The following is a 72,089-nucleotide window of genomic DNA, read 5'->3' as shown; positions in this document are numbered from 1 at the left end:
TCGAAGCCATCAACAAATCCATAGCCAGTATAGAACCACATCTGAATATTTATCTGGTGCTAGATAATGTGAGAAGGAAGGTGTTTCTTAAATCCATAAATCGAAACACCCTGTTTAACTGCTCAGGTAAATTAAGAAGGGTTTTAGGGACAGTACAACATGTGAAAAGCCCTGTGGAACAAGATCACACGTGCCCTGATATTAACGGGGGGTTCTACAAGCTCTATGTGTACAGCGATATTGTAGAGTCTCAGAGGATAAGTGATAGTTACTCGCCGTTGTTAAGGTTGGTGCATGTACAGGGTGATAATAATACCATGGTCAACATACAATTTAACAAACCTGACTACGTCGCAGTTTCTAAAAACCATTTTGACACTATTTCAATTATGATCTACGATGATCAGTCTGAGCCGGTGGCCTTTAAATACGGGAAAGTTATTGTCAAGCTTCATTTAAGGCCTAGACACGACAGAGGGTATTAAGCAGCCATCATGGTGGTTATGAAAACCTATGGAGATCCGTCTATCTACAGAGACTATTACAGAAGTCAAGCCGGTTATGGAGGACCACCGTACTTTCAAGGTTCACCTTTTATGTACGGGGCTGGATTAGGAGGATTCTTTAGGAGTCTGTTTAGAAGAGCTATGCCTTTCCTGAGACGAGGCTATGAAATTGCAAAGCCTCATGTTAAGGCGGCTGCCACGAACATTGCCCAGGAGGTGGTGGGGTCTGTTACATCGGCGGTTGCAGAGCGCATGAACAACCAACCTTAAGAAGGAGCTGGTTTGATGTATAAGCCACAGGTGAGTGTCAAAAGGAAACAGAGCGTTTCCAGACGGCGGGGCCCGCCTACCCCCTATAAAAAAAGGAGGACCATTTCAAAACGCACTCAGAAAAGAAGAGCTCCAAGATGGAAGAGAGCTGCGAAGAAGCGAACCGGCTCTAAAGTAAATATTTTTTAAAGCCTTGTAAACACAGCCATGGCCTTCGTACATTGTGGATCTGGAGAGTGCGCCAAATCAGAGTTAGACTTGTTTAGTCTAAAACCCATGCAGACCAGCATCGAAAACAGCTTCTTCATGGAGGTGTCGCCTTTAGCAGCATTGACACCGCTGGCACCTATAGAGTTTTATGTGTCAGGGGCCACGGATATGTATTTGGATCTCAACAACACTCTGCTGCATCTTATGTGTAAAATCGTAAAAGCGGATGGGTCCGACATTGATGACGGCGCAAAAGTGGCACCCATCGCTTACCCTCTAGCTACCATGTTTAATCAAGTGGACATCACCCTGTGCGACCGACTCATCACCCAGAACGATAACATGCACGCCTACAGAGCCTACATAGAGAGTCCCTATGTATTGCAATTGGGTCTTATATAAAGCGCTCTGACATAGGCCATAGCTGCGAAACGCTTAACACCCAATATGGTGTCTCTGGTGAACCACGCCGTTGCTTTTTTAAACTCGTCGTTCTTAGAACCATATTCACATTCCATGGGCACAGGTGAACTCGGCTTTGTGGAACTTCCAGTCTGGTTTTCACAGCATATACAGGACAGATTCAAGCTGCGACCTTTTGCAGTCTGCCCCTGGGCCTCAGTTCTTTTTGGTGTTTCATCCTAGGTTCAAAAGATAAATATTGCCAACCCGTTAGCGGTAGAAAGACAACAAACTTTCATGTAAAGGGTCTACGCCTAACATTTTTTTTTACTTACCACCACATTTTCACCACCTTCTGCAGTGGCTCTGAAATCTTGAGAGTTAGTAATATCCATCGGTGATCCCTCATCTTCCACGCTTGTATCAGGCTGTTGCACAACTACCTTCGTAGGACTCATAGCCATCTGAGCATCCATGGTTTCATAGATGTGCGTATTAGGAGGTGGCATAGTTTGATTTTCTTTGTGCATTATGAAGTAAGTGCATCCCACTGGTGTTGCTCTCTAGAGGGCCAAAAACAAACAAAAAAATATTAGTGTTCGTTAGTTGTAGAAATAAAATACATCCTTATGTAAATGGCTGCTCATAACATTGTGACTCACCTTCACATTTTCACAGCCCTCGGCGGCGGCTCTGCCATCTTGAGAGTTGTTAATATCCTGCGATGCCCCATCAGCCGCGGTTCTGACATCTTGAGAGTCACTAATAACAGCCGATGCTCCCTCATCTTCCACGCTTGTATCAGGCTTTTGAACAGGGACATTCTTAGGAACAAGACTCTTGTGAAAACCCAAGTCTTCATAGACGGGTGTATTAGGTGGAACTATGGATTCTTCCTCATCCTCCACCTCCAAGAGCATGCTTTGCTCAGACGCCAAGCCATCACTCAAACACTCGCTAGAGCTGCTGTACCGCTTAATCGAGGACACCTGGCGTGGCCCATCCTTGAGACCGGAGGCGCCAAAGCGCTTAGCAAACCCACACCCAAAAGCAGTAACGTCGCAGCCCATATCCTTAGGTTCTTCTGGTTGAGCATTCTCGTCCATTACCAAAGGGCTTATGGTTCTGTAATAGCTACTGATGGGGGGCTGTGAGCCACCAAACCAATGTTTTCTCGCAAATGGGGTGTAGCTCTTCCTTTCTTCCATGGCGACCCTTCACGTAGTCCAGCGGCTGCTTGCTATACCATGCTCCTGACACCGGCTTATATGTAATCTAAGAAACCACAACCCCTAAAAGAGGCGTATACCTCTACACCACAACAGGGACACATGGCCTCAGGTCGGTTCCGCCACGCCTCTGTCTCCAAAAACAACCCGCCCCCTAGGACTCATACGCCCCCTTCCGGGACAGCTGCTTTTAACACCCCAGAGGCAGTGAAAGTGCCACCTGTCACTTGTTGCTGCCAGCAGTTTAAGGCCAGGACTGTTTAAGGCCAGGACTGTTTAAAGCCAGGACTGTTTAAGGCCAGGAGTGTCCATTTTGCAGACAGGCCCTGTCAAATTTAAGACTAGATGTGTCAAATTTCCGGCCAGCCGTTTCCTGCCAGACCTGTCAAATTTCCGGCCAGCCGTTTGAGGCCAGACCTGTCACTTTTCCTGCCAGGAGTTTGATGTGAATGGTATCCCTTCTTACTACTGTCTTGTATAGAGAAACATAATGCACCTGCTGTCCAACAATCACACTGACATATAAAGATAAAATACATGATGTGACAAGCAGGGTGCATGAGAGGGGCTTACAAGGGAGTGGAAAGGAAGAGGATTGTGAATTGGTAGGAGTACTAAGTGAAAGAAAAGACAATATTTTGTAATATACCTACGATTTGTCTGTGTCTATGTAACTCACCATACTCGACCGAAACCCCCTGCATCCAACTATAAATCAAAAAGTACATTGATTGTGGGTGGTGTAACACCCAAACACCCCCTGAAGCTACACCCTGGTTGTCCTTCTGAGTACGTCACCTCCATGTCGTTCACACAAGGACACAGCCTGCTGCTCCCTTGCACAGAGCTTTAGGTTCCAGTGTTGTCAACTCTAGTTCTTGCAGCTGTTCTTGAATCAGGGCATGTTTGTACACACTGACCTCTTTTGTCATTTACTTTCAGAGTCTCAGTTCAAGATGGAAAAAATGCCTTCTGTCAGTGGAGGGGCCGCGGCACAAGCAGGTCAGTGACAATAGCTAGGGTCTACAATGTGTTGTGAACAACCGGAGAACCACACAGTTCCACTGTATCCAAGTAACTTCCTTGCAAAGCAAGGAGATTGTCTTGGGAGCATTTTAGGAAATAAACATATCCAAGACGTTCTTTCTTTCTCCATGCATCCACCTCGTTTGCTTCCTCATTTCTGAGTTTGTACTTGCAAAGCTGTCCGTGTTGAGACCTCTCAAAGCTTCTGAAAGTCCTATTGTGCTTTCTCCTCCCAACATACCTCTTCTATTACCCTTCTTTAACACCTATATATGCTTTTGTCTGATACAATGCTCTCCACCCTAATCTGGGATTTAATAAAGTCTGTTCGGATTCTTCATATTTGCTTGCCAGTTTTGATATTTGCCAAATTGGCATATCAACAAAACTATTTTGTGGAGATCTGGTTTCTTCAATTTGGTTTACCGATTTTTTTCTATTTTTACAATTTACCACGACAATTCCTCAAAACTTTCAATTTGAATGTTGTTTAGACACTTTTTGAAACCTTTTACCTCATTTTAAGGTTTAGACACTTTTTGAAACCTTTTACCTTGTTTATAGGTTTCGCTGTGCTTGAGAAATCTATTGTTTTTAATATAAACTTATAAGGTACTTACATCCCACCTCCTCTCTTTCCTGGCTTCTGATTGGTTCTTCTGCATGCCACTTACCTTTCCTCCATTTCTATTGGCCGTAGCATATTTTCCTGCATTTACCAATGCTTGTTCCTCATCTGCTTCTGTTATCAGATTCCCACAGCCGAAATACTGTTAACATCCGTTTTGGTGAAACCATATTTTCATAAGGTTTTGCCTTTTACTATTGCAACATATTTATATAACAATGTATCATCCGGAGAGATTATGTGATTTGCACACATTCATAGGATGTAGCGCAGCAGAGACTCGAACCGGGATCTCCAGCTCTCAAGTCAGCACTCTGGCTGCTGCGACACATCCTCTCCACTCCTGTGTTATCTGTCAGGGAGCTCTTTCTTTCTCCCGGACGATGATTGATGACAAATGAATTTTATTTATTACATATGCGAAACCGATGCATTACCAATGCTTGTTATTTTCTCAGTGAGATCGCTGTGTGCCCCAAGGGTAGTCATGTTCCTTTTTCTGAAGCCTGCCTTTACATTTCAGCTTGCTGCTGCCATACCCTCACCCTTCTTTTCATTCCCTTCACATTATCCTGCATGCTAATAACAGATAGCCTGGGCATTAATTTATTTATCGACAACAAGGAAAATGTGACATAAGATCTGTTCTGGCTTACAAAATAAGACAGAAGCGAGCTACAGTTTGAACTGGCTTATGCAGTGGCTGCACAGGTCTACGCCTATCGTGTGCATTTCATGGTGTAATTCTGGTAAACAAGGGACCCTGTTCATTTGCTGGAGAAGTTTGAATCGCTGGTGGCAGGTTCTAATTATCATACAGTAGATGTGTCAGCTGCCAAAGATTGCCTGTAAAATGGACATCACAGATTAGATTATTAGGAGAGACATACAAGTGAGTTCAATCTTTTACTGCAGAGATCCATGTGCTGCCTGTGGGTCACAAATTGAAATCATGGTACAATAGATCAGTGGGTGACCCCTTCAAACAGCCAAGTTTAATCCATAAGTGTAAAACCATTTAGGTTTTACCTCAATCTTTCATCCTTGTAAAGCTGATAAAATGGGTTCCTAGAAGTAGTAATAAACATCTATTGTTAATTGGCAAACAGTTCATTTTAGGTTGTGGTGTATACATGTGATATTATTAATTCAGTGAGAAACTTAAGCCGGCGTACATTCTTGTTTAAGTCTTATTTACAAAATGATCTTGCTGAGCCATCACTGATGTTCTTCATAATTTATGTTCTACATTAGTAATTTAAAAAAATTACTTGTTGGGCATGACAGGTCCCTGTTGATTCCTGCTTAAGAGTCTTAATCCAATAAAATGTCTTAGCAGTTTCCGCTTTGTTACTGTTGTACTCTGTTCTACACCTCTATGTTCTGTCCTTGTTATTTGTTATTCCTAGAACGCTTACTAGGGGTTCTGAAATGATTTAGAAGTGATTTTTCATCATAAATAGACGTAAAGATCTTGTATGGGAGGACATGATCACAGCACTGCACTTGCTTTGCGTATAAAAGGCTTCTGGTGAGCAGAGTATTTAGTCCTTCTGTTGAGCCACTCAATCCACTCTGTCAATTGAGCTATCACAGGCTCTAACCAGACCCCCCCTAAGTAACGCCCACCTCGACATCCCAGCCCCCAGACGCATTGGATCTGCACCCCCCCCCCCCCTTTGAAATGCCAAGAGTCCTCATGGTCCTTACTCTGGACCCACATTAGCAACATTGTGGCCCTAGCACTGCAACACACATGAACCAACTTGTCAAAACTGCCATCTCATTGGGGCAGGCCCTCGTACTTGCCCCAAATTTTACTCCAATGTTCTTTCTTACCCCTACCATTTTCCCTGTAATTAGCTGAACAGTCTGCCTTCCTCTGTTTGCACTTCAGCAACCCCACAACAATAAATCACCCAACAAAAAACAACCATATGTACCAGAGTGGGTGGTGTATAGCTGCCAAGGTTTCAGATTGCTTATGTTTGACATTTTCATAATTTCAGTGAAATTATGAGTGACATTCGAGGACTATGAGTAAAACTTTCTTAGAAGCAAAATCAAGCATTGAAGACATAGAAATATAAATATCAGAAATGACATCTATACGAGCAACAAGAAACTCCAAAAAGATCGGGAAACTGCTGCAAAGCACCAGAAAAGAAAATGCACTGGGGGGTCCGATTGTACCAAACAGAAAGTGAGAGGCCATACTGCCTGCAAATGAGCCTCATGTTCCATAACGACCCCCCACCCCACCGCCCCACAAAAGCAGGATAGATCTCCCGCGGGTGGACTTAACCGGAAGCGCGTGCTTCAACCACCCGCTGCATGAACTGATCAAACTTTGCTGAGAACCCCCTGCATGAACTGACACAAACAGGGAATCCCCAGTCCCGCCCTTCCCCAACATTGTACCGGAACTCTGCCTGTGCCACCTACTGCTGGGCACCTCGAGCTCCATGACGTCATGAACATGCAACATCTGCAAGCAAGAGATTTCCCGGCCTAAGTGGCCCAGGCATGCCGGGAGCTGTAGTGCAGTTTTCTCTAAGCATGTCACTGGCTTCATGCTGTGCCCTGTTGTCATGGCAATCCTGATCCGCTGCCTTGCTAGAAGATGCATTCAAGCTCAGATTCCGGTATTGGATGAAGGCGGAGAAATGAAAAATGTCTTAGCTAAAGAGAAGGAAAGTTTTAATTCTATTAAGGACTAGGAGCCGAGGATTATGCATATCTTTCTTCACTTTATTTGCATAGCAGATTTTAAAGAACATTAAATAAAAAAACAGTAAAAACATTACAGACTACACATCCCTTGAACCATAGGGGAGCAGTCTCCATGATAACCATAGTCCAATCATATAACAGTCAATGCCATATAATCATGTGGCGTCCCTTCCGCTTCCTCTTCTTCACTGGAGGATGTTAAGCTGGGATTTCTGATTTATTTGAACTTTTGGCAATACAGAGAGAGTCCCGTTTTCAAATTCTTCAGTCTACTGGGATGTCAACAGTATTCATGGAAAACCATTCAGAGTGCAAAATGTCAACTGAATAACATTTCAATGACATTAACATTTAATCAAATGCATCATCATGGAAGAAAAGTACTTACTGATAACGAATCATCCTGGTTGGGTTGAGATCGAAAGTAATCTCAGGGTGGGATAATCCTTACCTCCTAGTCCTTAATAGAAATGAAACTTTCCGTCTTGTTAGATAGGTAATTTTTCATTCTGTTGTGTTTTATCTAGGACTCCGATCAATATCATGACCTTATGCCCCTATACGGCTATAATCGATACATATCCCTATAATGGCATAATATCCAAAACCATATTTCAGCAAGTCGCCTCTGCAGTCCATGTCAGTCCATGACACAGCAGGAGTCACTTCCTTAGATTCCTAGATAGCACACCGAGTTCTTTTGACACTTCAAACGTCCAGCAACCTGGGAAAGCCCCGCTTGCCTTGTTTTGATTTGTAATAGAACTCCTAACGAGCACTGTAAGAACGACCAGTTCTTAGTGACATCTTTATTGACGTCTTATGTCCAAAACTTATGTCAAACTCGGCACCTTTCAGGTATAAATAATACCAACGTTGCCTTAAGCAAACACAGCGGTGGTGGTGAATACAGTAGCAGAAACAGCTGTCCCCCTGCAGAAAGCCCAGCAGATGCAGAAAGCCCATGGACGCTGCCCCTCCTCTTTGACGCGCTGAGAAAGACGCTGTCTTTTCTCCTGCCGAGAAAATCCAGCTCCGGCGTTTCCAGCCTACCCTTGCGGGTGACTGGAATATCGAGTCCTGAGAAGAGATACCAGACCTCCAACATTCTATTCCCAAGGTACGGTGCTGACTAAACCCTTAGAGAGAATTCTGGAAGCAAACCTTGGCAAAACCAACTTAACTTAACTTGCTACTTACTTACTCCCTTCCACGTGTTAGGCTTAGATCAGGTACACTGGGGTAGGCGTAGTTAGAAGCACCAGTTGAGATCGTTAGCCAAATGTATATATGAATGTATATATTTTACTCCTTTTAATCATCTTATGGCTAAGAAACCATATCAATGCTTTTACAGTATTACTTCGTGATACTCATACTACTGTATGCACTTTTTATAATAACAAGTCTTGCAATTGTGGCAATTCATTTCTCTTGCATGAGAAAGAAGACTGTTCAATAAATAATACCTTTTATTGAAAACGCCCGTCTCTCTATTCTCTGCATACTGGTGAAAGTAATCTTGCACAACTGACTGAGCGAAATAGCTGTCTATTGTTTCACACGACTCTAGAGATTGACTCTTATCTGAGGAGCAAAGTTGTCATGTTAATGCGGTTGTTGGAAAACTGAATCCCTTCTTGTCTGAGCCAAAGAAGCTGATCACTTCCTATTCAGTCAAGAAAGTTTCCAGTGACCTCTGAGCTAGCTGGTACAAACCCAATTAAGTCTAACATAGTCAGTAGAGACCTAGAAGACCGCACTCCTATGTCTACACTGCTGTTTATGTTATTCCAATGCGCAGGGCCTATAGGGAAAATAGGAACTACACTACATGGCGCCCAACGTTTGGTAAGGCGATAAAACTAACGCAAGACGTTAGAGTAACTCAGTCGTGCTTTTTCACACAGACCCTTTCTCCCGTAAATACTCCAATAGACGTCTGGAGTGGGTGAAAGGTTAAAATCCGCCTGAACTTAGTAGGAAGAGATTCCTATGTAGAGTTTCTGGTTTATTCAACGTTGAAGGATACAGTGTTCCAAAATATTGTGCACCTAATCTTTGTCTCCTTGGAGACCTGCCCTGCAAAACTTTCATTTATACAATGTCAGTAGAGGACAACAGGACCGCTGAAGCCGCAGTAGATGCGAATCAACGGGACACCGGTGTCAATGAACCGGGTGCAATTATCATCCCGGCAAACTTAAGAAAATCTATAACGTTAAAACTTATAGAAAACGGACTGACACCACAAGGTGGTACAGTCATTTTCGTGATAGAGGCACACGAATATCGGCAGACAGAGGTATTCTATTCATGGATAAACTTTCCAGCGGCAAACGCTACAACACAAGAGTTTCACTATTACAAAATAGAGAAACCACCGGAAGAGTACGCTCCTTTCGAGGAGATTGAAATTCCATTAAAATACCAAGAGCACCTGCTCTGGTTTAAAGGCGCCCTAAAACATACTGATCATATTACCAGGCTCGGTCCAATAGGTAGACCAGGAGCAACGTGGCCGGTTCTAGCCAGCTACACACCACATCCGGACATTGATAAAATGTCTCGCGAAGAACTTTTAGCACAGATAAAAATACTGATTAAAATACATAGACAGTTAGTCCAATATGTAATGCGGACTGCAACAGTCCAAACAGCTGTTAATGTTCCACAGCTGACCCCTCATCAGGGGAACACAAATAAAATTACACCACAGAACATACAATCATGTCTTGGTAAAACACCCATAAAACGGGAACAAATTCCTTTCTGGTTAGCATAGAAAATAACTCAGATAGAGGCAGTATTTCCGAATACTACCCCTATTGAGAAACACAGGATTCTGACCATCTGCCTTCCAATGGGGGTCGCACCACATGTGGAGGACTGTGACACTTGGGGTACAGTTTTTGCTTCCATTTACACAAAAACACATGGTTTTCCGTCCATGGCGGTAATACCAGATGTGCTAAAACAGATTCAAAATGAATACGGTCCAGAACCGGCTTGAACTCTTGGTATGAAATTACTGAAAGACTTCAAGCAGGTCTCGGCTATGTTATTAGCCAACATAAAGGGAGAAGCAGCATCTGTGGCGATCCGCCAGAAATTGAAGGAAACAGATATAACAGATCAACCAATTGAGCTCGCCAGAATCATAGAAAAATGCTATGAGGAACTAGGTAGAGATAGCTTGGGTGGGAAACCAGTAAAACCCCAACTACTCGAAAATCCTGAAAAATGATTTATTAAAAATAATCTAAACACTCCTAAAAAGAGCTGGGATGGAAATAAACAATCCACTCCCAAAGAAAAAGCTTTTCAGTCCAGAGGAAGTTCTCCTCGGCGGAGGGAAAGAACTCCGACTCGAGAACACCAATCTCCCCAGAGGGAGCCCTCGGAAAAAAGATACAACCTTAGAAATAGGGATAACTTGAAAAAACCTGATAGATATCAAAGTATTGATACACGTCCCTCTCGATCTTTTTCGCAGAAATCAGAAAGAAGAGGACGGTCAGACCCAGAAGAGCACACCAAGTCCAAAGACAAGGAACCTGCTCAAAGTAAAAAATCACAATTTCCAAGAAAGAAGGTAGCCATTATTAGAGTAATCGAACATGCCGAGAATACTGAGACACAGCTGAAAAACGGAGAGTGGGCACAGACAATGCTAGACAGTGCAGCAGAAATCAGCATAGCTCGCAAGATCCTGATAAAGCATCTGGAGACAGTGGACACGAATGAATACATTCAAGTTGAAACTGCAGACACCAGAGTTAGCAAACCTCATAAGATATACGAAATAACACTGCGTATAGAGGGAGATAAGACTAGGAAAATAAGGGGTCTATTTTGGGATAACCTCTCAAAAGGCTATGACATCCTGTTAGCTGAGAAAGATTGTCCCCCAGAGTTTGTCAGGGAGTGCCCTCATGGCAAAGAAATGATTATGCCTGCCTTCTCAAATCACACTCCAATTCACACAAAATATATATGCAAGGAAATGGGCAGTAGCTCAAGCACCTGCATTATATAAGAATAATGTGGGATGGGATGAGGACTCTCCTCCTCACGAAATCCAGTTAAAAAGTCAACCTACTGCACAAAGGCAGTATCCAATTAAGTAACAAGCTAAAAAACAAGTCAGGGAGATTTTAGATCAACTTGAATACCAGGGGGTGATTGAAACATGCACCTTTCAAATGAACAATCCTTTGTTTCCTGTCTCCAAACCAGACAATTCATATCGTCTAGTCTTGGACTACAGACACCTTAACTCGTGTTGCAAAACATTTGCGGTTCAAAACTCGCACAGTGCGGCACTGATGAATAACATCGTTCGCAAAAAATACAAAACAACCTTAGACATTTCTAAAGGATTCTTTTGTCAAAATATTGCACCAGAAAGCAGGTACTTGACCGCTTTCTCAATAATGGGGTCACAGAAAAATTTCTGTAGGCTACCACAGGGGTTCAAGAATAGCCCAGGATTATTTTCAGCCAGAGTAACAGAGTTACTACAAATATATGATGATGAGGCATTATCTTATGTCGATGACATCTATCTTACAGACGACGACTTGGATATCCACTTGAAAAGAGTGAACACCATAATACTTGGGTTCGCGGCAGAGGGTTACAAATTCAACTTTAAAAAGTCTCAAATTGCCCATCTAATAGTACTATTTTTAGGTTACGAATTATCAAGTGAAGGCAAAAGCCTAGCGGACAATTTCTTAGAGAAGTGCGCTATACTCCAAGCACCAAAAACGCTGAAAAATTTACAATCGATTCTAGGCTTCCTGAATTTTGGAAGAACATACATTCTAAACTATGCTGAGAGGGTTAAACCTCTCTACGAATTAATAAAACCTGATTTTAAACCAATCAACTGGACTCAAAAACACACAGAAATTTTGAGATCACTGCAAACAGACATGTTAGTTAGTTAGTTAGTTAGTTAATGTCATTTATTAAGCGCATGGTTGCACAGAGAACAGTGCGTCCCCGCGCTGACCGCCCTATCTGCATCTCATCCGCTGGAACACAGAAGAAGTATCTGGCCTCCTATACTGAAGTAAGCTTGGGGAAAAGAAGCAAAAACAAAATTAGAAATACGTGACAACACACGGAACCTTGTAATCCGGGTCATCCCAGGAAGATGCAGTTTTACGTACCTGACCTCTAATGAGGGAGAAACGGTACCAATAGCTTACAAATCACATTTGTACACAAAAGAAGAAAAAACATTCAGTCTCACAGAAAATATCGTAAAAGCAGTGCAAACTGCTATAGCAAAAGAACGAGCACTGGCACAAGGCAAAAGAATCACTGTTCTCACAGCAGAATCAGCCTTCGAGGCACTATTCAGCCCAGTAAACCTGCCTACAGTATCACTAGATACGAAATGGATACTGTGGAAAGCTCACTTGCGGCAGAAGACGTGAAATACTATTTTGCTCCACAATTTAAAAAACTGAATGAATTAAAATATGAACAAGAATATCATCTGCCATTCGAAATTCTGCCTCTCCAACAGTATACCTGTATAATATATACAGATAGATTCATACAGCATTACAATGTAGAAGATAAAACGTACGATGCAGCCTGTGCGATTGTTAAAGGTCGCTGGCTCTGCCGTAAATTCAGACCGAAAATAACAAAAACTGAATCACTGAGAAAAAGTTCAGCTCAGCGAGCTGAAATCAGATCCTTAAAGTTGGAGCTTGAAAATGCCGAACGTGAATTCCCAACACTAATCGTGTGCGATTCGCATTTTTGCGTCAACTCTTACAATAATGAGTTGCAGAACTGGGTTCAAAATGGTTACAAAGACGACACAGGTGTCACAATCAAGCATAACAGGCTTTGGGAACAAGTAGTTCTTTTAAAGAAGGAACTACAAAAGACTCACGTGATACACACTCTGAGTCATCAACGTGATGGCGTTCACGTTGCAGGGAATTCATTGGCTGATAGAGCCGCAGCGGAAGCAACTAAACCGGCTTCCGTAGCCACAAAAAAGCGTTCAGAAAAATACATAGACGGGGAAACCATGCTGGCAGTAAAAACGTCCTCAAAAGGCAGCTGTGCAGCACTACCCGTGAACTATCCACTCAATTATGCATACGTAATTGATGCAAACTCCGTTCCTTTTGCTCGAATCCCTGGAGTGGGGGATAGGGTAATTCCAAACACGAACCGGAGAAAGTTACTAATAGCAGACGCACACATGGGTGAAGGACCAATGCATAAACAAATGAAGGAATCTCTGACTGAATTACAATCAGAGTACTGGTGGCCGGGGATGAGCCTGCATCACTATAAATATGTAAAGAACTGCCCAGACTGTGACAGAGATCGCAGCAATGAGTCAAGCGGAATAATGCCATGGTAGGCATAAAGCTAACTTCACATGAAATCAAGCGTCCTATTAATCATTTAAGAATACATTCACTTAAAAAATGTGGCCCCAGCGCTCGGCTGACGCCAAAACTGTTATAAAAGATCTGCGAGTCTTTATCGGCACATACGCAATAGCCAGTCTCCATTCTGACCAGGGTCCTGCTTTTAGCTCTAGAGCTTATAAGGAGGCCATGACCAGCATGGGAATTGGGTTGCGGTTCTCTTGTCCATTTCACTCCGAAGGGAACAGTGTAGTGGAATGAAAAACCGGGACATAAAGCAATCTATAACAGCAAAGGTATTAGGTTCGGGTGATGGGTGGGTCAAACATTTAACAAGTGTCCAACGTAGTCTTAATAATTTGCCAAGAAATTCTCTAAAAGGTTTCAGCCCGTACAAACTATTGTTCGGAACGAGAATGTATGTTCAGGACCTTGATAGTCAGGCTTCAGTGGTAAAAGATGATAAGAAAGACTTTGAAATCAAAGATCGTTTGGCTGTTTTACAGGACTTAAATGAAACAAGAAAAGCCCTGAGCAACATAAAGTTAAAACAACAGCCAACAACCACTGAAGACACACCAGCTGTCCCAGCAAGACCTGTCTGGATTCCAAAGATTGGGGATCTGGTCAGAGAAAAAATAGCGGTGAAGAAGGAATTTGGGCCTTCTTACAGAAAAGCAGTACCTGTCTTAAGTATCAACGGAACAAGATCAGTAGTACTACCGCCCCTTGCTGGTAAAAAGGAGAACCGAGTTGTATCCATCGACCTGGTAAAACCACAATCATGTGGCCTATAATAAATAGTAGGCCAAGTGGACTCCCAAGAAATAACAGAATACCCAAATTTGCAACAATCCAAGAGGTTCAAACTGAGATACTAATCACATTTGATAAACCTGCAGTGCACAAAGAAGGACTATGTAATAATACCATGGAACTCTAGCCTCTTGAAACACAAATTGAATCAGTTCATCGAGAAACACCAATCTACAATGACGTGGCATCAGAATGTGCTAATGAAAATCAAAGGGGAATTGCTATTCCTACAATCGATAAAACTGCCTCTGGCTACTTCATCAATTTCAATAACTTTTCTGAAAATCCAAGCGACCCTGAAGTAACGCCAGAAACAAAGACTTTTAAAGAAAAGGCAACAGAACTCTTTCATCAACTCAAGGAAACTTATCTTGTTTCACCATGGTTAGAGTTTTGGTTTGGGCTAGGTGTATTTTTCCTGCTGCTTTGGCTCATCATGATACTTTGTTTGGGAAAACTCATTGAGGGAAAATACAGTTCAATGGACACAGCAAGTCAGAACATCAACTTAGTTCTAAAACCACACAAGTCATCTCACATCGAGAAAAGAGAACTATCATCAGTGAATGTCACAGCCATTCCAATACCCGGCGGGGTAGTTTGGGACAAGACTGACTATGAAATATATGGCCCGGTCGAGATCCTGAAATATCCTCACCAGTTCAAGGTTTCATTAAGTGACTTTGTAAAACCAAGTACATTCTCTGATGATTGGGATTTTGAAAGTATAAATAATATGATGTCTGATTTAGTGTTGTCAGCGAAATTTACAGAACATGATTATTTACAAGGTTCATCTAATTATGAACAAATGTACTGCTTCTCACATTTCGCGGACCATTACTTGCATAAAACTGCTCAACCTAGAAATGTTTATAAATATAACCAATGGGAGCATTGTGCAACACCGCCAAAAAGTAGTTCAAAAACATTTTATGAGAAATTCCAGTACTTCTCAGGGTTTAACACAAGTAATGCTGAAACATTTTATTATAAACTGTTGGATAAAACAGGGACGAAAACCATGCTGACAAATACTAAATTGATATATTCAGAAGCAATTTATGAAAAAATGATTACATTTGGTTTTGATTTCTAGAAAAATAACACTGAAACAAAAACAATCTTGGGTACAAAAGATTGGCAGGTACAAGGCCTAGAAGCAATATTTTGAGCCTGCATGATCCCAGAACAAATAATGTTCTTAAATGACACAATTCAACAGACAACCTGTCTTGGCCTAGCTAAGATTAAGGACCTTAAAAAACCGTCTATTCCAAAGCCAATACCTGATAATGCAACAACAGATATTGAATTAGACGTATCCCAAATTCTACATCTTAACAGAACACATCCTGATTGGAAAAAGTGGTTAATCTGGCCAACAGACACTAATAACTGTCAAGATAGATTCCTGAACAAAACACAGGGGGTAAAAATGACCAGACCATACCCTAGATACTCCCAGAAACAACATCCAGGGATAGTAACAACATACAGTGTAGGGAAACTCTGCCTCGAATGGCTAGAAACATCAACACTGGCAGAAATTAAGCAACACTTATCTTTACTTAAAGAGGGTGCTGACTTGCGTGATTTCATTATGGGAGCACGCAAACAGCGTCAAAAACGTTTCATAGTGGCAAGTGGATATGCGGCATACAACGAGGCATGGAAAGTAATGCAAATTGAAACAGCAGAGAAAATACGAGAAATTGATTGTATTCATTTGGAAAAATCACTTTCTGTTGCGGACATTGGGTTAATGACTCTGTCCTCCAGAATATATTCACTGGACAGTATTGTATCATCTGCCATTGATATAATAGACCAGGACCTGCTAATGTTACAACATGTAGCAAGGGAGCGTGGGGGATTCCCACACTGAATCCTGTGGAGCTCCTGTGGAGGTAATTACGTCAGTTTGTTTTAAAGTAATCAAATTCAACAATCCAATCAGTTCATCATATTTTTAATCCATAAAGTCTTATATTGATATTCATATAGACTGTAGAGTTTGGTTCAAATCACTTAACATGCACGTTTTGAAATGCCAATATCCCTATGCATTTCGGGACCTGGGTCCCTTCATCAGGGGAATGGTTTAATCTGTGAAGGAAATAAACAATGCTTTAGGAAGGGGACTCTTCCCTCGACTTCTTGGAAAAGACGGTAAAAGAAGGAAAGGAAATTAGAGTGTAAAGATCACGGATGGTGGAGACACAAATGTGAATAAAAATAAAAACCGAGCACTGACGATATTGTGGGGTTCTTTGCGTGGTTTCTAAGTGCCAGAATAAAGGTTAACGTGAAAAAAACGGGCACCACAGTGAAGATACCCGAGTGGCGTCAAAAACGGGCTAGTGAGGTCAAAGCCGGTAACTGGACAAATCCTAAAGTACCCCAAAGGTAGACACCCGATCAAAGTGCGTCCCAAAGCGTGAGGGAAACATGCTGGCACTTAATAGAAATCTTACCCATAACGTTCTAGATGCGGCGAGGTAGCGTACTGTGGTTACCGATCAGAAGTGCCGGAGTTCACGCAATGTTAATAATAGAACATAGATGAGGGACCAAGCTGGGTGCAGTGCATAACATAAAAAAAGGACTAAGGCCATAAGAAGCGTTTTGATACTTGGAAGAAGTATACCCTGGTGAAAAAGTCCAGAGGGTTTCGAAGGTGCAATGAACGTTTCACAAAGAACGTAACTGAAAAAATCAAAATAGTGGCAAAGACGGATTTCCAAAACAATACAGTGCCAGAAAGAACGATGGTGTATGGAATTAGTGTCGGCCATGTTGGATAGGGGAGTACCACGTAGTATGCAAAATACTAATGTTTGAATATTGCATCACAACAATGAGTAATTCCAAATATAACAACAACGTAATGCTATTATTGCATCAACAGGTAAAACATTGGAAACACAGTAGTGAGCAAAAGCAGAGCTTAAGTAGAAGAAGCAAAGTAGGAAAGAAAACGGAGACTAGGTAAAAGAAAATCTTAGCACAAGGAAACAAAGTGGGAGTCGGAGAAAATAAAAAAATAATAAAGGAAGTGCTAGTGAGACATAGTAACAGACAATAAGGGAAAAGGAGAGGGAGGAGTGGTTTAGAAAGACATAGAAAGTTACGGGAACATAAACAATTATAAAGTGATTCTAAGGATGAACAATTCCAGACATGTCAAAAATTTACACATGTTCTTAGGGGAAGCAACTATATTCGATCCGTTCGTTGAGTCCTTTAGGTTGGCATGATTCCAACAGTTTCATCCAAAAAAGTTTGCGTTGTAATAATCTTTTGCGATTATCAACGCCCGGTCTCGTGGGGACAACCTCTAGTACAAGGAACCTTAGTTGGCTGATGTTATGTTGGGCAGATATGAAATGGGCTGCTAAAGGAGACTTCAAGTTCTTGTTCCTTATGGTACTTTTGTGCTCCGTTAAACTGGTTTTGAGCTTCCTTTCAGTCTTTCCCACATAGGGTAAGCCACAAGGGCACTTTAGCAGATACACCAAATTCATTGAGTCACAGGTGGCGTTAGTTTTTAGTTGGACTTGTTTGCCAGATCGAGAATGGTTCATGGAGTTACCTTTGATTATATTGTTGCAGTGACAGCAGTTATGGCATGGTTTGGTACCAGAAAAGACTGTAACTGTGGATTTTGGTTTGGATTCCAGCATGTTTTTTAAATTATTGGCTCTTTGGTAAGCAAATAGTGGAGTGCAGTTGAAGAGGCCCTCAAAATCTGGTTCAAGTTGTATCATTTGACAGTTTCGTAAAATGAAATTTTTTATCATAAGACTTCTTGAAGAATATTTAGACACAAATACAGGTCTTTCAGTTTTACGCTGTCCCAGATTAGGAGTTAGAAGGTCTTTTCTGTCTTTGAGCGTAGCGCGCTCACGAGCAGCCAATAGGGTGGCTTCAGGATATTTTCTTTCCCTGTATTTTTGCAAAATATTTTCTTCAGTGTGCAAGTAATCCTCAGGTTCAGAGCAGATCCTTTTAGCCCTGAGTAACTGTGAGAAGGGTAAGTGTTTTTTCAAAGGGACCGGATGACAGCTAGTGTACAAAAGAGCATTGTTTCGGTCCGTTTTCTTGACAAACAATGAGGTTTTTAGATTGGCATTCTCCAAGGTAACTAGAATGTCAAAAAAAGGTAGACATTTCGTATCAGAATTGTGAGTGAATCGAATGTGATCGTCAACCTGGTTGATGTGAAAGATGAAGTCATTGATTTCCTCTGGAGGACCTGCCCAAATCAAAAAGATGTCGTCGATGTATCTCCAGAATGACTTTATTTTGTTACGCCACTGGACATTTTCCAAGATATTGTCAATTTCCAATCGGTGCATGAACAAATTTGCGTAGCTGGGGGCTGCACAATTGCCCATGGAAGTGCCAACTAGTTGCAGATAGAATTCATTGTTCCAGCTGAAGTAGCTATGATATAGCATGAATTGCATAAGCTCGAGTAGTAACACTTTCAAATCATCATCCAACGAATTTAGAAGTAAAAAAGATTCCAAGGCTTCAATGCCCCTGTTGTGCGGTATTGATGTATATAAGGCACACGCATCGATCGTAACAAGAGTGTATTGGATGTTGGGGTTTAATGCCACTTTGTTCAGTTGGTTCAAAAAATCGGTAGAGTCTCGTATATATGTGGACATGCCTCTCACCATGGGCTGCAGGTACATATCAACCAACTTCCCTGTAGGTTCGTGGATGGAATTTTTCGTCGACACTATGGGTCTGAATGGTGGTTGGTGCAAATTTTTGTGGATTTTGGGCAGCATGTGGATGCTGGGGCACTTCGGGTAAGGGTGAATCAAATATTTTAAATCTTTTTGTGTAATGGTCCCCATTTCCATGGCTCTTTCCAAAATCATTCTCAAGATCTTTGCGAAAGCTTCAGTGGGGTCAGAGGCCAGTTTCATGTAGAGCTCTTTGTCATGCACGTGGGTGGTTACGCTTGCTTTATAGAACTCTTGATCCAATACGACAACGGCTCCTCCCTTGTCAGCTTTACAACAGGTGATTTTTTGGTTGTTGGTGATTTCCCTAAGAGTTCTATAATCTCTGGTGTTGAAATTGTTAGCCTTGGGCGGTAGTTTTTTGAACACATCTTTCAATGCATTGCGAGTAATGGTTTCATAAGAATCCAGAATTTTATGGCTCACAGGGGCCATGAAAGAACTCTTGCTTCTTAGGTCTTTGCAGGCGTGGAGTGTAGGAGGGCCTGTGGGAGGGTTCACGTTGGTAAAAAAATGGCGTAGTCCTAAGTTACGCATAAATTTGAATAGGTAAATTTCCATCTCGAGTTCATTGGAGTGGTAAGTGGGGACAAAAGATATCCCTTTTTGTAACACATTTATTTGATTGCTGGACAGTTGTGTTTGTGAGATGTTTATAACTAAGTTCTTTTGCTCCTGGTGGCCTGAGCTATGGACGTTGCTACTGTTGTGGTTGCGGTTTCTGCCCCTCCGGGTTCTACGCTTACGCCTGGGCCTTTCTCTAAAAAAGGGACACCAGTGGTTGTGGGGATGTTCAGGATGGTTTCACCCCTTTGTCCTGGGGGGTCGTTCTTTGGGCCCTACCCTGTGGTGGGCCCCGTCTTTGGGTTGTTGAACCATCAGATGAAGTCTCGTCAGATGATTGGTTAGTGAAAGGTCTTTGTTGTCTCCGTTGGGCGTAGACCTCCGCCCAACTGTATACTTCCCGAGTTTGTAGTCCATAGTATCTCTTTTGTATTTTCTGATTTTCCTGTCATTTATTTCTTTAGTATATTTGTCCAACTGGATGTTGATATCCTCAAGAGCTTTATCTAACTCTTCCTTGTTCATATTTTTCTCCAGGTTCTGTTGAATCTGACCGATTTCTTTTTCGAGGTCATTAATCACCTTTGAAAGTTCTTCAACAATCAGAAGAATTAGGTCCAGGGAACAACGGTTCAAGATGGCGTACCAGCGTTCCGTGAACTTCGGGTTGTTCCGGCAGAGGGTGGGCTTTAGGGCGATGCGTAACCCTCTAGGAATGCGTAAGTCTTTATGATATCGGATCAATGTTCCTGCGTGTAAGCGCTGGTTGATAATTCTTTTTGACATGTATAATAGTTGCCTTAACATGCTGGGGTTGGAAAAGGTGCTGGTTGAGGTCGGGTCCACTTCCTTGACAAGTGAATAAATCAGTTTGGTTTCATCCGAATCAAATCCGAAGGTATCGGCACGATTTGCCGTGATGTTAGAGATTTCCTCATAAGACATCTTAGTGGGGTGCTCACACTTTGTAGCCAAAGAATTGAAGACAAAAATAAAAGATGGTGTGGCACACCCAAATTTTCTGATGAAAATTCAAACAAAGTAATCTTTAGAGAACTTGTTATGTTGTTTTTGGGCGCCTCAGGAATGGTCTCTTATGGCTGGAGAGAGACTCAAATATTGGAAACAAGTAGCAAGGGAGCGTGGGGGATTCCCACACTGAATCCTGTGGAGCTCCTGTGGAGGTAATTACCTCAGTTTGTTTTAAAGTAATCAAATTCAACAATCCAATCAGTTCATCATATTTTTAATCCATAAAGTCTTATATTGATATTCATATAGACTGTAGAGTTTGGTTCAAATCACTTAACATGCACGTTTTGAAATGCCAAAACCCCTATGCATTTCGGGACCTGGGTCCCTTCATCAGGGGAATGGTTTAATCTGTGAAGGAAATAAACAATGCTTTAGGAAGGGGACTCTTCCCTCGACTTCTTGGAAAAGACGGTAAAAGAAGGAAAGGAAATTAGAGTGTAAAGATCACGGATGGTGGAGACACAAATGTGAATAAAAATAAAAACCGAGCACTGACGATATTGTGGGGTTCTTTGCGTGGTTTCTAAGTGCCAGAATAAAGGTTAACGTGAAAAAAACGGGCACCACAGTGAAGATACCCGAGTGGCGTCAAAAACGGGCTAGTGAGGTCAAAGCCGGTAACTGGACAAATCCTAAAGTACCCCAAAGGTAGACACCCGATCAAAGTGCGTCCCAAAGCGTGAGGGAAACATGCTGTCACTTAATAGAAATCTTACCCAAAACGTTCTAGATGCGGCGAGGTAGCGTACTGTGGTTACCGATCAGAAGTGCCGGAGTTCACGCAATGTTAATAATAGAACATAGATGAGGAACCAAGCTGGGTGCAGTGCATAACATACGAGACCGGGCGTTGATAATCGCAAAAGATTATTACAACGCAAACTTTTTTGGATCAAACTGTTGGAATCATGCCAACCTAAAGGACTCAACGAACGGATCGAATATAGTTGCTTCCTCTAAGAACATGTGTTAATTTTTGACATGTCTGGAATTGTTCATCCTTAGAATCACTTTACAATTGTTTATGTTCCCGTAACTTTCTATGTCTTTCTATCTATGTTCTATTATTAACATTGCGTGAACTCCGGCACTTCTGATCGGTAACCACAGTACGCTACCTCGCCGCATCTAGAACGTTTTGGGTAAGATTTCTATTAAGTGACAGCATGTTTCCCTCATGCTTTGGGACGCACTTTTATCGGGTGTCTACCTTTGGGGTACTTTAGGATTTGTCCAGTTACCGGCTTTGACCTCACTAGCCCGTTTTTGACGCCACTCGGGTATCTTCACTGTGGTGCCCGTTTTTTTCACTTTAACCTTTATTCTGGCACTTAGAAACCACGCAAAGAACCCCACAATATCGTCAGTGCTCGGTTTTTATTTTTATTCACATTTGTGTCTCCACCATCCGTGATCTTTACACTCTAATTCCTTTCCTTCTTTTACCGTCTTTTCCAAGAAGTCGAGGGAAGAGTCCCCTTCCTAAAGCATTGTTTATTTCCTTCACAGATTAAACCATTCCCCTGATGAAGGGACCCAGGTCCCGAAATGCATAGGGGTTTTGGCATTTCAAAACGTGCATGTTAAGTGATTTGAACCAAACTCTACAGTCTATATGAATATCAATATAAGACTTTATGGATTAAAAATATGATGAACTGATTGGATTGTTGAATTTGATTACTTTAAAACAAACTGAGGTAATTACCTCCACAGGAGCTCCACAGGATTCAGTGTGGGAATCCCCCACGCTCCCTTGCTACTTGTTTCCAATATTTGAGTCTCTCTCCAGCCATAAGAGACCATTCCTGAGGCGCCCAAAAACAACATAACAAGTTCTCTAAAGATTACTTTGTTTGAATTTTCATCAGAAAATTTGGGTGTGCCACACCATCTTTTATTTTTGTCTTCAATTCTTTGGCTACAAAGTGTGAGCACCCCACTAAGATGTCTTATGAGGAAATCTCTAACATCACGGCAAATCGTGCCGATACCTTCGGATTTGATTCGGATGAAACCAAACGGATTTATTCACTTGTCAAGGAAGTGGACCCGACCTCAACCAGCACCTTTTCCAACCCCAGCATGTTAAGGCAACTATTATACATGTCAAAAAGAATTATCAACCAGCGCTTACACGCAGGAACATTGATCCGATATCATAAAGACTTACGCATCCCTAGAGGGTTACGCATCGCCCTAAAGCCCACCCTCTGCCGGAACAACCCGAAGTTCACGGAACGCTGGTACGCCATCTTGAACCGTTGTTCCCTGGACCTAATTCTTCTGATTGTTGAAGAACTTTCAAAGGTGATTAATGACCTCGAAAAAGAAATCGGTCAGATTCAACAGAACCTGGAGAAAAATATGAACAAGGAAGAGTTAGATAAAGCTCTTGAGGATATCAACATCCAGTTGGACAAATATACTAAAGAAATAAATGACAGGAAAATCAGAAAATACAAAAGAGATACTATGGACTACAAACTCGGGAAGTATACAGTTGGGCGGAGGTCTACGCCCAACGGAGACAACAAAGACCTTTCACTAACCAATCATCTGACGAGACTTCATCTGATGGATCAACAACCCAAAGACGGGGCCCACCACAGGGTAGGGCCCAAAGAACGACCCCCCAGGACAAAGGGGGTGAAACCATCCTGAACATCCCCACAACCACTGGTGTCCCTTTTTTAGAGAAAGGCCCAGGCGTAAGCGTAGAACCCGGAGGGGCAGAAACCGCAACCACAACAGTAGCAACGTCCATAGCTCAGGCCTCCAGGAGAAAAAGAACTTAGTTATAAACATCTCACAAACACAACTGTCCAGCAATCAAATAAATGTGTTACAAAAAGGGATATCTTTTGTCCCCACTTACCACTCCAATGAACTCGAGATGGAAATTTGCCTATTCAAATTCATGCGTAACTTACGACTACGCCATTTTTTTACCAACGTGAACCCTCCCACAGGCCCTCCTACACTCCACGCCTGCAAAGACTTAAGAAGCAAGAGTTCTTTCATGGCCCCTGTGAGCCATAAAATTCTGGATTCCTATGAAACCATTACTCGCAATGCATTGAAAGATGTGTTCAAAAAACTACCGCCCAAGGCTAACAATTTCAACACCAGAGATTATAGAACTCTTAGGGAAATCACCAACAACCAAAAAATCACCTGTTGTAAAGCTGACAAGGGAGGAGCCGTCGTCGTATTGGATCAAGAGTTCTATAAAGCAAGCGTAACCACCCACGTGCATGACAAAGAGCTCTACATGAAACTGGCCTCTGACCCCACTGAAGCTTTCGCAAAGATCTTGAGAACGATTTTGGAAAAAGCCATGGAAATGGGGACCATTACACAAAAAGATTTAAAATATTTGATTCACCCTTACCCGAAGTGCCCCAGCATCCACATGCTGCCCAAAATCCACAAAAATTTGCAACAACCACCATTCAGACCCATAGTGTCGACAACAAATTCCATCCACGAACCTACAGGGAAGTTCGTTGATATGTACCTGCAGCCCATGGTGAGAGGCATGTCCACATATATACGAGACTCTACCGATTTTTTGAACCAACTGAACAAAGTGACATTAAACCCCAACATCCAATACACTCTTTTTACGATCGATGTGTGTGCCTTATATACATCAATACCGCATAACAGGGGCATTGAATCCTTGGAATCTTTTTTACTTCTAAATTCCATGGATGATTATTTGAAAGTGTTACTACTCGAGCTTATGCAATTCATGCTATATCATAGCTACTTCAGCTGGAACAATGAATTCTATCTGCAACTAGTTGGCACTTCCATGGGCAATTGTGCAGCCCCCAGCTACGCAAATTTGTTCATGCACCGATTGGAAATTGACAATATCTTGGAAAATGTCCAATGGCGTATCAAAATAAAGTCATTCTGGAGATACATCGACGACATCTTTTTGATTTGGGCAGGTCCTCCAGAGGAAATCAATGACTTCATCTTTCACATCAACCAGGTTGACGATCACTTTCGATTCACTCACAATTCTGATACGAAATGTCTACCTTTTTTGGACATTCTAGTTACCTTTGGAGAATGCCAATCTAAAAACCTCATTGTTTGTCAAGAAAACGGACCGAAACAATGCTCTTTTGTACACTAGCTGTCATCCAGTCCCTTTGAAAAAACACTTACCCTTCTCACAGTTACTCAGGGCTAAAAGGATCTGCTCTGAACCTGAGGATTACTTGCACACTGAAGAAAATATTTTGCAAAAATACAGGGAAAGAAAATATCCTGAAGCCACCCTATTGGCTGCTCGTGAGCGTGCTACGCTCAAAGACAGAAAAGACCTTCTAACTCCTAATCTGGGACAGCGTAAAACTGAAAGACCTGTATTTGTGTCTAAATATTCTTCAAGAAGTCCTATGATAAAAAATGTCATTTTACGAAACTGGCAAATGATACAACTTGAACCAGATTTTGAGGGCCTCTTCAACTGCACTCCACAATTTGCTTACAAAAGAGCCAATAATTTGAAAAACATGCTGGAATCCAGACCAAAATCCACAGTTACAGTCTTTTCTGGTACCAAACCATGCCATAACTGCAGTCACTGCAACAATATAATCAAAGGTAACTCCATGAATCATCCTCGATCTGGCAAACAAATCCAACTAAAAACTAACGCCACCTGTGACTCAATGAATTTGGTGTATCTGCTAAAGTGCACTTGTGTCTTACCCTATGTGGGAAAGACTGAAAGGAAGCTCAAAACTCGTTTAACGGAGCACAAAAGCACCACAAGGAACAAGAACTTGAAGTCTCCTTTAGCAGCCCATTTCATATCTGCCCAACATAACATCAGCCAACTAAGGTTCCTTGTACTAGAGGTTGTCCCCACGAGACCGGGCGTTGATAATCGCAAAAGATTATTACAACGCAAACTTTTTTGGATCAAACTGTTGGAATCATGCCAACCTAAAGGACTCAACGAACGGATCGAATATAGTTGCTTCCTCTAAGAACATGTGTTAATTTTTGACATGTCTGGAATTGTTCATCCTTAGAATCACTTTATAATTGTTTATGTTCCCGTAACTTTCTATGTCTTTCTAAACCACTCCTCCCTCTCCTTTTCCCTTATTGTCTGTTACTATGTCTCACTAGCACTTCCTTTATTATTTTTTTATTTTCTCCGACTCCCACTTTGTTTCCTTGTGCTAAGATTTTCTTTTACCTAGTCTCCGTTTTCTTTCCTACTTTGCTTCTTCTACTTAAGCTCTGCTTTTGCTCACTACTGTGTTTCCAATTTTTTACCTGTTGATGCAATAATAGCATTACGTTGTTGTTATATTTGGAATTACTCATTGTTGTGATGCAATATTCAAACATTAGTATTTTGCATACTACGTGGTACTCCCCTATCCAACATGGCCGACACTAATTCCATACACCATCGTTCTTTCTGGCACTGTATTGTTTTGCAAATCCGTCTTTGCCACTATTTTGATTTTTTCAGTTACGTTCTTTGTGAAACGTTCATTGCACCTTCGAAACCCTCGGGACTTTTTCACCATGGTATACTTCTTCCAAGTATCAAAACACTTCTTATGGTCTTAGTCCTTTTTTATGTTATGCACTGCACCCAGCTTGGTCCCTCATCTATGTTCTATTATTAACATTGCGTGAACTCCGGCACTTCTGATCGGTAACCACAGTACGCTACCTCGCCGCATCTAGAACGTTTTGGGTAAGATTTCTATTAAGTGACAGCATGTTTCCCACACGCTTTGGGTCGCACTTTGATCGGGTGTCTACCTTTGGGGTACTTTAGGATTTGTCCAGTTACCAGCTTTGACCTCACTAGCCCGTTTCTGACGCCACTCGGGTATCTTCACTGTGGTGCCCGTTTTTTTCACGTTAACCTTTATTCTGGCACTTAGAAACCACGCAAAGAACCCCACAATATCGTCAGTGCTCGGTTTTTATTTTTATTCACATTTGTGTCTCCACCATCCGTGATCTTTACACTCTAATTTCCTTTCCTTCTTTTACCGTCTTTTCCAAGAAGTCGAGGGAAGAGTCCCCTTCCTAAAGCATTGTTTATTTCCTTCACAGATTAAACCACCCCCCTGATGAAGGGACCCAGGTCCCGAAATGCATAGGGATATTGGCATTTCAAAACGTGCATGTTAAGTGATTTGAACCAAACTCTACAGTCTATATGAATATCAATATAAGACTTTATGGATTAAAAATAGATGAACTGATTGGATTGTTGAATTTGATTACTTTAAAACAAACTGAGGTAATTACCTCCACAGGAGCTCCACAGGATTTAGTGTGGGAATCCCCCACGCTCCCTTGCTACTTGTTTCCAATATTTGAGTCTCTCTCCAACCATAAGAGACCATTCCTGAGGCGCCCAAAAACAACATAACAAGTTCTCTAAAGATTACTTTGTTTGAATTTTCATCAGAAAATTTGGGTGTGCCACACCATCTTTTATTTTTGTCTTCAATGTTACAACATGGCCAGTCCCAATTACGTTCTATTGTACAGCTAGGCTGGACGTTGCAAAATCTGTGTTCAGGCTATGTGCCATGGTGTCTAATCAACATAACGTCCTTGTTTTCTGGTTTTAACCTTACTGATAAACAAATCAGTTTAGCACAAAAAGGAGCAGACTATACAATTCTGAGCATTGAAAAACTTGAGAGATTACCATTGACAATGTCAGAAAGTCCTGTCATTGGAATGGATAATACACAGGATTATCACAATTCCGATAACAACTTTCCGGTTTAAAAATTGCCTTGAGTATATACCGACAGGCCAGTATGAAAGGTTGGGTAAAGGGTACATTAAGTCATCATGGAAATTACCATATACGCACACATGCTATAGTGACAACGACAAAAATGTATTTCTTAGTGGTGAAAATTGCAAACATTCAGTAAGCGGTATACTTTTGTGCCAGGGTATTAATTTACATGGGGCCTGTGAAGGGACTTCAAACAACCTTTCATTCCACCAGCATGTCACACCTGCAAAACAGATAGAGCCTTTCTTTAGACAACTTGCTAATGGGAGTTACATTCTAATAACGGACCACAGCTGTTGTGGCTTAGTGCCAGGGAAAGCATATCTCGTTAGCGTGTCTTCCATGGTCACTTGCTGTATGCAAGCATTGTTTCCAAACGGCCCTGGAGATTCAGAGACGCCTATTTGGCCTCCGTTCAAAATCTCTTCTATACGAATTGATACTTTAAGCAGAATGAAGTCTGTGCTTTTGCAGACAACAGTGCCCGTCACGTCATCAAAAGAGACGTATGATCTCCTAGTTGCAAGGACAACATCGGAGATACATGAACTTTTATCAACAAATTGCCCCCTACATTTCGTAGAAATGTTGAGCCAAATCCTAAATATGTCGGATGCCGTAGGTATCTCGAATGTATTTAAGACGATTTTTTCGGGACTGCTAACACCATTCAAAGCAAAACTGGGCATAATTCCACATTTTGTCCATTCGGTCTTTGGCGGCCTACCACTACTTTTGGGACTCATAGCAGGCATTTTATTTTTGACCCTTCTGCTCCGATATGGCAAGCCAAAACACAGACATGACTCCGGCAAGGATGGAAGAAACGATCCTAGCAATGCGCTACCGGGACCGCATCACTAAGGTCCTTGGACTGGCTCGGCTGAGAGATCTGAACATGACCTGGTTTCTTTCATTCAGACCTATATGGCAGACCTGCATCTTACCTGTGCTTCGATGTATGCTATGCGGAGAGGAATGCGTGTTAGACACCTGTCTTGCACTACCATCGGCTGTACCAATGGATATCGATACTTTGCTAGGTCCTGTAACGGCTCATGCATCGTGTTGTCCCCAGCGGTTACCAATCCTGATGACGGCATTCATTGAAACTCCTGCGCTACGACTAGGTGGCGGCAGTGAAAGCAGCATCACCCAGGTACGACCTTCTGTGAGCATTGCTGATCCAGACATCGAGGATAGCAATCATTCTCACAACTTCCAGGTTACAGCGCTATCAAACCTGGTCGAACTGTCACCTGAATATGTAGAGCTATTCTTTGAGAGCCTGTCTGACAGTGGCGGTGCGTCCATTGGGGCGTTGGGGCGTTGCCCTCCCAATGCGCACCGCCGCCATCCAGGACCGCCAATGTGTGCCTAAATCACACATTCAGCTACGAGTTTCTGGCCGGCCGGTCACCGGGCCGGTCCAAAAACCATCAGGAAAAGGGGGGGTGGGGCTGTGCAGACGCGCTAGTGCTCGTGTCCTCTTTCGGACCGGTCATTTTCCTGCCCGGCGCGAACATGCGCACTAGCCTCCCCCTTGGGAGACCGGGGGTTGCCTCATGCCGCAGCCCCCGGTCTCCTAATGGGGCGGGGAGTTTGGCTGCTCCAGTAATGAATACTAATGAGCCAGGGGTGTCTAGTCAAGTGCTCCCGGCTGCACGCGCTCTGCCGAGTACCCCCAAGGGATTACATCAGCCGCTCGATTCGTGTATTTCTGCTTTCCCTGATTTAAAATAAAAAATAATAACATATATGGAAAGCCAATAAAACATGAGCATGAAGCGGTGATATAATTTTCTACACCTCCATTAATCGGGTCTCCGGTCTTGTACTCGCAGGCAAAAACAAATGCGAAATCTCCTCTTCTCACAGGCGTAAAAGCCGGGACTTCGAATTCCTTCAACCTACCGCAGCCGCAAAGATGCACACCACCAGAAGGCAGCACAATCGGAGCTGAATGCCCCTTGTCTCAGACACCCCTCTATTCACATCTGGAGAGGAGGCCTAGGCGCTAGAGCTGCTGCATTTGATTTTGGGGGAGCCAAGATCGATTCCTTGTGTGTATGTTTTTTCTCTTTACATAAAAATAAAAGTAACTGCTGTTCGAGTTGTGTTTGACAGACCCCTTTCAACCTTGAACCGTTTCTTCTGAAGTCTGACAGCCACGCTCCTGCGAGACCACATTCAGACAGCTGAGAGAGTGCGGCGTGCTAAACATTTTTCATATACATAATCTGCGCGAGAGCAGATAATAACGAACGATTTATCTACGTGTTATTGTTCCCCGTCCGCCCGTACTCTCGGCTTTCGGCGTCTTACCGCAGCTGTGAACAAAACTGGTCTATCATAACCACGAAGTTAAAATATCGACCTGCACTTATATCGACTCAAAAGTATTAAACACCGACACATCGTCACAAGGTGAGGAGATAGGAACAATAGAACAGGTTCCTACCCAATCTCACTCAATGCTCGAACTAGAGAATTTAGGAATTTCAAAAATTAAAAAATAAGGACCACATTTATTTACAAATGAATTGATCAGGGGAATAGATATCAGTAATGAAGCATACATACTTGCATCTGCGATCCATGGTGTGAGCAGCCTTGAGCACCCCAATTATGACTATATTTGAGTGGCTAACAAAGGGAAAGGTTCTCCATTTTTGTAGGTGGCATTAGGGTCAGCGGCGGTGCGTCATTGAAAATACTGTTTGCACTATACACTAATACAATGCATCCAATGAACTTGCAGCTGGTTTTGCAGATGCATGAAGCCTTTTGAAGGGTTGGTATGGGGAGTAGCCCACTGTCCTTCAGAGGCTCCCGATCAGGAATGTGTCATTTGCACCGTATCTCACACTCCGCAAATCTGCATTTACATCGAGGCTTGAAAGGAATGGGATATTGTTTGATAACATGTACCTGGTATTCCAAGTGGAGCTGTTGAAACCTGTCTTCTGCTCACAAAGGCACCTGTGTCTTGAACTTCACTGGGTTCAAATGTAGTTGTGGTCCATGTTGCAAACTCGCCGTATTTTTAGGCAATGCTAATTGTATTAGTGAACCAGAGGGTGGCAGTGGTGAACCAGAGGGTGGCAGTGGGTGAACCAGAGGGTGGCAGTGGTGAAGCAGAGGGTGGCAGTGGCGAACCAGAGGGTGCTGTGATGAACCAGAGAGTGGCAGTGATGAACCAGAGGGTGGTAGTAATGAACCAGAGGGTGGCAGTGATGAACCAGAGGGTGGCAGTGATGAACCAGAGGGTGGCAGTGATGAACCAGAGGGTGGCAGTGATGAATCAGAGGGTGGCAGTGGTGAACCAGAGGGTGCTGTGATGAACCAGAGAGTGGCAGGGATGAACCAGAGGGTGCTGTGATGAACCAGAGGGTGCTGTGATGAACCAGAGGGTGGCAATGGTGAACCCGAGGGTGGCAATGGTGAACCAGAGGGTGACAGTGATGAACCAGAGGGTGGCAGTGGTGAAGCAGTGGTGAACCAGAGGGTGCTGTGATGAACCAGAGGGTAGCAGTGATGAACCAGAGGGTGGCAGTGATGAACCAGAGGGTGGCAGTGATGAACCAGAGGGTGAAAGTGATGAACCAGAGGGTGGCAGTGATGAACCAGAGGGTGGCAGTGGTGAACCCGGGGGGTGGTGTGATGAAACAGAGAGTGGCAGTGATGAACCAGAGGGTGGCAGTGGTGAACCAGAGGGTGCTGTGATGAACCAGAGAGTGGCAGTGATGAACCAGAGGGTGGCAGTGGTGAACCAGAGGGTGCTGTGATGAACCAGAGGGTGCTGTGATGAATCAGAGGGTGGCAGTGATGAACCAGAGGGTGGCAATGGTGAACCAGAGGGTGACAGTGATGAACCAGAGGGTGGCAGTGGTGAAGCAGTGGTGAACCAGAGGGTGCTGTGATGAACCAGAGGGTGGCAGTGATGAACCAGAGGGTGGCCGTGATGAACCAGAGGGTGACAGTGATGAACCAGAGGGTGGCAGTGATGAACCAGAGGGTGGCAGTGGTGATCCAGAGGGTGCTGTGATGAACCAGAGAGTGGCAGTGATGAACCAGAGGGTGGCAGTGGTGAACCAGAGGGTGTCAGTGGTGAACCAGAGGGTGATGTGATGAACAAGAGGGTGCTGTGATGAACCAGAGGGTGCTGTGATGAACCAGAGGGTGGCAGTGGTGAACCAGATGGTGCTGTGATGAACCACTCTATTTTCACATTTTTTCTCAGGGGTGTTCGTGCATGCGCGCTGCGTTCGCGAGCTACAGTGCGGAAATCATTTTCCGCTCACCACGTTCAAATGTCACCAGCCGCCACTGCTGTCTGATATGATGTTCTCCCCTGAACAGAAACAATGAATTTTGGAAAACACTCCGGCGCACAGCGTTCCCATGAACTCTGAAATTCGGCCTTCAACTTTGATAAACAAAAGCTAGTGAAAAGCGTTTGGAACTATATTTCCCCGCTCTCATTGAAATTTTTTTTTTTAATCAGACATTTTTTTTTAAATATTTACCTTTTTCTGGCACAAATACTTTTGCTTAAAGTAAAACTATTCATAGAGAACAGAGCTTCTATTTTTAGTGCATCTAGAGACAATATATTACCTCGACCTCTAGTACATTTTTTTTTACAGCACTTGTATTTACATGTGATGAAATAGTCTCGACCTTCTCTTCTGTATTCAGAGACATTTCATGTGTTATTTCGCATAATCGTTCGAAAGGATTATATATGCATAGATTTTGAATGATTAATCTGCTTATAAACGTACAGTACCTATATTCTCATGTATTTCATGTACGCCATTTCAAATACATAATGTATTTTGGGGTGGGTAGGAATACACGCGCATCCTATTGCTTTAGTTTTTAGTAATTTGATGGACATGAATTCGTGGAGTGGGTGTTGTGTTTTATCTAGGACCCCGATCTATATCATGACCTTATGCCCCTATACGGCTATAATCGATACATATCCCTATAATGGCATAATATCCAAAACCATATTTCAGCAAGTCGCCTCTGCAGTCCATGCCAGTCCATGACACAGCAGGAGTCACTTCCTTAGATTCCTAGATAGCACACCGAGTTCTTTCGACACTTAAAACCTCCAGCAACCTGGGAAAGCCCCGCTTGCCTTGTTTTGATTTGTAATAGAACTCCTAACAAGCACTGTAAGAACGACCAGTTCTTAGTGACATCTTTATTGACGTCTTATGTCCAAAACTTACGTCAAACTTGGCACCTTTCAGGTATAAATAATACCAATGTTGCCTTAAGCAAACACAGCGGTGGTGGTGAATACAGGAGCAGAAACAGCTGTCCCCCTGCAGAAAGCCCAGCAGATGCAGAAAGCCCACGGACGCTGCCCCTCCTCTTTGACGCGCTGAGAAAGACGCTGTCTTTTCTCCTGCCGAGAAAATCCAGCTCCGGGGTTTCCAGCCTACCCTTGCGGGTGACTGGAATATTGAGTCCTGAGAAGAGATACCAGACCTCCAACATTCTATTCCCAAGGTACGGTGCTGACTAAACCCTTAGAGAGAATTCTTGAAGCAAACCTTGGCAAAACCAACTTAACTTAACTTGCTACTTACTTACTCCCTTCCACGTGTTAGGCTTAGGTCAGGTACACGTGTTAGGCTTAGGTCAGGTACACTGGGGTAGGCGTAGTTAGAAGCACCAGTTGAGATCGTTAGCCAAATGTATATATGAATGTATATATTTTACTCCTTTTAATCATCTTATGGCTAAGAAACCATATCAATGCTTTTACAGTATTACTTCGTGATACTCATACTACTGTACGCACTTTTTATAATAACAAGTCTTGCAATTGTGGCAATTCATTTCTCTTGCATGAGAAAGAAGACTGTTCAATAAATAATGCCTTTTATTGAAAACGCCCGTCTCTCTATTCTCTGCATACTGGTGAAAGTAATCTTGCACAACTGACTGAGCAAAATAGCTGTCTATTGTTTCACACGACTCTAGAGATTGACTCTTATCTGAGGAGCAAAGTTGTCATGTTAATGCGGTTGTTGGAAAACTGAATCCCTTCTTGTCTGAGCCAAAGAAGCTGATCACTTCCTATTCAGTCAAGAAAGTTTCCAGTGACCTCTGAGCTAGCTGCTACAAACCCAATTAAGTCTAACATAGTCAGTAGAGACCTAGAAGACCGCACTCCTACGTCTACACTGCTGTTTATGTTATTCCAATGCACAGGGCCTATAGGGAAAATAGGAACTCTACTACAATTCTATGTCAGGACAGAGGCAATGATTAGGCATGTATAGAAACAATGTGAACTAGCCCACTATGTGTATGTGTTTTTCTTAGTCACTTGTGTTGGTGGCCTAGAAACTGGACCCATCGGGTGTTGTTAAAAGACCCCTCACACGCTAACCTGGTTGGTGTCATGCTTCATCATGAATGAATGAATGAATAGAGTCTTATATCGCGCAACTTAGCCCAAGGGCATCAAGGCGCCAAAGCAGGTCATCCAACACATAGTCAGATAAAGTCGGCTTTACAAGTACGCTTCAGAAAAGAGCCAGGTTTTTAAGGCCTTACGGAACAGAGCGAGCAAAGGTTGCCCTAAGAGGTCAGGGGGGAGAGAGTTCCACAATCTTGGTGCAACAGAGGAAAACCCTCTACCTCCCCATTTCGCTCTTACAAACCTGGGGACCTCAAGAAAGTTTTTATTGGAGGAACGAAGGGATCTACTTGGGGAATAAAGATGAACGAGTGACTTGATCCCCTCTGGGCCAGTACCGTGAAAAGCTCCATGAGATAGACAGATAATTTTAAAAGTGATCCTGGAGTGCATAGGGAGCCAGTGTAAGTTGTCCCGGGCTGCCGAGGCTGAAGCAAATCTAGGGAGGTTCAGAACCATCTTCGCCGCAGCATTCTGGACCATTTGGAGGCGATGGATAAGGCTCTTGTTAACGCCCAGATAGATGGCGTTACAATAGTCCAGTCTAGAGGAGACTAATGCCACCATAGTCTGTTGCCGAGCATCAGGGGAAAGATAATGGGCGATCTTTCTGAGAACCCTAATAATGCCACAGCAGGTGGAAAACGGTCAAAGGAGATGGCAGTGTCCATTAGCACCCCTAAATTCTTAGCATACTGGCACGGGAGGGGGCATCCCCCAAGGGAAAAACTCCCTCCGAAATGGCACGGTTCATAACATTCATAAGAGGTGGAATAACCACTTCCCGGCAAGCTTTCAATACTTTAAGCGGACAAGAATCTAAGGGAGAGCCCGATTTAGTATTTTCCAGAAGCTGAGTCATCACCTCAGATGTTAAGAGAGGGAAGGACAGAAGACTCGAGAGCTGCTCACCAGGCAGACTCCTGGCCTCAGAAGAGGCAGGAGGAATAGAAGGTCCCATACCAGAGTTTAAAGATTCAAGCGTGCCATAAATATCCAGGATCTTAGTATGGAAAAAGGCAGAAAGAATTAACTGTTCGATAGGCTAGACCAGCTTGGGACAATTCCGCTAGGAAGTTTAGAATGTGAGTAACCTTTGTAAATGTAAATGTAAATGTCATGGTACTTATAGAGTGCACTGTCACCAGACAGTCACCTTGCTGTGTCGCCTATTCGGCTTCCTGGCACTGATACTCATACGGCTGTGGAACCCCTCCTGGCTTTCCCTGTGAAGTGTTCACTCCTGGGCACCCCCAGGGTGAAGGCAGGCATCCTTAGCGCTGTTGGGGCCGGTGTGGAGGCTAAGCAAGCTATTGCCCAGAGTTGCAGCGTGGTGCCCGTGATTAGAATAGGCACCGAGGCGAGAATTAACAGGTCAGAGGAAATTGAGCCCGAGACCCCGCTGAGGCGGGAATCGAACCCTGGTCCCGGGCCATACCTCTGCATCAGGGTCTGCCGCTCTAACCATTGAGCCACACTCCTCCTTTGCCCCCATGGAATCCACGGGTCTCTCCAGACACCAACAGTGCCATTGTCTCCAAGCCGAGTGATACCTCTTGACTTTACCTATTGCCCATGCCTGCTGGATGAGGTTTGCAGCATCTGACAAAAGTTTTAGTCCTTCCAGCATGCCCTAAAATCCTCCATGCCATGATTTGCAAATGACCTTGAAGGACCAATGGATGATGGCCGCCCTGAGGGTCCTTGAGAATTGAAGTGAATGAGGGCAGCTGAATCAGGCAATCCCAAGACAGCTCCATCAACATTGGGAACCAGGCTGGTGCTCTCCAAATTGGTGAGATCAATACTAAGGACACTGCCTGCCACCAAACTTGGGCTGCTACTCTGGGTATCATAATGAAACAAAGAACCAACGGCAGACTCCAAATGCCGCACTTTCCTCTGCGTGCTCCCCAGTTTAGTGTTTTAAGTGTCAGTTGATGTGCACAGTCAGCTCCTGCACCCGCCGCTGTGGGATGTCACCCGCCAAGCAGGAAAACAGAACTGTGAGAACAATGGAGCGGTGCACTCCCGGGACGGTATTGCGTTAATAAAGAAGCTCGATCAGTTTCTTCGTTGAATCAATCTTTATTTTTGAGAATCCATGTGATTTGTAAAATACATCAGCCAACGCGTTTCGTTCATAAAATGAACTTCGTCAGGGCAAAGTTGAAGTAGGATGGAAAAGTAACTAGTGCGTTATTGAATACCGAAACCGCAGCACTCAGTATGGTCACTAGCAAAGGTGAGGTGGCCTCCTTGATAAGGGCCGGCAAAGAAAAACCTGAGATGCTGGTCTCTGCGTGTCAGCTACTTGTACTCTGGGTATCATCATGAACGGGGGGAATGCATAAGGGTACTCCAATGACCAGTCTTGGAAAAATGCATCCACTGCAGTGGCTTCCGGTTTTGGTCTCCAATTCAAAAATCGTGGTAGTTGGTGGTTCAATCGTGAGGGAAAAAGGTCCAGATTGCAGGGGCCCCATCTGTCCATCAAAGCCAGGAAGACTGCATGATCTAGTTGGCAATCGCTGTGGTCGGAAAAGTACCTGGAGTTCCAATCCGCTACTGTGTTCTGCAGGCCAGGAAGGTACTCCGCTTTTACTGAGATCGGTTTATGGAGGCAATGGTGCCAAAAGTCCTTTGCCAGGTTGGATAAGACCTTCGCTCCACTGTATGATATTTCCCTTTACACCACTCCACGCCACTTTGCTGTACGCCATTCCACTCTACACCACTCCACTGTGCATCACTCCAATGTATGTCATAACACTCTAAGCCACCTCACTGTACACTACTCTACTCTTACTCCACTGTATGCTCCTCCACTCTGCCTCTTCTACTCTATGCCACTCCACTGGACATCACTCTACTCTATACTATTCCAATGCATGTCTTTTCTCTCTACGTCACTCAACTCTCTCTCTGATACTCTACACCCTTCCACTCTATGCCACTTCACTGCATGCCACTTTATTCTACGCTATTCAGCTCAACGCACTTACACTCTTTGCCACTCTATTGTATGCCACTCCACTCTACATTATTCCAACCTACGTCACTGCACTCTCACCACTCATCTCCACACCGCTCCACTGTATGCTATTTCCCTTCACACCACTCCACGCCACTTTGCTGTACGCCATTCCACTCTAAACCAATCCACCCTACAATATTCCACTCTACACCACTTAACTTTATGCCTCTCTAAGCCACTCCTCTCTGTGCTATTCCACTCCATGCCACTCCACTTTCCGCCACTCCACTTTATGCCACTTGAATTTCTATTACACTGTACGCCACTCCACTCTATGCTTTTCTACTTTAAGCCACTCTACTTTACCCTACTCTACTATACATCACTCACTCTATGTCACTCCATTCCACTCTACACCATTTCACTCTACACCAGTCCACTCTATGCCACTCCACTCTATGCCATTCCACTCTACTCTATTCCACTGTATGCCATTCAATTGTACACCACTCTACTCTATGCCATTCCATGCTGCGCTACTCCACTCTTAACTATTCCACTTCTCTTCACGCAACTCCACTCTACACTATTCCTCTCTATGCCACTCCGCTCTCCACCACCCCACTGTATGCCACTCCACTGTACGCAACTCCACCCTACTCTCTTTCACTGTACGCCACTAGACTGTACATCACTGTACGCCACTCCTAAATATGCTAATCCACTCAACGGCACTCCACTCTACTCCATGCTATAACACTGCAATGTACGATACTATACTGTACGACACTGTCCTCTACTGAACTCTATAACACTCCACTTAACAACTCTGCACTCCATGACATCTACTCTGTGATAAGAGACACTTTTTTATTAAAAAACTAAAATCATTCGAATTCCTTAAATAAAACAAAAAAGATACAACTTAGTTATATTTCAGAAAACTTTATTTGTTCTCATAATACAAACCAACTTTAAACTACACAAACAGTGGAAATTCTGAAGTTGCGTGGTAAAGGGATCGCATTGTAAAAACATCACTCTAAAGGCTGTCTCCCATGTTTTAACTTTATTACTGTTTTAGTGCTGCATAAATGCTTTGTACATTACCCTAAGTTAAGCTTCTCTGCTCTGTGTCATAGCTAGCAGGGGGTTCTGCTCAGGTTAATGTAGTGACTTTGAGATTTCACCAGGACAAGGTTTGTAATTATTACCTGAGGTGGGCAGTCAATCCCCTTAATTAATAACCCAATTGTTTACACACTACAATAACATCCCTTTGAACTACTGGATATAGATGACTTCAATATTTTGACCATTGACTTTTTTACAGACAGTCATTTCAACACAGAGAGCAGCAGAAATTGGCCGTTCTTCTGTTGTTCTCAATTTCTTTCTGACAGAGAAGATGTGGTTCTTAGTATAGATCCTGCTTTGAAATGAAAAGTGAAATGAAAAGTCATTTATAGAGAGCTTGCATACTCCAAAGAGTGTACTGACGCTTTCAATCCAAAAGAGGCATTGGTGTCGAAAGCATCGCAGGAGATTTTCTTCCCTGTCTTCTTTCCTGACCTTTCATCCCCAGAAGAGATGCGACATTTGCTTGATGTCAAAGGAGCCTTTATAGTCTATTTTAGGAGGAAAGAGTGTATTATGAAGTTAGTTTTTATTTGCATGTTTGGGTCTGCAAATTAAGAGCATAAAGCATCTACTTCTACAGTAAGTAGATTGATCATATTTACTGTAGAATCAGCCTACCCTTTAGCTGTTACGCATTTAGCAGAAGGAATTCGGTGGAGAACTGTCTGAGGTTTTGCTGCTTTCTGGAGGGAGATTAGACTGTTCCAGTGGCAGAAAAATGCAGAAATGCTACATGGTTTTCAGTGAATACTTCTGCTCGCCATTACAGACTGCAAGGTTGGGCAGTTGAGCAGTAAGAAGTCTGGGGGCACATTTATAAGGGTTTGCATCGTCTTTGCACTACGCAAAGGGGCGCTTGGACAAGGCAAAACCTAAGTTGAACTTATCGAGCCATGCACGGCCACCTTGGGCTTGATAAAGCCAGAGTAACTTGCTGCCTTGTGTTACTCTGCACCTGGGAGGTGCTCCATTTATTTTATTTATTGATTTGAAAAGTTTTATACAGGGCGAACATGACCTGTGAGGGTATCAGAGCGCTTTATAAAGGAGCATTAGCGAGAAGGAAGTAAAGACATAAATACAACAACATAAAGGAACTCAACAAGAACAAACACTAAAGAAGAGCAACCAAGCTTGAGGTGCATGTAGAGTCACAAACATTGTAATGCTGAGTGTGAAATCAAAGATGCCAACGAGAAATAAACGTTAGTTATGGTGGCTTCAGGACTATTGCTGTAAGTGGTCATGCAGGAGTAACCATTTGACTTGTTTTTAGAGTGAGGAGGTTGAGGCGTTAGTTCTGATCTCGGGAGGAAGAGCGTTCCATATTCTTGGTTTAAAACCAGAGAAGGCATGATTGTAGGTTCTTTTCTTTTTGAATTTGGGAGGTTTCCGCAGGCATGACTTAAAGCTTCTTAGGGACCGGTTCAAACCAGATAGTTCGAGTTTTTTAGCTGGGTATACTGGTGTGTTATAGTGAATAGCTTTGTGCGTCAGGCAGGCTATCTTGAACCGAATCCTTGCTTCAATGGACAGCCAGTTGAGTGGAATTAGGTCTGGGGTGATGTAGTTATGTTTCCTGGAACCAGTGATGAGTCCGGCCGCAGAGCTCAGAGTGGCTCTAAGAGGTGCCAGTCTAGCTTTGGGTCACCCAGCCAGGGTCACAATTCCATACTCCAAGTGTGAGATAACGAGGGATTGGACTGCAGACTGCATGTCCTCAGAAGGTAGGAACGGCTTGATTTTCCTTAATGTGTTGAGTTGATGATTGGCTCCCACTCACCACCCATGAATTTTTACGCATTCCCAGATTTACCAACACTGGTAAACCTGGAAATGCATAAAAAATGCTACACCTCCCCAGATGAGGCGTAACAAGCAGAAATATAGTTATTTCTCCTCGTTTTCTCCTCTTTCTATGTGTGTTGCATTCTACAGCACAGGTAGAAAGTGGAAGGATTGTTTCTATGTTATGTTATGTTATGTTATGTTATGCGTTTTTATTAGGTGCACAGATGCTCCAGCAAAGGAGCGTCCTGGCGCCCGACAAGGTAGCAGCACAACACAACGAAACAATAAATCAGACAATTTTTAAAACTAAGGAAGTAAGAAAGTTTTCACCGCACGGCGAAAGGAAAGCAGATCCCTGAGGGCTTGAATCGCCGGGGGAAGGGAGTTCCAGAGTACCGCCGCACGAACTTGAAAGGAGCGTCCGCCGGCCCTACTCCGCTTAAAGCGCGGGACAACAGCCAATTCTAGATCAGCAGATCTTAAAGCTCGGGCTGGGATGTAGTGAGCCAGAAGTTTAGAAAGAATCGTAGCTGGAGACCCCTTGAGAATTTTATAGGCGACACAAAGGACCTTAAACCGAATCCACTGAGCCACCGGGAACCAGTGCAACGAGCGCAGGGTACTGGAAGTGGGGCACGATCTAGGTAGTCCTACCACCGCTCTTGCTGCGCCATTCTGGATCCCCTGCAGGCGTCCAGTTTCTATGCAAGAAGGTGCCTCTTCCCACACAAAACAATCCTGCATACAACGCAGGCACCCTTATACCACGGTGTGAAGATTCCTACTTTGTGCGCCAGTGCCTAGAAATGACAGGAATGCGCCTTCTATTGTTAAGTACGGCCCTTTCCCTTCGTACAGGACAGCTGCATGATCCCTTGCTGTGGGAGTTCCGAGTGAAATCATTATTTGAATTGTTTTTTCTTTCATAAATTGCTGGCCTATAAATAGGAAGTGCTTTATGTAAAAAAATGTAATTTCCTGCAGCCGAAAGGCAAGTCATTGCTTAGTTTTCCTATATTAGAATGAGTTGTACAATGACTAGAGCAGTAAGATGTTCATATTAACATTCTTCTGCCTGTCTCTCTTTTTCAGGTTATTTTCATAAACAAGAAGCAAAAGCAAAGATGTTAGCACGCAATCTCATGGAGAAAAATCCTCTAAAGCAACCAGAAAATCCAGCAGTCTACAGCGTCCCAATCACAGAGAAATGTTCTGGCCTTGGAAAAGGGTTCCGAAAGTACACGTTTGGGGAAGAACGTGTGAAAGTGAATGAAAAGGTTATACTGATGGTTGGAGAAACAGGCGCAGGAAAGAGCACCCTTATCAATGCAATGATCAACTATGTTCTCGGAGTAGAGTTTGGGGACGAATTCCGATTCAAATTAATAGATGAAGGTGTGAATAAAACCCAGGCGCACAAGCAGACGTCCGCAGTGACGGCTTATGAGATACAGAGTGAGCCGGGGTTAAGGCTCTCCTACCCCATCACTCTGATAGACACCCCAGGGTTTGGTGACCCTGAGGGCCTGGATAGAGACAAGCAGACCGTGGAGCAGCTGACAGAGTGCTTTTCTTCTCCACACTTTATTGCTCATTTGAATGTAGTTTGTTTTATAATTAAAGCCTCATCATCACGACTGACCCCAAACCAGAAATACATTTTCAACTCAGTTCTCTCCATTTTTGGAAAGGATGTAGCAGAGAATGTAGTTTTCATGTTCACTTTTGCAGACTCCAGGAAACCACAAGCCTTATCCGCTATCGAGGCGGCGCAGCTCCACGGTATTAAAGGCCAAGATGGCGCAGTCCTGCATTACTCGTTCAATAACGAAGCACTTTTTGACAAAACAGACGACTTTAGTGAACCATATTGGAAAAAGTCAATGCGCAGTATGAAGTCATTCTTTGATCAGGTGGAATACTTGGGCCCTAAAAGTTTAGCGTTAACCAAAGAAGTGTTGACCCAACGAACCGTGTTAGATGCTACTTTACAAGTTCTTGTCCCTGAATTAAAAGCTAGTTTGGCAACATTTGAGAACATTAAAAAGAGAAGGAAAGCCTTGAAAGAAAATTTACATGAAATGGAAAAAAATAAAAATTTCTCACTTGAGCTGGACGTTATCGTTAGCGCCCAAGAGCCGATTGACAAGGAATCTGCTCTGAATTGTGAGGTCTGTGACGTGACCTGCCACTATCCCTGTAAAGTTGTGGCAAGCCCTTTTAATTATTTTTGTGAGGTGTTTGACTGGAGCGGTAATTGCAAAGTGTGCCCTGGGGAGTGCAAGGATGGAAATCACAAAGTGGAAAAACACAAGTGGGTTACACGTGTAATGGTTCAGAAAGAAGAGCTGAAAGACCTGAAAGAACAGTATGAATCGGCTTATAAGGGAGTCAAGACTGAACAGCAGATTCTCGAAAAGATGGAAGAGGAGTCCGCAGCAGTGAACTTAAAGGTTGTGCAATATATAGAGAAAGCTGCAAAGTGCGTTGCACGCCTTAAAGAAATCGCTTTGCTGCCTGAGCAAATAGACTGCTCTGACTTTATCGATAGAATGAAAACAAATGAAGAGATGGCCAGAGAACCAGGGTTTGAAGACAGAATAAGTAATTTAATAAAGCTTAAAGAATATACCGAGCTCCTGAAGAAGTTAGAAAGAAATGAGAAACTACTCCCTGATGGAACAAAAACCTACACATTATATAAAGAAATGATGAAAAAACTACCTGCAGGAGGGAAAAAAGTGCTCGTATGTGTGCACCAAAAAGCCGGTGAAATTGCTGGTGTGGTAGTAAACACTTCGGGGGATTTTATTCAGTGAAAGAGGCATTTTTCTTTCTTCACTTTTGCGGTTGTTTATCGCTACATAACCTTCAGCACAGAAATAAAACTTGCTTTAGCATTTGATTTTATAGGTGCCCCAATACCCAAATGGATTGCTTTTGAACGTTCATTGTTAAAGGATTTTTCATTTCAACATACTGTTTTTATGTCCAACTGTTCATTTGTAACTAAACATCCAGTGTTAAAACACTCGCAAACTCTACTGCATGATATATTCTCTAAAGATGTATCTCCACTCCAGTGTTTTTGTCATCTAGTGTATGGTACAATAAATTCCTCAAGTATAAGGGCAAATCTTTCTATTACAAGTATTGGAAAGAAAAGGATATTGTATTTGTTCATCAATTTTTCACCAATAATTCCATTATCTCTTTTCCTGAACTGCAAGTTTTGTACAACTTACCTATGTTTTGTGTCAAGGAATATACAATTATTACTAATGCTATAACATCTCATTTATCAACCTTTCCAACATCTGATGCCTTACCATCCTTTTCTCCTTCCACTCCCCTTTATCCTTTGTTTTCCCTACATCAACCTAAAGCTGCCCTTGTCTATAAAATATTACTATCAAATGTTCTTGATCGGCCTCAATCAGCCACTGAGCTTGCTTGGGAAACTGATTTGTCTGTTTCTTTTTCTGTTGATGAGTGGGATCGTATATGGTGCAAATTGTTTAAGATTTCTGTTGCTGCTCGTATTACTCAATCACTATTTTTTATTTATCATAGAGCTATTCTCACTCCTGTTAGTATTGCCAAATTTTCGCCCTTGTCTAATACTCTATATTGGTCATGTTCTTCACAAACAGGTACACTTAAACATCAATTATATGAGTGCTCTTCTGTTTTAGCCTTCTGGAATTCTGTATGGAATATTTGCATGCGCATGTTTCATTGTTCTGTTCCCTTATCATTCTTGAATGTGTTTTTAGGCTCTGATTCAGTAGATATAGATATTGTTCCTTCTAATGCTAGATGACTCGATCTTTTCACTGCTATTGCGTTCAAAGTGATTCTATCCTGTTGGAAGGATAACTCCAAATTATCTGCTCTTACTTGGTGGAACTTCATATGTGATGAGCATAGGATTGCTATTGCTTCTTCCTCTTCTGTCTCCTTTTTCTTTCTTTATTTTTCCTTCTTCTCTTCCTTCTCTTCTTTTATTACTCTTTCCTCTCTCTCTTCATCTCTTCTTCTCTCGTTGAACCGTTATTTTATAGCTTTTATATACCTCATGTCTTATTTCATTCGGTTCTTATGTACTATTTTATCACTTTGTATTGTGTTTTGTTAAAACAAAATAAAAACTTTCTTAAACTGAAAAGGTTGGTAAATCATTCTGGTATGTGATGTAACGTGTTCCATTAAAGGCTCAAACTCTAGTGACGTTTTGCATCCTCAGACTGCTCACTAGAACCAACACCCACATAGGGCATTTCTACAGCTCCTCACTCAAGTGAAATATCACAGTAAAAGAGCTGCTTTTATGCAGGAAACTGCAGCATTTCTTCTGTCACAAGAACGCGTTTAATTGTAGCCAACCCATAGTCGCGCCCAAATCATTGCAAAATCACGCACTTAGGCTTGATAATATTGCATATATGCATTTTGCATATCAAATGGGTGACAGCCCTCTCCCCCAAACTGAAATGAAATCTTTAGTCGTCTGGCTCTATTGTCACCTAGCCATGGAGATCCAAGCCAAGAAGCTGTCAGCGGCCTGCTCTGGCCTTCTTGGTACATTAAGGGAGGCCCTGAGTTGGTTGCCTCAGTTTGATGAAGTAATTAATAACCAAACATGGATACTTCAAGATTGTGATTTATTGGTCACAGCTGTAGCAGATCCCAAGTAACTGTGAAACATAGAATGCTTCAGCCAGGCATTACATAATACATTCTAGATTCTAAAGACATGAGTAATGATGTAATGCAGCCAGATCACCACAACATCTCCCTTCTTTACACACACGTAAGTAAACTTAAACAAAAATAATTATTTGGATAAATAACATAATAACAATTAAATATTACATAACATGAAAAACCTAAAACCAATGGAAAGAAAATGTAGTTAAGAAAATGTAGTTAAAGTAACTGTGAAACATAGAATGCTTCAGCCAGGCATTACATAATACATTCTAGATTCTAAAGACATGAGTAATGATGTAATGCAGCCAGATCACCACACTCAGGCCTCGTGAAGAACCGAGGTTCAGGGCTTGTTACTCCCCCAGGTTGATTATGGTAACTCGTTTACCTGGAAAGCCCTTTGAATGTAATCAAGCACTTACCAAGCCTTCAAAACGCGGCAGCTCACACTCTCTTAAAGATTCTCAGGTTTCAATCAGTCTCTGCGTGGCATATTATAAAGGGCACTATCACCGTTTTAGCGGGTAAAATTCCTGCTAAAGCGGCAAAAATTCTATCGCCCTATTAGCAAGCTGTCGCTAACTACTATTAGCGACAGTTTTTTGGCGATAGCGATCAAAAAAACTATCGCCATGCATGGAAGCGACAAATATCACTAATGATATGCGAGGTTGGCGTACCCTCGCTAAATATCAAGAAAAAAAGTCGCTAGCACTTGATCGCACTATTAGCAACGATCGCCTGGACTTGCTTAGCGACAAAAAAATAATCACTAAGGCCCCTTAGCTGGAGATAAGTAAGAACTGCTAAAACCAGTTCTAAAAATTAAAAACTGGAGATAAAAAGGAGACCATATGAAGGGAGACCAGCCCAGCACAGACACGCCACAAAGCTGAGGACCTGCAGATGCCATGGAGGCAGTAATCATTCAGCTCGGCGTCCCACAAAGGCAACAACCACCACTGCCACTGCCACCACTTCCTGGACCACCACCAAGGCAGCGCCAAAGAGGACGGCGGCCAATGTGCACACAAATGATCCTTGGAGACCTACAACCACAGGATGTGATAGCCCACTACAGGCTCAAACGCACATCAATTGATAACATCCTGCACCAGATAGCCCACTGGCTGACATCACCAACCCAGCGGATAACTAACATCCCCCCGCAAACAAAGCTGCTGGCTGAGCTGTATTCCCTGGCCTCAGTGACTTTTCAACCCACAACATCCAGACTCGGAGGAGTCTCACAGGCAGCCTTTTCAAGATTTCTCCCTGTTGTGTTGGATGGCATAATCAGCCTGATACCCCAGCAACTCTACTACCCAAACACTGTACGGGAACAGCTCCTGGTCAAGCAGGGATTCCATGCCATAGCAGAATTCCCACAAGTTCTGGGTACTTTAGAGTGCACACATATATCGAAACTGAAAGCACACTCATTCAATGAATGTGCATGCGATAGTGGACCACCGTTGGCTGTTCACAAATGTCATTGCCAAGTTCCCAGGGAGTGTGCATGATTCGTACATCTACCAGCAGTCTGTCATTAATCAGCGCTTCCAGGATGGGACATATGGGAAAGCAGTCCTAGTTGGTGAGTACCAATCAAAGATACCACTTGCATCAGCATCACAAACATGCAAAACAGAAATGTGCAAATGTCCATGTCACAATATCCCATACAACACGTCAAACAACATCACCACACACCAGACACATTAACACCATGAATTGTGGGAACGGCAGCTAGATACATTGAGCAAACTCACTCTAAGTCATAGAACCCTGCCCCCCCCCCAGCAAATGTGGCGAGTGGTGGGAAAAATGCATGTGCGATGGAGAAACATCACTCACAAAGAAACTTGAAACACAAGTCCCACTGTGCATGTCTTGCGCTGGACAGGCAGGATGAATATCACAGCAGAGGTGGACATGTTGCCATATAGTGTGAAAATGTAGCCCAGCTTGACGTCACTTACCGTCAGTGACCCAGTAGCACACAACAATTTGTGGAAACTTGTGAAGGCTGCATGGAGGATTCTGAGGCAGGCGAGGCAGATGCAGACCACTAGGTACTCCTGTAGGTATATGGAGATTGAGCCTCGATATGGAGCCGAGTCTGGACTAGCAGTGTTCATAAACATGTCCGTCTACTTCACTCATTCTGCTCACATACGGAATGTGGAATCATGCCGTATGACAAAGTAAATCACGTCTAATTTGTGATTCGAGAGTCGACCAAGCGTATGAGGCCACCAATCAGATGTCCATATGAATGATGCTCCTCCTACGACCATCACCTCTGTTGAACCACCATTAACTTACAGGCAGTGATTAGCTATCCATGCAGCAACTGCCTCCATACACGTTGAAAATTGTCATGCGATAAGGTCTTGCTATTGGAACAGTGTGAAGATAAGCAGAGTATCATCAGCATATGATACAATTGAGACCCAGTGCACCTACAACCATGTAGGAAAGTGATCACAAATAAAGATCAAACTGTCTGGTGTCCAATAACCAGCCACGAGGGTCTCCACGTAGGAGTGGAGTACTTCCTGAAGAAAATCTTGCTTGTACCACATGAACACCCCTTGATGTAATGAAATAACTCATCCATCTAAGGGCTAAGGTCTTGACTCCACATGACTCCAGCCACAGGAGAATTAGCCCATGAGAGACGGTGCCAAATGATTCACGGAAAACCTACATGATCTCTGCATCCGTCTGACCCACAGCTGTTTGTTCTCCCGGATTTTCACTAGGCAAGAGCAACGCAGTTTCAGTGGAGTGTGCAGCTTGGAAACAAGATTGTGACATGTGTAGCAGGGTATTTTCAGTGCAATGGTTGGTGAGCTGTAGATCAATTCATTTTACATCAACTATCCCCCAGGAAAAGGTAGTGTCAAAATATCCATAAACAAAAAAGCAGCTCATGGTCTCTGTGATGTATCATCTCAATGTACAGAGCATGTCTTGTTGACATTCGAAGTGGTCTGTACATCATTAGAATGAGTGGGAGAACAGTAATGACCTCCATGGCATGATACAGTGACCTACCTGCATCAGAATTATTGTGTGTGCATGTTCCTGCAGTGAGCCTGTAATGACAACAGTTGCTAGCTTCATAATCACATCTGTTGCTAGAGCTCCAAACTCGTCTAAGGTTACTCCTTTGACTGCTATATTCACAGTGGTTATGCTGCCCATGCCCTGGTGATCCCCCAGAGGAAATTTGACTGTAACCACTTACACCTCATCAGACAATAAATTGAAGAATCCTTTATTTATTCTGGCATTACATGTCTTTTATCTTTCTTAAATGTACATTCAATATTGCTTTTAAAAAAATGTTTTTTCTAGTTTTGTAAATGCTGTATTCTGTGTACGCTTTCAAGATATCTTGCATATCGAATAAAAGCTTCAACCAACCAACCATAAGAATCCTTTATAGGACCCCTCAGATGTATGAGGGGACTGAGTCAATCTCACATCACATTGTAAGACTCCCAGTAAGCTAAACATGTTTGCAGATGAGTATTCAGACATATCAATTAACGTGTCATACAACTTGCTTGGAATGTCTTGATCAGTTCGTAAGATTGGGATTGTCATTGCTTGTAAGCCCCCTTAACCATGATACAATAGTTATAAGGCCATTGGCATGTCAGCTGTTTGCACCATTGCCAGTCCCTATTGTGAGTTTCTGTTGATTTTGGTTGTAGACGTCATGGCATTGTCAGTGAACCATGGTGCTAACTCATTGAGTGCCTATGTGAAGCACGTTTACACTTGTCTGTTGGCAATATCAATGTCCTGAACCAATGGCTTTCACAATCATGTAAACCCAGAGCAAATGTGCTTGTCATAAATCATCCCTCTGCCTGTGGGTCACTGTTTGATTTGGTTTGCATGTTGTTACAACTAGACATGGCATGTGAAAAGGGATACTATGTTGGTTGGACCATGGAAATGGTCACGAGCATTAACAATTCCATGGTAGTCATGTAAGTGAAGAATGCAACCTGGGAGTGGACTGCTTGGTGTGTGGGAGCAATGTCTCATTTGAGTCAGGTGGAGCACTACGAGCCCATCACAGGCTATTGGTACCTTTGTTTTACCAACAACATCTAAGTGTATGTACAGATACCCTAAGATTATGAATAATTTGTGTCGGGTTGCTCAATGTAGCTCAATGTAGCTCTCTGAATACCTATGGATAATTAACAAAAGTGCGATCCTGGGCCAGTGGTGCGGGAAATCAGGAAGCATGATGTGTTGTAATCATCCCTGATGTTGAGTGTGGATACATATCCTTCACATATGGATATGTCTGCCTCTCCCATTCGGCATGTGAAAGAAAAATTGCGACTCATTGCTAGACCATCCCTTCCTCGTCACACATGATCCTTACTTGTGATCCCATAGCCTCCAGGTACAGCATCAAGGATGTCAGGGGTGGAAACATCCACAAGCAACGTCTTGGCAATGAGCATCACATTTTGGCTTTTGTCCCTTGAGTATGGTGTGGCCTACAGATTCATGTCAGGTAATGGTTCGAATATTCAGCTTGAGGAAGGACAGGTCTCTACCCAGTTGTGTGACCGTAATCAAGTGTGTGATCTCATTGTTGCAGTTCCAAACATTTAAAGTCTCCTTGTCACCCTGAAAAAATTGCTGACATACATTTACAAACGTTGCTGCCCTACTCTGCAGTTAATTGGCTGTGTACCCTATGCTCTCATGTGGTGTATGACTTACCCGAATTTGGGACATGTTTCTGGCTGGGTGCAGACAGGTGCCAACGTGCTGTCCTTAGCTGTGCATATTGACAAGTCTAAGGTGTGCCCAGCATTGTGGATGCATAATGTCAGACATGTCATATGGCAACATGGACAATGTATGTTGAGCACTCATGGCCTGTGAGTTGGAGTCAAAGACAGGAAGGAGCACATAGTACAGGGAGTGGATGGTGTTGCATCTGCTGAAGTCGATATTGTTGGTGAAACAAACAAGCCCACAATGGTCCATGAATGTAAGGGGTAGCTAACTGTGGTATTGGGTCAGCTCATGACAGGAAATATCATGTGTTGTGCGTTGCTGCAGGCTGGCCTGCTACAGCAACACAGAATGTCAAGTGTGTGTTGTGTGTTCCCACGCATCCTACATAGCTAATGCCAATGACAGTGCATTAGGTGGATCAGTGTCAGTGGCAGACGGGAGAAGAGCATTCCATGCAACTGAGTTGCACAACAAAATGATGGTGGATGGAGTCACAGCAGAGAGCCAATATCATATGCAAACATGCACTAAAGCATGCTGCAGCAACAAATGGCCAACCTGATAAACAACATGACATAAATGCCAACACACAAATCCATGTACATCAACAACACATCCAGCACAACCAATGACTAATTCCGTTTTCCATTATATGTCACAAGGGACCAAGGATATGCACTTGGACCATGGATGATGACACCAGTACGAAACCCCACCACCCAAGGCCAGAGGCAGTACAATGCGGCACACAGACGCACACGGTCCATTTTTGAGCAGACATTTGGGACATTAAAGTCAAGGTTTCGGTGTTTGGATATCACAGGTGGCCGCCTGCTGTACAAGCCAGAAATGGTGAATAAAATCATCCTGGCATGTTGTGTGTTGCACAACATATGTGTCCGTACTAAAGCCCCATGGATCCAAGTGCCAGAACCACCTGATGAAGAAGAGGATGAAGAAGAGACTGGTGCTGTCCACCCCACACCTAATGCTGCAGGACTTTCACGGAGGAACCGTATCATTAACAATTTCTTTGACTGAGTCAGTCACATTGTGACGGCCACCCTCTGATGCATGTCAGAGCCAAATGACCACACATGTGGTGTGTGTCAAATAAAATGTCAGAAACACAGACCATGTCTACGTGTCACTGTCTGCCATGGGCAAAGTACTCATGAAACAGTTAAGTGGCTCAACATGTGGTAAGAGTAAACACTACTCCATTGACGTTGGGATTGTGTCCACAGTGCAGAAATACTTTGCAGTGTGTCAAATGTATGACAGCATAGTCTACATGGTGCTACGTAGGCTAGACTATGTCAAAAGGTTGTGTCACCTGAGTTCAATACAAGCAAACTAGGGTGTCGGGTGAGACGAGGATGAGATTTAGAATCTGTTGACATTGCCACAATCAAGGTATATTGGGGTGTGTACGTTTTGTGAATTTTCTAAAGAAGGAGTGTGTGAAATGGTGTCAAGGATGCCAATAGTGCATGCAACCTCCCAATATTCAATGGTGCATATCATCCAGACACTTGTCAAAAACATGTCTGTCTTAGCAGCAGGAAACTGTCCCTAAATATGTGAGAATGGGCTTGCTAATCTGCGTATTACAATTCCCATAGAAGCCTGTGCCAGATGTGCAGGATATCTAACCTGGGCTTGTATGTGAAATATATCCTGCATATTAGCAAGCACATCGTTGCTGTATAGTTGGCAATTAATAGCTGCACAGATGGCCATACTGTCAATGAGGTTCTTGAACATGTGCCTCAAAGCTGTATGTGTGTAATCGTGTAAGAATATAAAAAAAGGAAGGGAGGCCTCCTTTGTGTGGTAATAAGGGACAAGGAGAACTGGGTTGGAAACACAAGGAAAGTCCCTGGACTATGTAATCACTATGGAACCCTAATGTAGTTCACATGTACCAAAAAATGCCACCCAATATCTAATTATTCATTCGAGATTGTACCCTTTCTATAAAGTTATACAGCAGAAATAAGAACCTTAAGTGTTGTTTTTGTCATAAAAAGTGTACAGTTTATTACAGTTTTACAGTTTTACAAAGGTAAAAAACATTTATATGCACAAATTAAAAAACATTAAAATATCACAATTTGATTAAAAACAATGAGTATCAGGAGTCACAGTTTGTTTTCGTTGTCGACGCTGCGTTTCGGTGAATCTGTGATAACACCTTCCTCAGGACAAACAAATTCTGTGTGTGATTTCTTCAGCTTCCTCTGCTATTCAATTTAAGAGGAAATTTCTCATGCGTGATAATGGTGTGTATAGCTTCTGGTTTCTTAATTTCCAGGTAGCAATACCTGTTTGTATTCAAAGCTCTATGATGTAGAGGTTACCGGAGGGGGGCCACCGTTTTGAATGGGGGAACCACAATACTAAGGATTGTGAATAATCCTTCCTTCTTAAATAAAAGGCGCCACTGGATGTCTTCAATTATATCCACAGCGTTGGGTAATGTCATTGACGGTTGCTTTAAAATTCAACCTTTTAGATTCTAGCCGGCCTCCCTGCTCCCCTCGCGGTCCTGTCAGCATCTGCTCGATTGCACGATCGGCCAAAGTAATCGTGTAAGAGCTGCAAAGAGGGCATGTCATTTCTGGAAAATGGAAATGGGGCGTAAAATGTGGCACAATATGAAATTTGGGCGTCAAGTTGGGAAGCACAGTTGGAAATGGGGCATAAAATGTGGCACAACATAAAATTTGGGCTTCAAGTTGGGGAGAAAATATGGAAATGGGGCATGAACTGTTGGCCATTACAAAATATAGGAGACAAATTGGAGAAAAAGGGAAATGTGGCATCTAATGGGGTTACAACATTTATCAGTCTGTCAGAAGACATCGTTAGGGAAAACAGGGTTAGACCCACTAAAGTCAAAAGGACCTGGGTAGTTATCAGTAAGAAAGGAAGGGGTCCTAGACACAAAATAAATGATTCAAAATTCTTGCATCTATAATCAAATAATCCCCAAAAAAAAAAGCAAAGCTATTGAATGCAAAAGAATTTAATTCAAATATGGCATTTACATCCTATTCAATAGTCAAAACTCAAAATACATTTTATTGTATACATAGCAAAATTCTTATACGTGCGTGCCCACATTCACAACGGGGAGAGGGAAGTGAGGAAAGTGAGTGTCAGGGGTAGGGTGAGGATAGTCTGATTCATTCAGTGACAAGTCTTATTTATGATTTGAAGACTGTATATCCGTGGTCCTTTTAGCCAAAGGCCACACAATGAGGCTCTTAGTGAGTCCAAATTATAATTGATGAGAAAAGCCTAACTCCGCTAGAGCCAATAATGTCTGGATTGGGGTCGGAGTTGGTCGTGAAGTAAGTAGTCTACGTTTCGACCCGGATTCACAGTAGGAGTGTGTTCCTTACAAAGTGGGTCTTCGTCAGGACAAAGAGGTTGTGGGTGGGCAAACTCCTAGGGGATAATTAAAACAAGAAGAACCAATTAGACCACAACCAGCCTGTTCATTAGTACAAGGATGGCATACTTTTTTAGATAGTGGTTTAAGAATTAAAAACGTGTTGTCAAGTACATGGCGAGAAAACACCTCTACATAGGTTATTGGGTTAAAGGAATTTCATTTATCTCACCTTTCACATGAGGTGAGAGGGGCTGATTCAACTGAAGATGATTGCTCACTGGTCACAAGTGGCGAGAGGACTGGATCAACACGACGTGAATTCCCGGACTGAAAATCACGAGAAACAGGTTAAGTGATTTGAACATCTATCGATTGCTCGATTTTATTAAACAAGAAGGAGAGACTTTGTTAAGTCATTCCTCTTTGAGGTCATGGAAAAAGAGGTGATATTTAGTCAATTACCTCTGATTTCGGCAGGTTTTTTAGGCGTCTTTTTATTTGTGCGGATGGACGTTCTTAAAGGCACCTTAAAGTAGGAACAATAGGGTTTTTAGGAAGCAAATATTCATGCGTGATTGCTCTAAAGATCGACGATACTACATCCATTAAGGCTTACCCCTAGGGTCAGGGATCTGTCTTATGCCTCTGGTCCCATAGAGTCTTTTGAAGTCTTTACTGTGCGAAGTAGTTCTAAAATAATGATCACCTTCAAATAGGGAAACCAGTTTATTTTACATATGAAACATTGGTTGGATAATTGCTTTCTAGGTTAGAAATAATTCTGTTGAATAGGGCTTACCCCTAGGATTCCTTTGGTGGATAGACAGCGTGATCCAAACCCCGTGGTATCTGGGGCCAATTACATAAGGGAATGCCTATACAATTAGAGCATGAATAAAAGAGACATTATTAATATTATCTGGTTGGGAATTTCTAAAACATATTCCGTATAAAAATTACCTTGGATGTACAGAGGGTTCTGGGAGCCTTAGTCTATCGATAAATATGAGTTTTATACAAAATTGAGCCTGAAAAATATTGATTGCATATTAGATTAGGATGCCAAATTTGAATGGTTTCAAATAAGAAAAAGGATGTCAAATTAAGAATCCTTACCCCCACGGGGAGCAATTCATTTGGAGGACGGCTGGGTCCTACTCGATTACAGCCTCCTGTAAAACATTAAGGAACCCGAGGGTTCATAAACTTGAAACATACTCCAACCGTGTTTGTTCAAAACAGACTATCACAGGGAACAATTCATATTAGAGGACGACTGGATCCTACTCGATTAAGGTCTCCTGCAAAACATTCAAGAAACCAAGGGTTCCTAAACTCAAAGTTATGAATCCCCCGCGTTTAGTTCAAACGGGCGCAATGAACGATTTACCTTCAACGTTTGAAAAAATGCTCGATTCTATCAGACGCACTCGAGGTTGTGAAAGCGTCGCCGGCAACCGTGTCAAGCCATTCACTTCCTGGTTTTGGTTTGAAAGGGGGCGGGGCATCGGAGTGTTCCGATCAGGAAGAAATCAAAAAAAGACTCAACCGGTCCCCTATTTGTGTATCGAGATACATCCTGACAAATTTGGGAAATATTACACGCGTAATTATTGTGGGGTGGCCTGTTTGCCTTACATAATAAAATGCACAATTAATCACCGCCCGTGCTATATTATGAAATTGTAGGTAAAGTGTCGAGGGAATGGGGCTCGTGGTTAAGGTAATACTTGCGACTCCTTTTATAAATCATCCCCATATGAGGATACTGATTGCATCGCTCAATGCAAAATCCATTCATCAAACTTTTACATAGACTGCAATATAGTAGTACGATTGTCATTCCTACAGGCCCCGTGAGGTCCACTTGTGCAATATGATTTATCTGTACATTTATAGACTCCCATATACTCACATGTAAGTCGAGTGTAAACAATAGAGTGCACTTATCACGTAGGATAGTGAAACTCTTGCGATACTTAATTCAGAAAGGTGAATTATACAGAAAAACACCTAGATTAGTCAAGAATAAATTCTAGATAAGCATAGTTTGATATATGCTACTACTATGTACTTCATCTAGACATTTATACAATCTGTCATTACCACAATATGTCATGTCCCCCAGAGATAATTAGATAGAGTGCACTTATCTCATAGGATAGTGTAAACTCTGGCAGAGTGTTTACAATGTAATTGCAAAAGACTCTATGGGACCAGAGGCATAAAACAGATCCCTGACCCTAGGGGTAAGCCTTAATGGATGTAGTATCGTCGATCTTTAGAGCAATCACGCATGAATATTTGTTTCCTAAAAACCCTATTGTTCCTACTTTAAGGTGCCTTTAAGAACGTCCATCCGCACAAATAAAAAGACGCCTAAAAAACCTGCCGAAATCAGAGGTAATTGACTAAATATCACCTCTTTTTCCATGACCTCAAAGAGGAATGACTTAACAAAGTCTCTCCTTCTTGTTTAATAAAATCGAGCAATCGATAGATGTTCAAATCACTTAACCTGTTTCTCGTGATTTTCAGTCCGGGAATTCACGTCGTGTTGATCCAGTCCTCTCGCCACTTGTGACCAGTGAGCAATCATCTTCTGTTGAATCAGCCCCTCTCACCTCATGTGAAAGGTGAGATAAATGAAATTCCTTTAACCCAATAACCTATTAGAGGTGTTTTCTCGCCATGTACTTGACAACACGTTTTTAATTCTTAAACCACTATCTCAAAAAGTATGCCATCCTTGTACTAATGAACAGGGTGGTTGTGGTCTAATTGGTTCTTCTTGTTTTAATTATCCCCTAGGAGTTTGCCCACCCACAACCTCTTTGTCCTGACGAAGACCCACTTTGTAAGGAACACACTCCTACTGTGAATCCGGGTCGAAACGTAGACTACTTACTTCACGACCAACTCCGACCCCAATCCAGACATTAATGGCTCTAGCGGAGTTAGGCTTTTCTCATCAATTATAATTTGGACTCACTAAGAGCCTCATTGTGTGGCCTTTGGCTAAAAGGACCACGGATATACAGTCTTCAAATCATAAATAAGTCTTGTCACTGAATGAATCAGACTATCCTCACCCTACCCCTGACACTCACTTTCCTCACTTCCCTCTCCCCATTGTGAATGTGGGCACGCACGTATAAGAATTTTGCTATGTATACAATAAAATGTATTTTGAGTTTTGACTATTGAACAAGATGTAAATGCAATATTTGAATTAAATTCTTTTGCATTCAATAGCTTTGCTTTTTTTTTTTTTTTTTTGGATTAATTGATTATAGATGCAAGAATTTTGAATCATTTAGTTTGTGTCTAGGACCCCTTCCTTTCGTACTGTCAGAAGACATCAGCCTGGAAGCCAGTACCACATATAGATCAAGAAGGCCAACCATAACTATGCTGACCAGCTACTTCCCAAAACCAATGGACCACCACCGACACACGGAAAAAAGCTACATCTCAAAAAGGACACCATGCATGGCTGAAGACACCTCCTACAGCTGGACAGACAAGTATGAGGACACACAATAAACCTGGCTCATTCATAGCTACCAGTGACACACATCTGCCATTGCATATGAACCACTATGTAACATCAACATCTGACAATACATGTGCAGGTACACACACACCTGGAAGTGTGCAGAAAGTGATGGCCCTATGTCATGTGTCCCCCATGGGTGAGTAGCACATGTAACAAGAAGAAATCATTGCTGATTCCCCACTTGTGAGCAATGCCAACATTGCGTGACATGTGTGGTGGCTAAGCTAGCAAAAAGTGCAGACGTGCTTGGGGACGGCGCTGACGGGAGCTACCTTCCTACGTGCACATACATTAGTTGTATGCTGACCTGCTGCCCATCTTGGTGAGTGGTGGAACAACTACACACCTGCTGCTGCCCTGAGCCCAATTCAATGGCAATTAAAGGCATGCTCATTGCACCTCTGAGCCACGGACTCATTAAACGCAGACTGCACTCATAAATGTGAGTCGCTGGGCATGTGAGGCCACGGATGAGCTCTGCCCCCCCAGGCTGTGGCAAGTGTTGCACTTACCAGTATGGTGCCACTGGGAGGAGGACCAGGGTCACAATGCACATGTGATTGCAAAGTATGCCCTGGACATCTGATCCACAGAACTGGACCATTTTAGCTACTTGAACCCTGATGACGTTGATGACGTTGATTTGTCTCCTCTGAGCCTTTCCAGGAACCATGCACTACAGATATGGACTGTCATAATTTTCACATGTTTCATTGGTGTACCTGGTGTCTGAATTGTGACCTATTGTGGGTACCTTTGCCCTTACATCATCATTTGGACATTTCAGGGGACTGGCTTTAGCAGGGGTGGAATGCTGTTCTGCATTGCAAAATGGACATGGGATGTACCTGGGAAAGTTTTTTCAGAGTTTGGGTGTAGCACTCCAGTAGCATGACAGTACATTTCTCTTATACAATATGGTTTCTGACCTGTTGTTTGTTGGTCCTTTGCCCATATGCGTGGCATTATGTCAAACTAAACAGTGTGTACGTTTGACAAACACATGATCGCCTCTCTTCACACTGGCTTCGTCTACTGTTTTTGAGATGGAAGGTGTTCAAGTGCGCCTTCTGCATATGCCCCTAAGCTTGATGTATACCTGGCCTATTGTTTGTGACATCCCACCAGATACTGCTACACTTTCTTGCTCTGTGTCTGTGGTCAGCAGCTGATGAGATTCCATGTTGTGGTACCTACTGATTCCTGATGTGGGATTCACATTGTGGATCAGTCTATGTTGCCGGACCTGATTCCCTGAGGCATTTGTCAGCTTGCCATTGCTTTTGGCAGTGCCTGTTGTATCCTCTCCAAACATGTTCTTTTGGAACACTGAACATGACTGCTCTGGACACTAGTTCCGGTCATTTTGCTGATCAATACTTAAACCCTGTGGACTAAGTTATGACCTCCTAAGGTCTGTAGACTTGATTAAATATGTGTTCCTAATAACAACTTTAATGTGTGTGTAATCTTTGAGGTACTTCTATGTGAAAATCCTGACTTTAATAATTCCATAGATTGATTTTGTGGCACAAGGTGCATTTAGCGATACACACGATGTTTAGATGTTTTTTGGTACATGGGAAAGATTCAACATGGGCAATTGAATGTGTACAAAGTGGATTTATTGTAGTGCTTTAATAACAGGACATTCACAATGCAACGGTAAACACATAGGTAACACATTGTCAGTGTTGGTGGGTGATTTAATTGTTGAAGCAGCCACAGTGCCTGAAGTCCAGAGTGCAACAACATCACGCGGACAGGAAAAGTCCACAAAGTCAATTAGTAGCACACTAAGACGACATCATGGACAGCTCTTCTTCTTGGGGTGGGTTGGTGCCTTGCCAGGTGAATCTGCTGCCTCCTTTTTGGGTTATCCCGGCTTACGTTTGAGGGAGAAGGGTGGCACTGCTGCAGGCTCTGGGTTGTCTGAGTCCTCCTCCTCCTCCTCTGCCAGGGCCTCCATTCCTGTGGCATGCGCTGATGATGATGTCCCATAAGTAGGTTGGCTACAGGGGTGGGTAGATGGTTGGAGGCAAGCTCTGCAGAGGGTGCTGTTGATTTCCCTCAACACCCCAATGAGCTGGCCTATGTGTTCATTGTGGCTCTCTAGACGCTGATCTAGGGACCGCTACAGCTGTTCTACCAGGACCTGGCACATCTGTACTTGATTTTCTTCGTAAGCTCCGAAGACTCGGGTAATGCTAGCCTGGGCTTGAGTGGGACCAATGGCCTCACTTTCCTGGCCCATAGTGACCCTCCCACCACCCCATGGCACAATGACCCAGTGGCTTGGGCTCAGGCAGCACCCTTCACTGGCTCCTCCATCCTCAGTGTGAGCGGTGTCAGTGCTCACCTCCAGAACTGGGCCTGAGACTGGGGTGCCGGTGATGTTGGTCCTCGGGGAACAGGTTGTTGGGACAGTGGCCATCTGTGTTGTTGCGGCTGAGGTGGTAGGTGTGGTAGTGGACCAGTGGAACTCACTGGCTCTGTTCCCCCAGGCTGTCCAGAAGTGCCAGGTTGGTCCTCTGCGCTCGTGTGTGCAGGAGATTCAGCATCATTTGAGTCTTGATCCTGGGGGTGAGATGGATTCTGGTCATCATCTTGTCTCACTGCAGATGTTGTGTGTAATCCACCTGTTTAAATAAAGTAGCTGTGTCCAGGTGTAACATCACCTTTAGATCAAAGCAATAAAAAGATTTGTTCCATAAATAAAGTAGATTGTCTATGTTTTAAGTCAGGTATGTGGATTCATCATTCTTTGTTGTGCAGTGATTAGAGAAATGGATGTGGTAGAAGGAAGTGAGGTACACATTATGGCCTGCAGACATTCTTTGATATAAGGTATGTAGATTGTGTGTAAGTTTCCTATACATGGAGGGTGTTTGGCATGGCCATTAGTTAAAATGTTACCCTTCCTGTGGACACTAGGGTTGGACATGGCATCTCACAATGAGTTGTTGGAAGTCCATTGAAGGTGGCACATGAGAATGGATTACATCGTACCCCTTGTTGTATCGAGGGTGCACCTCTTGCCATATATATCACACAGTTTGCACTGGTTATTGTTTCTGTGTACATCACATATGGATCCCCAGCTATGTAGGCGGTTTTCCTTTAATGTACTTTCATGGAGCCCAGGAGGATGCCAGGCTGAGAAGGAGAACATGTGCATGAGCAGAGGTCTACGTGTAATGTGTGCAACCCATTACACGTGGCTTTGTAGGGAGATGACTGCCATGTGGCTACGGAGGAAGGAGAGGTTGAGATGGGGGGGGGGTGCAGAGACCAGAGAGAGGTTGGTGGTGGTTGGAGTCTTGAGTCCCTCCCCCAGCACACACTAGTAAAATGGCTTCCCTACCTGTGAGCAGCCAATGGGTGCAGGAGATAGCTGCCATGTGGCTATGGTGAACAAACACTGCTGCCTCTTGTTGGGTGTTCAGTGAACAGGGCATTATGGTACTTGTGGTCTGGTCAGTTTTCCTTTGGCAACAATAGAAAACCTGAATTGTGTTACGTACTAGTTGATAAGATGCTGTTGAGTTGCCACATACACTTGTAGATTTTCACAAAATAAGGGTAATATTATGGGGTTTGTATATGCACACGCTTGCCAACAACATTCCCACATGTGTAATGTTATGGCTGGGGAAATATTTGTGATGGTGTGCATGGCTGCTGACTGGGTCTGACAATAACACATCTATGATACCTTAGCTAATGTATATGTGACAATTGGATGTGGTGGACAATAGCCAAGGTGGCTTTTGTACAAACAGTGCACTGCAATGTGGTCTCACTTGGAGGGTTACTACTTACCAGTCTCCAGTCTCCCAGGTATGCCAGTCACTCCCTCAGTGTGTATGATGACAAGCCCCTTCTCCTCCATTCAGTGAGCTCCAATGGTGGCACGGGAGGCCCACCAGCAGTCTTCTGGGTCTCCAGGTGGTTTCTGTTGACAAGGTTCTTGACCCTGCCCTTTAGGCCATGCAACCTCTGTCTGATGTCCTCCTTTGTGTGGAGCCTGGAACCTGCAGTAATGACCTTGTTGACAACCCAGTCCCGCATTTGGTTTTTGATGGCAACAGAAGTTAGCTGCACTTGTGCTCCAAACAGTTGTGACTCTACTCTTAGTATTTCACCCACCATCACTGACAACTCATTGTCAGAGAATTTCTGTCTTGTTTTTTGTTTGCCATGTATGTGGTGTTTATTGACGGAAGCAGTGGTGCAGTTGTGTGCATCGGTGTAACCGCTGAATCCAAATGCTGATAGAAAGGGATTTCTAATAGTCAATTTGCCTTTGAAATAAAAATCATGATAGTACAAGCCTGTGTCCTTGTCACAGAGGTAGCTAACCACTACAATTTACTATTAGAAATCCCTTTCAACCAACAAAATGAAGATAAGCCAAGCCCACTAATGGGTTATTTTGAAGACACTTGGGTTGCCAGACTTCATCTCTACGGACACAGAAGTCAACTCGAATTCCAAATAACATGGTGGAATTTATATGACAATACCATGACACAGGAATCCAATACAAGCAACACAGTAGAGGGATGGCACAATGCCTTTCAATCCAGACTAGCAAAGGACACACAATAGATGGACGGAATGCAGAACAAATCAAAACATTTACCCCCAGTCAAGAAATCTGGGTTAAATCGATCATTCTTTTGCTCACCATGCCACCCCAGTTTAGCCCTGGCCATATGCAAATTAGTCTTTACCCTGTGCATCATGGGGACAGTCCAGCACGAACTGCCAAGTCAGGTCCTCCCTGGACCAAAAACAAGCATCCTAGGACCAGTTTCGGGGTTTCTCCCTCATCACCCAGGAAAGCTTGAATCCAGTGGCAGAGAGAGCCCGAGACCCACATCTGGGCACACCTGGCGCACTTAGGGTGATAAAGCAAAAGACTCATTGATCAATGGAATGCAGAACAAATCAAAACATTTACCCACAGTCATGAGATCTGGGTTAAAGCCATCATTATTTTGCTCACCATGCCACCCCAGTTTAGACCTGGCCATATGCAAATCAGTCTTGCCCCTGTGCCTCATGGGAACAGTCCAGCCTGAACAGCTAAGTCAAGTCCTCCCTGGACTGGAAACAAGCATCCTAGGATAGATTTCAGGGTTTCTCAAAAGCCTGGATAGCTTAAATCCAATGGCACAGTGAGCCCAGGACCCACGCCTGGGTATACTTGGCACACCTAGGGCAAGAAAACAAAAGACGGAATGGCATGGAGTTAAAAAAAACAATGGATTTAGGCTCAGAACTCTGTACCTGGGTAAATGTATAAACAATATTCTGCATTCTAAACCATCAATTGTTGTTTTTGCATTTGTCATCCAGAGTGGGATGGGTATGCCCAGATGTGGGTTCTGTGCTCTCCATGCCACTGGAGTCAAGCTATCCTGGTTGATGAGGGGTGAAACCCTGAAACCGGTCCCAGGATGCTTGTTTCCAGTCCAGGGAGGACCTGGCCTGGCAGTTCGGGCTGGACTGTTCCCATTGGGCGCAGAGTCAAGACTGATTTGCAGTTGGCTCGGTCCAAACTGGAATGGCATGGTGAGCAAAAAAATTATGGATTTAGGCCGAGATCTCTGTACTGGGGTGAATGTATGACATTGTTCTGCATTCTGTCATTCAATTGTTGTTTTTCCAATCCAGACTAGGCAGAACCCAAACTACACTCTATAAATTTATAGGAAAAATACAAAAAGAGCAAAGCTACCAACAACTACGAATGGGGCAATCTGTAACCCAAATTAAACCTAAACTTAGCAAACAACCCAAAGCAATGTGCGACTTGCGACAATTTAAAGTCAAACTCTTCATAAACCACAAAGGAGTGTATCACTTAGAAATAATAGTCAACAATAAAATAAAAAGTAACCTACAAAAGTCCCAAATAAGACAATAACAAAATCTTAGCCAGCATGACAAATCATTTTGATATAAATAATTAAAATATTATTTTGGTGACATATCTTAACCAGGGCATTGAACAGCCTCTATTTAATTTAAGGCAGTCTGAAATAATGTCCCTACACAAGCTAACCTCAGCATTAGTCCAAACACTGACCCAGAGTGAAAGTGGAGTTAGCTTAATTTTATCTAAGATAAATGTAAGATGAAGCTCTGAGTGACTAATAAAATGGGAGCTAGGGAGGGGGAGGAGCGGCCAAGGAGTCACTTACAAATACGATTGTCCTCTACCGTTTGGGAAGAGGGGTTAAAAGCATCGTACAAAGCAGCAGGAACACTCTGCTCAAAGTATATTTTTACAGACAGTAAAATAGTTCTTTTCCTACAGCCTGGGGGAAATTTTAAAAAGCCCCAGCTGACGTGATCAGTTTCAGATGGGCAGAGGTAACCTGTGGCTGCCAGGGTCCTGATGAGGGAAAAAACAACACCAAGGTAACAAAAACTATTCACACTGTGCCAGGATTGACTGTGAAGTTGAAATGAAGAAGCTCCTCTCATGCTCTGGCCAACGGCCACAAAATGGGACTTTCCCAAAATTGCTAATGGAGTCTAGGCTACTCATGAAGGACACAAATGGATCCACGAGCATTCGCCCGGCCCAAAACTACAAAACTATGGGCCTCATTTTGCCGTAGGGCAGTGCCACAGGGCCTTCCTGCGGCACAACCCTATGGCAAAAACAAGGGCAGAAATGTACTGTCTCCATCAGATATGGCACATTCCTGTCCTTTTTGCCGCATTCCTGTCCTTTTTAACGCTCCTGAGGCGAATAGCCGGGAGCACGCTTGTGTGTTTTTAAAACTGCTTTTTAACAAAATCTGTGTTATCTGTTGGCACTTCCCCCCTGAGCACTCCCCCCACCTGTACCTGAATTCCCCACGCAGCCGATGTAAACGCTGCCGCGGGTCGTAGTTCTTATTGCTGCCATTCTTGCCAAGCCCACAGGCCACGCCCACGGGCGTGAGGCCACGCCCCCTCCTGGATCCTATTTAAGGTGCGCTGATTGAAAGCTCGCATGCTGACAATTTTGCAAACTCAACTGACCGCTACCCATCACTGAGCTGACCATGTGATACAACCTCAACTGTGACAAAGGGTCACACATCAATAAGGCAACCTGAACAGCGACTAAAAAATTCTAAATGAATATGGAGTAATGAGGCAACTGCCTCGGTATCCAAAAACCCACCACTGTCAGAAGGAATCTGACAGGAGAAGACAAGACACAGAGAGCTCGCATTAGAGGTAATAACGCTCCTGTGGCGAATAGCCGGGAGCACGCTCGTGTGTTTTTAAAACTGCTTTTTAACAAAATCTGTGTTATCTGTTGGCACTTCCCCACTGAGCACTCCCCCCACCTGTACCTGAATTCCCCGCGCAGCCGATGTAAACGCTGCCGCGGGTCGGAGTTCTTTTTGCTGCCATTCTTGCCAAGCCCACAGGCCACGCCCACGGTCGTGAGGCCACGCCCCCTCCTGGATCCTATTTAAGGCGCGCTGATTGAAAGCTCGCATTAGAGGTAATAACGCTCCTGAGGCGAATAGCCGGGAGCACACTTGTGTGTTTTTAAAACTGCTTTTTAACAAAATCTGTGTTATCTGTTGGCACTTCCCCCCTGAGCACTCCCCCCACCTGTCCCTGAATTCCCCGCGCAGCCGATGTAAACGCTGCCGCGGGTCGGAGTTCTTTTTGCCGCCATTCTCGCCAAGCCCACAGGCCACGCCCATGGCCGTGAGGCCACACCCCCTTTCCCTCATTCAAAAACAATGTGCATCCCCTGGACGCGCAGCGGGCGCGCCGCCAGCGTGCCGAAGGTGCGCCAAAGGCAAGCCCGTCTGGGCCCATCCACGGCCGGCCGGGGACAGGGGCCACCCCCCTTGATGTCCCTCCCAGGACTCAATATAGCTCGGCTGCCCTCTTGGAACTCAAACCCCCTACAGAGGCCCGCTGCCGTCACCACCACCATCCCCTGAACCTACCCTCCTCTTGCCAATACTGCAACACCAGGCAAAAATGCACCCAGCAGACACCGGACCAGCAACACTACACCCTACTACTTCTAAACTGCAGGTCCCTGCCAAAGCATAGTGCAGAAATCTCCCTGTTAATAGACGAGCAGACTCCGGACGCCGTCTATTTAACCGAGACCTGGCTAACCCCAGAATGTGATCCAGACGTGATACAAGCACTACCCCCTGGCTACCAAATCTCTCTCAGAGACCGCACGCGGGAATGGGAGGAGGTCTTGCAATAATTCATACATTTTTGTACCAATGCCATTGCACCCCGGACCCAATCCCAGACTGCGAAAGCATGTCTTTTTGCCTTAAATTCACCCCCAACGACAGTCTAACAGGGGCCCTCGTGTACCGCCCTCCAGGCCCATTGAACCACTTCCAATCTTCACTCCCTTTGTCAGCGGCCGAATCTGCCATGTCCTCTTCCAACTTCACAGTACTGGGCGACCTTAACATCCACTTTGACAACAGCGCGGACAGCACCGTTAGTGAGCTAGTCTTTAGCATGGCTGCCATCCAGCTGGAGCAACTAATTCGATCCCCCACTCACAACAAAGGTCACCTACTTGACCCTGTGTAGTGAAGAGAAATGCAAAGGGTCTTGTGCAAGATTATTTATTGTCAGCTAAAGCACAACAGACTGCCGTCAGCTTGTCAACCTGGGAGCCCGGGTCACTGTGTCAACATTCCACAGAGAACGCCTGGCTGCCCAAGGGAATATACCAACATGGGATGAGGCAGGGGGGGGAAAAGCGGGGAACAGGGGAAAGGATAAAGCATTAACTTAAGTTACAACACATCATCCCCCTTAAGGGAAAGAACCAGAAAAGAACCTGTTATCTAGTCTGAGATGAAATTGTGTAATATGACTTTAGTGTACGTGTCTATCTCATTACGTACTGTTTGTGCCACTGAGGAGAGGTTCTGAATCTGTCACTCCTTCTGTCTCGTCTGATGGTTTCACTGATGTCATTATCTCCTGCTCTTCTCACTACTGTTCTATGTTCTTTCCCTTCTGCTGGAACCACTCGATCATGACTCCATAGTCTCCCATCTTCCACGACCACGGAGTTTCTATTTAGCCGTTGGATGGTCTTGAAGGCATAGAACTTGTTGCCACCTCTCCATAGTCTCTCGGGTTTCTTTACATAGACTCCTTGTCCTTCCTGAAATTCTCTTTCCTTCACTCCCCACTTCTTGTCATACCATTCCTTGTATTTCTGTTGACTGTCTTCAATTCTCCTCTTGACCTCTTTGTGCTCGATCTCCGTTGATTGTTTTCTCCCCATCCAACCTGGTGTGAGTTTGGTGCCCGCTTTTCTTCCCCTCAGTAACTCAAAGGGTGTGCATCCAGTGGTAGACTTAGGCGTGGTGTGGTATGCCCACAACATGTCCCTTATGGCTTCCTCTATGTTCTCCCCAGCCCGGTTGGCCAACTGTATGCACTCCTTCAGCATTCGGTTGACTCTCTCCACCTTTCCATTTGCTTTAGGACAATACAGTGGTGTGCGAATGTGGGTCACTGAACAGTCTTTAAGGAAATCCTTCATCTCTTCCGAGACCAGTTGCACGCCATTGTCGGTCACCAATGTAGAGGGTATACCTTCTAGTGTGAACACCTCTTTCAGGAAATCTACTATCACCTTGGTGCCCATGCTGTGGACGGTCTTGCAGGTTATCCAGCTTGAGAAGTAGTCTACTAGGACCAATAAATACCAGTCCTGGGGTCCTTTGCCCTGGATGGGACCTGCTATATCAAAGCCTAACTTGCTCCACGGCTCCTCCGGTACTTCAACTGGTGACAGCGGGGCTCTTCTCGTGATCTTAGTTTTGTCACTCAGAGCGCACGCGTAACAATCACGTACCTTGTCCTCCATTTCTCTGTCCATTGTAGGGAACCAGTAGTCTGCACGAAGTCTGGCTTTGCACAAGCTTCTTCCTAGATGTCCTTCGTGCGCCAGTTCCACTACTTTGTTTCTTAGGGCTTCTGGAGGAACTAATTTCCCTGACTTCAGTATGAAATCACCTTCCACCGATAGCTCCTCTCTCACATTCCAGTATGGCTGGATCTCTGTCTCCATGTCCTTGCATTTCTTGGGCCATCCGGACAGTATGTGCCTCCTCACCTTCTTCAATACTTCGTCTTGTTCCATCTGTGTTTCCCATGACACCTTTTCCACTGCTGCTAGACGCACCTCCAGGATTGAGCTACCCTTCACCTCCTCTTCCTCTTCTCCTTCTGCGGGTGCTCTCGATAGGAAGTCTGCAACTCTATTTTGTTGCCCAGGTATGTAGGATACTCTGAAATTGTAGGCTTGTAGACCCACTGCCCATTTCGCTATCCTTGGCGTCATACTTTCCATGTCTTTCTTGGTGAACAGGGAAACCAAAGGTTTGTGGTCAGTCTGTACCTCAAACGGAATTCCCCAAATGAAAAATTTGTAGTGACAAATGGCCTAATAGACAGCTAGTGCCTCCTTCTCTATGGTCGAGTAATTTTTCTCAGACAATGTGAGTGTTCTTGATGCGAAGGCTATCACGTTTATCTTGCTGCCCTCTCTCTGTGCCAGAGTTGCCCCGATGCCTCTGTTGCTTGCATCCGTGGAGATGACAGTTGCACCATTGGGATCAAACTTCCCTTTGAATGGAGCCTCAATGATTGCCTTCTTTATGCACTTCATGGACATTTCTTGTTCCTTTCCCCATTCAAAAACACTGTCCTTCTTTATCAGATCTCTTAGTGGCTGCGACACCATTGCAAAATCCTTAATGAATTTGGCCATATATTCCGCCAGCCCTAGGAAAGAAAGTATGTCCTCTTTACTCTTGGGAGCGGGAGCATCCTCCACTGCCTTCACTAAGTCATGTTTTGGCTTGATGCCGTCTTCCGATAGGGTGTGTCCCAAGTAGTCCACCGAACTCACTCCTAGTTTACATTTGGAGGGTTTCGTGGTGAAGCCTACCTCTTTCAACTTCTTCAAGACCCTTCTAGCCATTTCATTGTGTTCTTCTTCGCACCCTCCAAAGATACAAAGATAAGTATATCATCCTGAAAACAGATGGTGTTCCTACAGTCTTTCAGCACATGTTGCATGACTCTTTGGAAAGCGGCTGCTGCCGATGCCAAACCAAATGGCATTCTCTGAAACTTGAAATTTCCAAATGGGGTTGTGAACGCGGTCAGTAGTTGGGAATCCGGATGAAGTTTGATTTGATAATTGGCTGAAGATAGGTCCAGCACACTGAAATACTTGGCCCCCCTTATGGTGCTTAGCATCTCCCCTATTCTGGGAAGAGGAAACCTGTCGACAAGTATATTCGCATTCAGGTCCCTCAGGTCCACACAAAGTCTTATGCTGTTCCCTTTATCTTTGGCCATGATGACAATCGGGGCGAGCCATGCTGAACTCTCAATTTCTGTAATGACTCCCTCCTTGACTAGTCTCTGGAGTTCCTGCTGGAGGGGCTCCCTCATGCGCAAAGGTATAGACCTAGTCTTGTGCACCACTGGTACAGCTCCCTCCTTTAACACTATCTTGTGCATGTAGTTCTTAAATACACCCAATCTATCGCTGAACACTTCTTTGAACTCTTTTGTGAGATCCTCTGATATTCCTTCTGGTTCAATTAACAACACCTGCTCTCTGTTGTTTGGGTCAAGAGTGATCCCCAACTGCTTCTGATGTTTCCAGCTCAATAGAGTCGATCCTCTCGTGGACACATACACCTTTCCTACTGTGTGTCTATCCTTAAAAGAGATTCTCATAGTCACCATGCCCTCCAGGGGAATTTTCCCTTCATTGTAACCCTTGGGACTGATGTCTGGCGGCAACAGTTTTACAGGATGGTTGGCGAACTTATCATCAAACACTTTCTTGTCTACTAAAGTATATGGGGAGCATGAATCTGCATACATGCTAAACTTAACACCATCTAGTAAGACATCACATTTGGGGTAAACATCATCACTGTTATCTTCCTCATCCCCCACTTGAAAAACGTAAGACTTTTCCCTTTCCTCTTCTTGGTGTGACTCCTCAATAACATGTACTGCCTTTCCCGGGGCCTTACACACCTTAGAATAATGCCCCCACCTGCTGCACTTTCTGCACTGTACATTCCTCGCCGGACATTTCCAGTTATTGGCCAAGTGATTGGGACTACCACATTTATAACACACAGTGGAACTTGGCTTGCTGCGATTGACCTCTTTACTCTTGTCACCTACTTTGCAAACTGTTTCACTCTCTGTACTAGATTTGCCTTCAGCCCTCTCTCTGTTTGTTCCCTCTGGTGCTTTCATTTCTCTCATGCAACGTGCCGTGTGTTCTAGTCCCTTAGCTATGTTTATAGCTTCCTCAAGATTTGGATTTTTGGTAAGTAATTCCTCTTGTGTCTTTGTGTCATTGGTGCACCTCACTAGTTGGTCTCTTATTAACGAGTCTGTGAGTTGACCAAACTCGCATGTAGCTGACAACCCTCTCAACACTGCTATATAATTGCTCACTTTCTCCTCCCTCTTCTGCACTCTCTTGAAGAACTTATGCCTTTCCATCACCACATTTATTTTCTCCTTAAAGTGAGCCGCTAATTCCCTCAGCGTGTGTTGTAATCTAAGCATTTGTTTAAATATCTTTAGTGGCACATTCCGCTCACCCCTCCGGATTTCCAACTGTTGGTATGTCCCCCTGGAGGCAGTCTTGGAATGTTGGTATTCACCTGACAGTTCGGAGAGTCGGGTGACAGAATAAAGGTTGTTTCTTACCTTCAGCTTGTGTGAAGTACCTTCTTTTCAACACTGGCGACGAACAGGATGGGATCTGGCAACAATTTCGGCGCAGGGGGCTGTACTGTCACCTCCCCTTTCAGTACTCTCTCCATTTGCAAGTGATAAGTGAAAAGTTCCTTGTGACCAGTACTTCGGTGACAATAGTGCCTGCACACGTTGTGGCTCACTGGCGTGGATCATGCTTATGGACTAAGCTGTGCTTTACAAGTCTTTCTACATTACAGGACTGGTGAAGTGGTATTTAGATGGATGACAGCGATTATACCACAGATTCACTTTTGATTAGCCAGCTGTGTCCAGTGCCCTACATGTGCCAGAAGACCAACGAGCCGTGAGTACCCTGGTTGGACAGGTCATCGTGTGGTGCTTCGTGAAGCGAACCCGTCAGAGTGATTACGTCTCTGGGCTTGTCCATGACCCTGGGCATCAGCGTATGTCTCCTGTTCCCGCACCCTGTGAGGCTGTGTCCATGCGTATAAGCGCTATGTGGTGAGCGCTGCTGTTCAAAGTTTAAGTGCCTCTCTCGGCAGTCAGGGTGAGTCATCACGGAGTCTCCGGAGCTTTCCCCTAATCTTTGCTGAGCATTTGGAAACCAGTTTGTGACTCTGAGGCACAGAGTTGGCGCCAGTTTGTGAGGAGAGTGTTACGTTCTGGGCTCACCGGCAATTGCGGTCGGCTGGAATTTGATCCGGCGCACCAGCCGCTTTTGGCCGGTTGTTTTCCGGCGCACCAGCTGCTTGTGCCGTTTGGTTTCTGGACAGTGAAAAGGTGGAGCAGAGCCTCTGGGGAAGGGGCTGCCCGGAGTTTACTTTGTGACGAGAGGAATTTCCTCAGAAGATTCTCGTCAGTTTCTATGTCTGCAGCGCTTCTGATCTTAGGAGGATTCCCTGTCGGCGGTGAGCGGGCGCTGTCCTGAGACACTATCTTCTGGCCTCTGGCGGTGTTTTGCTGCGCAGCCGCACTGAGGGAAAATTCCTGTCAGGAAGCTATTCACGTGACGGGAGGGACAAGGGTTACTGCGCTCCAGCCACCTCAGAGCCGCTTTATTGATTTCATCGGTGATCTTTGCAGTCAGGATCAAGGAGAAGGGGTAGTGGCGACCTGCGTCATCTTTCCGAGAGGAAGAGGCATTGAAGGCTGTTGGTTTGAAGTAAGACTGCTGCGTGCAACATCCTACCTGGCGTGCCTGCGTTTAGACTGTCCTGAGTTATCAAGACTGTTTGGGAGTTTACTATTTAGTGGTGACCTGCGACAATTTCCTGTGTGCTGTGTCGTATTTGTAAACGCGTACACGGTGCTTGATAATAAGTAGGGTGTTTATTCCAGTGAGACTGCCTTTAGACTGTTTAGTCTTTCATGCATATTGATCCATTTAACCTGTGAGACAGTGAAGATCATCATCTCTGGAAATGCATTAACATTGGAGTACTTTTCTTTGCTGCAGTCATTACTGTGGTGCTACCCCCTGTTTCTCACACCTTCCCCTACTCAAAGAGACTCCGGGGGTACCATACCCTATATCAGTGTTCACCTGTTTTCTCCTGCAGGTACCTCCTCACTCTGGGTGGAGGGTGGTGCGTCCTGGGCAATTCCTTTCACTGTGATAAATTAGAGAGTGCGGGGTAACTAGGGTGCTTAAGGGTAAAATTATAACAGGCATTTAGGTATCGTCCCCTGTTTCCCCTTACCTTTCCCCCCCCCCCCTTTCTTCCATTTTTCATAGTGGGTGGTGCCAAGTGCAAGCACATGGGGGCAGTAGTAAGAAACTAGTAGATAAGATACCCAAGTAAACTTCAGGACCTGTGAGGGCTTTATATCTACTTTCCTTCACAGTTCACTCTGTACTGTGTTAATTTCTGATTTACAGGTGGGACAATATCCTTGATTTGCTGTGCTTGCATGTACATATTTGTTTTGCATGGTTAACTCTGTACTTTGTGATATTTTCTGATTTGCAGGGGAGGGGCAATGAGCATTGATCTACACTGAGCACAGGGAGCTTCCCTGTTTGCTTCCTTTCCTTTATAGTCGTAGTTTCAGGGGTTTTGGCAAGCGTTTCCGCTGTGTTTATTGTCAAATTGCCATAGGGGTCAGGGAGCTGTACGGCAAGTTGGGTCTCAGGTTGTACAAGGTTGCTTCCGGTGCACAGTCCTACTGATTCAGGGTGGGGTGGTTGTGATCCTGGGTTTTCTACCATTCCTATTACATCCCTACATCCGGTGTAGTAGTGCCTACTGTATTCCCTTTTCCATGATGGCGGCATCTTCCATGAACCCACCCCCCTCTTTCTTAAACGACATTGGTGATCCAGATATAAACTGGAAGGATTGGATCAATCTATTTGATTCATATCTCATAGCCATAGGGGGAGAGAAATTTTCGGCAGTACGGAAGCAACATGTCCTGCTCCATAATTTAGGAGTGCAAGGAAGGAAAATTTTTGACACCCTGCCTGACCCTGCGTTGGAAGAAGATGAGTTAGACTTAGATGTGTTTAAAATAACCATGCTTAAGCTAGAAACTCACTTCGGGGACAAGGTAAATGTTGTTCTTGAGAGACACAAGTTTTTTTCGCGAGTCCAGGCAAAGAATGAATCTGTCACCAACTATATAGCAGCACTCCGTGGTCTCACCCAGCTGTGCGAATTTGGGGAATTGAACGACTCCCTCATTAGAGATCAACTGGTGAGGTGTACGCATAACCCTAGAATAAAGGAAAAGTTACTTGCAAAGAATCCCTCTCTGAGGGAAGCCGTCTCTATGGCCCAATCCATCGAGCACACCGCAAGGTGTATTCGGGAAATGGACCAACCCAAAGAACCCAATAGTAGTGTGAACAAAATCAAAGATTTGGTTTTGGAGGATAGTAGAGAGGGAGATGTGTACAAGATCAGGTCCAAGGAAAACAGAGGTGAGAAACCCATAAGCATTACAGATGGTTTGAAGTGCTTCAGATGTGGGAGTAGTAATCATCTAGCCAACAGTGTACATTGTACTGCACGCAATTCGACCTGCATGAAATGCAACAAAAGGGGCCATTTTGCTAGAGTTTGC

At 43.8% G+C, this 72,089-nt stretch overlaps 1 protein-coding gene across 1 annotated transcript; it reads left to right on the top strand.

Annotated features, from left to right (window-relative positions):
• The first annotated feature begins 22,542 nt into the window (after positions 1 to 22,542).
• Positions 22,543 to 42,587, top strand: LOC147689476 (uncharacterized). Its single transcript, XM_086939927.1, has 3 exons — positions 22,543 to 23,208; positions 24,669 to 25,221; positions 40,861 to 42,587. The coding sequence occupies exons 1-3, from the start codon at positions 22,543 to 22,545 to the stop codon at positions 42,585 to 42,587; spliced, it is 2,946 nt and encodes a 981-aa protein (XP_086796053.1).
• The last annotated feature ends 29,502 nt before the right edge of the window (positions 42,588 to 72,089 follow it).

Source organism: Lissotriton vulgaris, chromosome 10 (genome assembly GCF_964263255.1).
Source record: "Lissotriton vulgaris chromosome 10, aLisVul1.2, whole genome shotgun sequence".
In the NCBI taxonomy this organism is placed as follows: Eukaryota; Metazoa; Chordata; class Amphibia; order Caudata; family Salamandridae; genus Lissotriton; species Lissotriton vulgaris.
Note: the sequence above shows the minus strand (reverse complement) of the source record. Positions and strands in the feature narration are given on the sequence as shown.

What these genes read in the sequence shown, in the direction of transcription:
- LOC147689476 (XM_086939927.1), top strand. Translation starts at nt 22,543, where the DNA reads ATGTCTTATGAGGAAATCTCTAACATCACGGCAAATCGTGCCGATACC. An exon ending in AAGACGGGGCCCACCACAGG is followed by an intron (nt 23,209 to 24,668) that starts GTAGGGCCCAAA and finishes TGGACATTCTAG; the next exon opens with TTACCTTTGGAGAATGCCAA. An exon ending in CTGCAACAATATAATCAAAG is followed by an intron (nt 25,222 to 40,860) that starts GTAACTCCATGA and finishes TCTCTTTTTCAG; the next exon opens with GTTATTTTCATAAACAAGAA.